General features: G+C 35.3%; 3 protein-coding genes and 1 long non-coding RNA gene across 5 annotated transcripts; 2 read left to right on the forward strand and 2 right to left on the reverse strand.

The window, feature by feature from the left end:
- Positions 1-18,341: 18,341 nt before the first annotated feature.
- LOC111420999 (uncharacterized) lies at positions 18,342-20,999 on the reverse strand. Its single transcript, XM_023054102.2, has 3 exons — positions 20,376-20,999; positions 19,786-20,308; positions 18,342-19,542 (listed from the first exon to the last, which is right to left on the reverse strand). Exons 1-3 carry the CDS (start codon positions 20,526-20,528, stop codon positions 18,413-18,415), a joined length of 1,806 nt encoding a protein of 601 aa, XP_022909870.2. The 5' UTR covers positions 20,529-20,999; the 3' UTR covers positions 18,342-18,412.
- Positions 21,000-50,831: 29,832 nt separating this feature from the next.
- On the forward strand, positions 50,832-54,683 carry LOC139429289 (uncharacterized). Of its 2 annotated transcripts, none has more exons than XM_071194949.1 (2): positions 50,832-51,654; positions 51,720-54,683. In XM_071194949.1, the coding sequence occupies exon 2, from the start codon at positions 53,075-53,077 to the stop codon at positions 53,990-53,992; it is 918 nt and encodes a 305-aa protein (XP_071051050.1). In that variant the 5' UTR covers positions 50,832-51,654; positions 51,720-53,074; the 3' UTR covers positions 53,993-54,683. The 2 variants fall into 2 exon arrangements, with proteins under 2 accessions (XP_071051050.1, XP_071051051.1); XM_071194950.1 differs by having other exon boundaries at positions 50,845-51,654; positions 51,720-53,028.
- Positions 54,684-58,649: 3,966 nt separating this feature from the next.
- LOC139429290 (uncharacterized) lies at positions 58,650-60,182 on the forward strand. The gene is made up of 3 exons (XR_011639969.1): positions 58,650-58,741; positions 58,800-59,890; positions 59,945-60,182. It is a non-coding gene; the product is annotated as an uncharacterized lncRNA (long non-coding RNA).
- Positions 60,183-63,662: 3,480 nt separating this feature from the next.
- On the reverse strand, positions 63,663-67,831 carry LOC139429395 (uncharacterized). Its single transcript, XM_071195117.1, has 2 exons — positions 66,990-67,831; positions 63,663-66,925 (listed from the first exon to the last, which is right to left on the reverse strand). The coding sequence occupies exons 1-2, from the start codon at positions 67,543-67,545 to the stop codon at positions 63,753-63,755; spliced, it is 3,729 nt and encodes a 1,242-aa protein (XP_071051218.1). The 5' UTR covers positions 67,546-67,831; the 3' UTR covers positions 63,663-63,752.
- Between the last annotated feature and the right edge of the window lie 3,070 nt (positions 67,832-70,901).

A 70,901-nucleotide genomic window follows, 5' to 3' on the forward strand; every position in this document is an offset into this window, starting at 1 on the left:
AAAATATGGACTGCTAGTAATATGTTTGAATTTATAAGTCATTGCAAAATTGTTAAAACTAGTTCGAAATTGAAGACCATTGTCGGTACGTACAACTTGTGGTATCCCATAACGTGAAAAGGTTTCTTTAAATTTATCGATAATAGTATCTTCTCTCATGTCGGCTAACTCAAAGATCCCAAAAAATCGCGAATAATAATCGATGATTATTAGATACCACTTTTTTAATTTAAACAAATCTGCAGCCACGCTTTGCCAAGGCCTATCGGGTATTGGTTCTTTTAAAAACGTTTCCTTAGGATTTCGTCGTTCTTCAGCACATCTCGGACAATTTCTAACCACATTTTCAATTTGTCTGGATATACCGAGCCACCAAACAGACATCTTTGCCTGCATTTCGTAATACCAAAATGACCGGTGTGGATGTAATCTAAACATTCCTTCTGAAAAACCTTGAGTATTATGATTCTTGTTCCTTTTGTTAATAGTTTATCGTGACATGAAATGTCGTATCTGTATTGATAATATGGCACCATTTCCAATGGCAACGAACTCTTGTCTGCAACCAGACTGACAATATTGTACCAATCGACTACAATCGTCATCTTTCAACTGTTCTATTGCTATTTTTCCGAAATAATCATCCTTTATCGGTAAGTTTGTCAAAATTAGAGCTACGTACGCTTCAACTTCGTCTGTCAATTCGTTCTTTTCTAAAGGTCTCTGTATAGGGTTTCGAGACAAAGCATCCGCAACCACTAGCTCTTTTCCGGGAATATATGTTACTATATAATGATATCTCATAAGTCTAATCCTGAATCTTTGTAATTTTGGTGTGAAATCGTCCAAATTTTTAATTCCTAAAATCTGAATTAAAGGTTTGTGGTCAGTCTCTAGTGTAACCGGCACTCCTATAATATATTTACTGAATTTCTCACTTGCCCAAGTTAGTGCTAAACACTCTCGTTCTATGTGTGCATACTTTCTTTCAGCGACGGATAATACTCTGGATGCGTACGCGACCGCCTCTCGTTCAGTCTGAAAATTAACTTGCATTAACGCAGCCCCTATTCCATACACAGTAAAAAAATTGTTGTAACACGTACTACAATTGTAGTGGTTTCGACTACAGTTTGCATCTAAAATGGGGACAAGAGCAAATTGTAGTCATCGACCGCATCGTATTGTAGTAAAAATAATGTGGCACATATACACACAATATATTATATTAAATACTACCACAGAAGTTTGTCAAAACTAAATTTGTAGTGTAACCTTCACTACAAATATGTGGTGCTTTTATTACAATTAATTGTAATGCTCCCAATGATTAATATAAATTTGTTACTATTTATTAAAGTTAATTTTAATATTTCTATAGTAAAATCTACTACAATTAAGTGTAGTATGTTATAAACTTAAATAAATAAAAACACCTAATCCTTTTTTATATGGTTTTAAATACAGACCTTTACCTAAAGCTATTGATTCCATCGTTTGATTATGTCTTTGACTTTCCTTGAGTGCCGCTTGTGCTTGCTTCGTTTTATTGACAGCACTTATAACGGAAGCAGTTCCACCTGCTAGAGCTCCTAATGCACTTAAACCAGCAAAAATTGGAATAAGCGGAAGTATACCACCGCTTTTTGGAATTGTAATAACTCTAGAACGAGGTTTCTTTTTGACAATACCTTCTACGGCACGTAACTTTGCAGCAGATTTCAAATCATTAGTGCTTGACTCTTTTAATTTTATTTTAGCATTTTTAACGGGTCTATTAAAAGAAATCGCTTTTCCACTTGCTCCTTTCTTCATGGTCATCCAATCACTTCAATGGTCAACAGACAAATGAATATTATATGTTTAAATTCAGACTTATAAAGGAGTCAGTTATACCATAAACATGAAAGTGATAAAACAACCTTACACATTAAATATTGATGATATTGATAATCACTTCAATGGTCAACAGACAAATGAACATTATATATTCAAAATCAAACTTATATAATAGTTAGTTATACAATTAACATGAAAGTGATAAAACAACCTTACACATTAAATGTTGATGATGTAACAATGCAATTTAATAATAATCAATCACCTCAAAACAGAAAGCATAGTTATTTATTTCCAAATAATCTACGTTGCATTATATCCGGATCTTCTAACTCTGGTAAAACAAATCTAATAATTAGCTTATTACAGGATCCTAATGGACTATCATTTAAAAATGTGTATGTGTATTCAAAGTCATTGTATCAAAACAAATATGAATATTTGAGAAAATTGCTGCAGCCTATAAAAGGTTTAGGATATTATGAGTATAGCAGTAGTGATGACATAATGCATCCTTCTAAAGCGAATGAAGATTCGGTTTTTATATTTGATGATGTAGCATGCGATAAACAATCAATTATTCGTGATTATTTTTGTATAGGACGACAATAGATAGTTTTTATTTATGTCAGAGTTACACACATATTCCAAAGCATTTAATACGTGACAATGCAAACTTTTTAATACTTTTCAAACAAGATGATCTAAATTTAAAACATATTTATAATGATCATGTAACAACCGATATGAAATTCAATGTCTTTAAGAAAATGTGTTCAATGTGTTGGAAAGACAGATTTGGATTTTTTGTAATCAGTAAGGAGGACGATATGAACAATGGTAGATATCGTAATGGGTTTCATTACTATATAAAACTGTGATTGTGTATGTTTCTATATCAGTCATGTTAGTGATACGAACAGGTGGAGAGCTGCATTTACCCGGCTATCAGTTCTGTGGACCCGGGACAAATCTTATGAAACGCTTAACACCAGGATCTCCTGGTATTAATGACCTTGATAGAGCATGTAAACGTCACGATTTAGCCTATACACAATACACAGATTTACACAATCGACATAAAGCAGATAAAGTATTAGCTGAAGAAGCATGGAAAAGAGTATTGGCGAAAGATTCATCGATTGGTGAAAAAGCTAACGCATGGTTTGTTACTAATGCGATGAAAGTAAAACGAAAGTTAGGTTTCGGTTTGAAGAATGCGAAAAAGTATCGGTGTTACAACCGATAAATGCGGTTGGTCGGATAAAACTGATCGGTTAAAACCGGTCGGATAAAACAGATCGGTTAAAACCGATTGGATAAAACGGATCGGTTAAAACCGGCCTGAATAGTTTCAATAAAACTCTACAGTAAGCACATGCATTAGTCAGTAACCGTTCATTCATTGTACAGAAAACATGGACTCAAAACAATTAACACGAAAGCTTATTAAAACAAGAGCAAATGTGAAAAAGAAATTGGATACATTAAAAGCAAGGAAACATAAATCTGAACGTTTGCTTCAACAGCAATATAAAGCAGTAACAACCCCTTTAGAAAAAATAATTTCCACAATTAAACATCCTATTAAAGTTAAGAAGGAGGAGGAGAAGGAGGAGCTTAAATCGGAGGAAGTTAAAGAAGAAGAATTTAAAACAGTAATACCTACAAAGAAAAGAAGAGTATCAGAAGCAGTACAAGCATCACGTCTACCAGAACGTTCATCGAGAACAACAACAACAACAAGCGCCTCAATCACCAACAATATCAATATTAAGCGATGATGATGACGATGTTTTTGCAACATCTCCATCACCATCACCGCAACCAACGCAAACATCACCACCTGCAGCAGCAGCAGCGACAGCAGCAGATCCATTACCAGAAACTATGAATATTCCTGAAGAATCATTTTTCTTATACTTGGAACAATTTGCTCCTCAAACAAGATCTTACATTGAGGGCTATGTAAGAGATGATAGCAATGAATTCGATTCCAGCAACAAGGGTTCATGTTGATATTTTAACTGATAAATATACCATTGGAAATAGTGAAATATTCTTTAGTAGTAAAACGAATGATATAACCGTTGCAAATAAAACTTATAAGGGTACGAAAGGTCTGTATGAGCTAATCTTCAAGAGGGAACCAGAACAATATACTAGTGATGATCAAAAGAATTACGTTGAAATACTTAAAACAACAGCAGCATTAACCTTCGAGCGGGCGCGCTGTTATAAAATTTATCACAATCTTCGTTTTTTTAATATATTTCCTTATATAATGCATTTGAAACGATTTAACGCTAATGTATTCGTATAACCATGTATTTTGAACATTACGACGAGAAAATTAAAAAAAAAAATTTTGTCGTCGCTTTTATGGCAAAAAAAGGTGTAAAAGATAAGAAATTTACACATTAATTGCTGATTGATAAGGCCGTATTTATATTATGGGATGAATTTATGGTGTAAATGTATTATAAACACGTTTCGAGTCATATGTGAAAGTTTTCGGGTTGTTTGCAGACTTTAGAAAAATACAGGTCCGTAATGAAAGTTTTGTCGGAATCGGAATTTTTTGCTTTATCTTTTCAATTTTTTCGTTAGTTTGTATAAAAATTCAATATATTCAAAGGTTTTTTGCGTGTAAATAAGAGGTCTGTTGGGACCGGTAAATTTTAAAACGCCATGAGGGTTTGTTTGCACAGGCCGTATTTATTTTTTACGAGTTATTTCCGATTAGTTTTTATGAGTAGGTAATTTGGAGGATTTCGGGGTATATTTAGAATACGGTTGTCAATGTATAAGTTTAGAGATCCACGTTATAGTCATTGTGTAAAGTGTCGTTGGAGCGAAAAGAAGTCTTTCTATTCAAAAGTTTTTCTGTTGAAAAAAATATTGAGTGTGTTAAAATATAACAGGTGTTAAAATATAATAGATAAATGATGGCAGCACAAGAAATATTATCTAAAAGTGACATTGAAAACAACATTCAAGGACTATTTGATAAACCGCAAAAAGAAGAAGAAGATAGTGAAGCCGGAAGTGATTTGAGTGATGAAGAAATTGAAGTAAATAATTTTGACAGCGCATCTGAAGAGGATAATTCTTCTGGAGAGGATGAAGAAAGCATTGAGACATGTATTGAAGATTTTTATGTTGGAAAAGACAATGTCAGCATGTGGAAAAGAACAAAATAAGCAAAATCAAGTCGAACTAAAAATATTAACATAATAAAAGAACTTCAGGTCCTACTTGTGGTGTAAAAAATCTTAATGAATTAGAACTATTTCAAAAAATTATCGATAGTATAATGCTTTAAAATATCGTGGCACATACAAATACTTATATAGAATCTCTGAGATCAAATCGTGATTACACACGAAGCAGAGATATCAAAGATACCAACATAAACGAATTATTGGCTTATTTGGGAATACTTTTCTTAATAGGAATTAAAAAGTCACATTTTGCCAATGTAAAAGAAATTTGGAGCACCGATGGAACAGGTATTCAAATGGTTAGAGCAGTGATGAGCTACAAACGATTGTTGTTTTTAACTCGATCTCTCCGCTTTGATGATAAAGTTACAAGAATCGATAGGCGTAAAACTGACAAATTGGCAGCAATTCGGTGTTTCTTCGAGAAATTTCTAGAAAACAGCCAAGCTTGTTTCAAGTTAGGTGAATTCGTCACAATAGACGAAATGTTACATCCTTTCCGAGGTAGATGTGCATGGATACAGTATATTCCAAGCAAACCCGCTAAATATGGGATAAAAATGTATGCACTTTGCGACGCGAAAACTTTTTATACGTACAACATAGAAATTTATTGCGGCAAGCAACCAGATGGTCCGTATATGTTATCTAACAAACCGATGGATATTGTAAAGCGATTGGTAAAACCAATAGAAAATTCAAACAGAAACGTTACTACTGACAATTACTATACCAGCGTAGAGCTCTAGCAGATTATTTACTACAGAAGAAATTAACACTGACTGGAACAATAAAAAAGAATAAACGAGAAATACCATCAGCATTTTTACCAAATAAAGGTCGCGTCGTTTCATCGACGTTATTTGGATTTCAAAAAAATAAAATGTTGACATCTTATGTTCCACGCAAAAATAAAGCTGTTATTTTACTTTCCACTATGCACGATGATGATAAAATTAATACAGCCACAAATAAACCAGATATAATCATAGATTATAATTCAACAAAAGGTGGAATTGACACAGTGGATAAATTGTGTGCCACTTACACGGTAACTCGCATTACTAAAAGATGGCCATGTGTGATCTTTTTTAATTTGTTAAATATTGCTGGTATAAATGCGTACGTTTTATATTAGTTTTCACAAGCAAATGTGGCAAACTCCCGCAGAATTAAAAAAAAATCATTTAGTTTGATGAAACCTCAGTTACAGTGCAGATCAACCAATAAAACACTACCAGCCGATATAGCAATATTTTTAAGACATTACTCCCAACCCATAGTAGAAAAGGATAGTACCGAACAACCCTCAGCGAAACGTGGACATTGTCCTTCATGTATAAAACAGAAAATTCGCACAACAGCATCAATGAAATGTTCCAAATGTCTTTCATTCACTTGTAAGAAACATTCCGTGGTAGATATAATTTGTTTAGAATGTAAAAATGAATCGGATTCAAATTAAAACATAAAATATTTAACAAAATCGCAACAACCTTGATGTAAAATATAAATGCGTGTGTTTTTTAATAATTTATTTGTTTTTTTATATTTACTTATTATTTTATTTGTTTTTTTATTAGTTGTTAATGTTTTGATTTTTAAAAATGAATTCATTTCATTGATTTCATTTTATGTTACAGTTGTTTAATACATATTAAATACTTCTACTCTAGTAAAATGTGTGTTTTTTTAATAACCTAATACTTACTAATGCGAACCCGTTGTCATAAAATTTATAACACGCATCCGAGGAGGCCATCTGATGGCGGCCATTGCACACGCGCTCTTGTGTTCGCTCCGCGATTTTCGTGTGTTTTTAGCGTAAAATAAGAGTTTGTGCTTGTTCTAACCGTGCTTAAATCACGCGTAAGGGCTTTAGCTAGTCTAAAGTGTAAAGTGGTTAAGGATTTCAGGGGTAAGTCGTAGATAATTACTGACAACCAGAACCTAACCTCACATTCTGCTACGCGTGCACCGCCCGACGTGTTTGGGACGGTCGCGCTGTTTTAGCTGCTAAAAAGGGGAGATGAGCTCTACGAGCACCACCCAGGAACCGGCAGCCGCCCCGGAGGGCCCGTTGGACGATGGGCAGGGCTTCATTGAAGTCCACCGTCGTAAACGGAAATATTCCGGCCCCCGCAGGGAATCAGGCGCCGCTTATAGAAGGAGGCGTAAGGAGAGGGAACTCTCTGAGAGGGAAAAAGATCCCTCCACCTCCGTCCAGGGGACCAGCCGTGCGCCACATAGATCTGGCTCGTCGGGAGCTAGAGCTCGACACCTGCAGCAATGTAGGGGGAGCGATGCTCGCACCCAAGGGCCGGAAAAGGGGCAACCTAAGAGGCAACGGTCCGCCACCTCTTCTGAACCCTCTTTGAGGAAGACGAAGAGGGCGAAGCAGGGTACCGCCCTAGGTCAACGGGCTGGTAAATCGAGTACCGACCCCAAAAGTAACGCGGCTTACAAAGATGCACTTTTAGTGCACCTAAAAGTAGCCGTGATTAACGGCCTAAACCCGCTAGGGAAACTTAGCGAGGCGGAAGCTGAAAAAATCAGGATGGAGCTAACGAATAAGCTCGTAGGGCAAATTTGTGGCGACATTCCTGGCACTAACACGCCGACACCAACCTTCTCTTCGATGGTTTATGTGGGGCAGATCCTAAAGATCACCTGCAATGATAACTCATCGTTGGATTGGCTGAAGGCGAACGTGGCGCTGCTTCCGCCCCTAGAAGGCGTGAAATTAAGCGTCGTAAAGGAAGTTGATCTTCCATCCATGTCGAGAGTCCAAATTTGGCTCCCGACGTATGACGTAGACCTCAAATCACAGGAGGATATTCTACGTGTATTGGCGGGCCAAAATAAACACCTGGATATCGCCAACTGGTGCCTCTTCCGCCACGAGAAGATCGACAAGTCTCAGGGACGTCTGTTGGTCTTCGGAGTTGCGAAGAAGGACGCCGAGTGGCTAAAGGCGAACGGAGGTAAAATCTGCTACCTCTTCAACACTTTAAAGGCCCGTGTCAGCAGATTGAAAGACCCCATGAAAGGAGACGAAGAAGCTGAGCTAGGGGAACAGGCTCAGCAGATGGAATCTGGAGAGGATCCGATTGCTGAAGAGGGCGACGCGACCCTCGTGCACCTCGAAGCCGACCCTATGTCTCCAGTTGCAATGGAGACCTTGGACGAATCCATCCTGGACTCACCATCTCCAGGGGAGAACGAGAAGGTCCCGCAGGACACCTCTACACCGCAATGACGGACACAGGTGATGTACAAGGGGTTGGTGACCAGCTAAGGGTAGTTCAGTGCAACCTGCATCACAGCAGGGCTGCAACTGCTACCCTTTGCCGCCACCTCGATATGATGAACAATGTAATCGCACTGATCCAAGAACCTTGGGTTAATAAATCCAGGGTCTGCGGACTCAGTGGTTTAAGCGGTTCTATTTTCAGCTGTTCCAGCGACGAAAAAGTCCGAACTGCTATCTATGTACCTAAACATGTTCGGAGCTATGTGATGCCCCAGTTTACGGGCACCGATGTTACGACAATTAGGATACGTTTAACTGTAAACCGCAAGGAAACAGATATCATGATGGCATCCGTTTACCTCCCCATTGAGGACCAGCCTCCTTCCGTTGGATTGGTACGTCTGGTCGAAGCCGCCAGGGCAGGTAAATGGAATCTCGTCATCGGATGCGATTCAAACGCTCACTCAACGGCTTGGGGTAGTGCGAAGGATAATACTAGAGGTAAGACCCTTTTAGATTTTATATATAGCAGTAATCTAGACATACTTAATCGAGGCACAGAACCGACCTTTGTAACTGCTAAAGGTCAATCGGTTATCGATATTACTCTAGCCTCTATGGGTATCTCACAATCAATCCAAAACTGGCGAGTTTCCGACATCGTTTCAATGTCGGACCACAGATGGATAATCTTTGATCTTGGGAACATCAAGATCGGAACCAAACTGAGTCGCAATCCCAGAAGGACGGACGTGGATAAATTCAGGTCAACGTTATCTGGGTTATTGGTTAAACTCGGGTTACGGCAACCAGCTGATAGCTGCGAAGTAGAGGAATACACGAACTCTTTACGTGATTCCTTAATTAAATCATATAAAAAGGCTTGCCCCCTCCGTAAGGAGGCTGAGTCCGGTCGTGCAACCATTTGGTGGTGCCCCGAACTCGCCAAACTTAAACGGGAGGCGCGGGCTACCTTTAATAGAGCTAAAAACTCGAAAATGGATTCTGACTGGAACTTGTACAAGAGCAAGCTGGCAGAATTTAAAAAAACCATTCGTCAGAAGAAGCGGGAAGCGTGGAGAGGTTTTTGTGAAGAAATTACCTCCTATAGCGAAGTCTCCCGCTTGAAGAAGGTGCTCGTTTCGAGCCCTGAGCGGCGCATTGGTTTATTAAAGAAGGGTGACGGTTCTTACACCGACAACCTTCAAGAAAGTCTTCAGCTTCTAATGACAGTTCATTTCTCAGGTTCGGACAACTTTGCTACTCTTCAACAAGAGTCCAACCACGTACCGACCGCGGATGAATGGCTACTGGCCAACACCATCTGCGAGGAGGAAAAAATACGATGGGCCGTGAATACGTTCTCACCGTTTAAAACTCCAGGACCGGATGGGATCGCACCGGCCCTATTACAATGGGGACTGGAGGACCTCATACCGCACCTGAAGAGAATCTTCCAGGGATGCCTGGCGCTTCGCTATGTACCGGGTAGTTGGCGTGACGTCACAGTCAACTTTATACCAAAACCGGGTAAGCAAGATTACTTCCATCCGAAGTCATTTAGACCAATTAGCCTCTCTTCCTTTCTATTAAAATCGTTGGAGAGGCTATGCGATCGCTATATCAGGGACTCTTGTCTTCACAACAGACCATTAGACCCTAACCAACATGCTTACACCCAGGGAAAGTCCACGCTGACGGCTCTTCACTCAGTGATCAGTTTTGTTAGCGGTGCACTGGACCTTAAAGAGTCCGCCCTGGGGGTTTTCATTGACGTTGAAGGCGCTTTTGATAAAACCACCTTCTCCAGAATCAACGAAGCTTTGTTAGAGCATGACGTCCCTCCGGCCCTTTGTGGCTGGATTGAGAGCACTCTAAGACAAAGAATCGTCAATTTGAGGGCTGGTCAGGCCACCCTTCAGGGGGCAGTTACTAGAGGCTGCCCGCAGGGGGGAGTATTATCTCCACTTTTGTGGAATCTCACCCTGGATAGCCTCATGAAACGCCTATATCTAGCCGGTTTTAAAACCACTGGCTATGCAGATGACCTGACAATCCTTATAAGAGGCAAGTACGTAAATGCACTCTTTGGAAGGATGCAGGAAGCACTCAATCTAATTGAGAAATGGTGTAACGAGCAATCTCTTTCTGTAAACCCCAAGAAGACGGAAATGATTCTTTTTACACGCATGCGCAACATAGGCAATCATAGACTGCCAATGCTTGCTAAAACTCCACTCACGCTATCTACAGAAGTTAAGTACTTGGGATTAACGATAGATAGTAAGTTAACGTGGAAATCCCACCTAGAAAATAGAGTAAATAAGGCTTGTGTCGCATTCGGCCAGTGCCGGAGGGCCGTTGGAAGGACTTGGGGTTTGTCCCCCACGATAGCCCTCTGGATTTACACGGCCGTAATTAGACCAATGCTGACGTATGGTGCGGTGGTTTGGTGGACTAGAACTTCAAAATCCATTGCCACCACCGCACTTAATAGAATACAGAGACTCGCGTGTTTGTATGTTACAGGTGCGCTGCGATCAACCCCCACCGCGGCCATGGAAGTCATGTTAAACTTACCACCACTAAACTTATACATTCAGGAAGTGGCGCTGGTAACCATGCTAAGACTACAATCAGTAGGAATTATGAAAGTTGGGGACGCTGGATGCAGTTCGACACTCTGGAGGGGAGCCGTTGTCGACATACCTTTACTCGAGTGTAAAACGGACTACATACCAGCCGAATATGTATTTTCAAAGAAGTACCTAACCTATAGCAGTGCCACAGCAGTAGATACACATAAAGATCTTAAGATCTACACTGATGGTTCGAGGAGACGGAATGGTGCAGGCGCTGGGGTCTTTTCTCATGACCTTCAGATACGACTCTCTGAACCTTTAGGAACAGGTACCACCGTCAAACAAGCGGAACTAACCGCTATTAAACTTGCCGCTGACTCTATTATTAATTCCAAGAAGAGGGGTAAGTGTTTTACTATTTTTACAGACAGTAGACAATCTGTTTTAGCACTAAGCAGAGTAGTTATAACCTCTGGGCTAGTTATGGATTGTCATATGGCATTGGAAGAGGCCGCGATACACAATCGCGTAGCTATCCAATGGATTAAAGGGCATTCTGGTTGCTCGGGTAACAACCACGCTGACAGGCTGGCCAAAAGAGCCGCCGGTAGAGCGCTTTGTGCACCCGAGCCGATAATCACCCCTTCCTTAGCTACTCATATTGAATTGATTAAGCGCTTCACTCACAAAAAGTTCTTGAACTGGTGGGATAGAGTTACGGGCTGTCACCTTGCTAAGGAATTGCTGAAATATCCGTCAGCAACAACAGCTCAGTTCTTTGTAGGGCTCGATAAATGTGCCCTTCGCATAGTTACAGGTCTCCTCACGGGGCACTGTAAGGTGAACAAGCACCTCTACAACATGAAGCTTGTTGATTCCCCTCTCTGTCGAGCCTGCGAGCAGGACGATGAGACGGTTAAACACATCTTGTGTGATTGCCCCTCTCTGACCGACCTCAGAATGAGGACCTTTGGAGAGGAATGGCCGACCACGGATGGCATCAGGAACACACCTCCGAGAGACATCCTAGCCTTTGGAAAATCCCTTGGCTGGTTGATGTGACCGGAGGGGGTGCGGGGAGGATGCACAAGGGGCCCAATGGGGCCTAGGTGCTGTGCGCGTTCACGCACACACTCCCACTTCCATACATACATACCAACACGCATCCGCTTTTGTTATAAAATCGAGCGCGCCCGCTCGAAAATTGATACGGACCTGTGTTATAAATTTTATACACAGCGCGCCCGCTCGAAGGTTAAACAAAAATCAAGATAAAAGCAAACAAATTTTGGGTGACAAGTCGGACAAGTATCGTCAAATAATTGTACATGTTTTAAATACAACGGAAGGAGTTGTACGACGGACTAGAGTAAAAGGCGTTCCTGTTCGTATGAGAACTGGTGAAGGTCTTATGCAGCAGCAGTACAATAATCAACGGTCAAATTTTATTTATTGGGATGATCCTAATGAATTAGTAGATAGATTAAAACTTTTAATAGCCTCTCAGCTTGCCGGTAATACGTCACATGGTAATGAAATTAATAGTATTATAGAAGAGTTACGAGAAGCTCATATAATTGTATAAACCTACAATACATTATATCATTTTAGTTATGACTATCCACAAGTTCGGACATCATATTTCTTCTTCTTCTTCCTCCTCCTCAATAGAACATAACTATTATTCTTATTTGAATATTACTTTGACTGGTGCGAAAGCTGGACATAGTTATGCGCTGAGTAATTTCAACAGATATTATATTTTTCCTATTGAATCAGGAGAAATTTACTCTATCACTATTGTGCCATCGGACACCACTCTTATAGTAAACAATAGGATTTATGCTAGCTCAAATGGGAAGGGTATCAAATTGAAGAAAGGTGACAGATTAAAATTCATTCCATCTCCTACTGCGACGATTAATTCACTGTTTGTAGAAATCGTACTAACATGTCCTCTGATATTAAAAGAAAATTAGCCGAAGAACTTCATAAACCTGCTCGAATACATTTTAAAAGAAGACATGTACTTACTACAGGGATAAATGATTTATACCAGGCTGATTTAGTAAAGATGAAACCTTATGCACGACAAAATAGTGGTTATCGTTATATACTTGTTGTAATTGATGTCTTTAGCAAATATGCATGGGCTGTTCCGGTAAAAACTAAATCAGGTAAAGATGTTACTAAAGCAATGAAAAGTATTTTAAAGGACGCAAACGTACCAAAAAACCTTCAAACCGATCAAGGAAAAGAGTTTTATAATAAAGATTTTATGTCACTTATGAGTAAATTAAAAATTAATCATTACTCTACGTTTAGCTCATTAAAAGCATCTATCGTTGAACGTTTAAATAGAACTTTAAAAGGTTTAATGTGGAAAGAATTTAGTGTTCAGGGATCTTTTAAATGGTTAAATTTATTACCGCAAATTTTATTAATATATAATACCCGCAAGCATTCCACTACAGGTATGAAACCAATAGAGGCGGACGAGGAAAAGCTATTGCGTACTGTTTATAATAGAAAAACACATTATCAAAGTCAACATTTTGTGTCATTACACACAAAATTTCATTTGAATGACTTTGTAAGAATATCTAAACATCGTGGTGTGTTCACCAAAGGGTATACTCCTAACTGGAGCAATGAAGTTTTTAAAATTGTTAAGATTCAATATAGTAATCCAATGACGTATTTATTACAAGATTTGAAAGGTGATGACATAAAAGGAGCTTTCTATACTGAAGAATTACAACGGACTCATTATCCTGACATACAGTTGATTGAAAAGATTCTAAAACGGAAAGGAAACAGAATGTACGTCAAGTGGTTTGGAATAGATGAAAGAAGTTGGATTAAGAAATCAGATATTGTGTAGTAGTAATTAGATTTTTTTAAATAAAACAACTTTTTTAATATGTTATCTGGCCCTTATTTTAGTAGTATACTTATCTCCTCCGCCTTCAAATCATATGTTTTGTTTAAACGTTTCTTTTGTGCATCAATAGGTTTTATACAACTGTATACTAAAACTAAAGTAATTAAAACAATATATTTTATTATGTTTTATTTATTCATTCATTTTTAACAATTTTTCACGCAATATTTTATTAAGAATTCGTTCAATTTCTTTAATACGTCTTTGAAATCGTTGTCTATCAATTACCGCCTCTAACCATTCCCGTCCACTTCTTGCTCTTTTATGTACATCATCACACTCTACTTCATAAATCTCAATCTCTTCCTTAAATCGAACCGATTTCATATTTATTCCAGTTAAAACACGTCATACATTGTATTATAGTCAACTTTATTTTATTGCATTTTAAATTTCTATTTTCATTTGCATTTCTATTTGCATACACTGTCAATAAATCAAGGTGCGGCGAAGATTCGAGAAAATAAATTGCATAATATATTATTTGCATTGTATAACAACTTTATATTCGTCTAATTACGTATAACCGTTTAAGTTATTGTTGTTGTGCAACACACATTCTAACATTTTTCAAGGTTGTTCCCGATGGTATAAACGGTTAAAATTTTCATGTAGAAGTCAGTTGTTACCTTCTACTACTGCTCACACCGCTCGCTCACGTTATAAAGCTAGTATGTCACGTTTAAATCAGTTATAGAACAGTATCAATTTGCCCCGAAGAAGAACATATCTGAATTAGAAATGAATAAATTATATGTGATTTACGTCTGTGAAGCGGATTACATCATCTACATGGCTATCAGTTGTTGATTTGTAGGATGGTTTATTCGTATTTTTACCAAAACGTATCGCGGAGGTTTATTAATCTTATTGTATTATTAAATTTATGTTTTAATTAATAAATTAATATTTATTTTTGTTTTTTTATTTTTTGTTCTGTTCAACTGCATTAAACTGGAAAGGTTTCGGTGGTTCGGTGGTTTATTGACTTTAAAGTTTCTAGATTTCTTCTTGCAGCTATCAGTTCAATTCCTATAACAAGTAAGTATTATGTATATTCCGTTAAGTTACACCAACGAAACCTTTTTTATATTAATTGTATCCGAATTCTATAACGTCACATGAATTTTTAAAAATTTACGCGCGCCATCTATCGCCCATCAGATCCCCCCCGCTTAACTGTCCTCCGCTAGGTGGGCGCGCGTCGTCTATCCACCGCCGTTTGGCGTTACTTCTACCATCCACCGCTAGGTGGCGTCCCGTGAAGTAGGTAACCAACATCCACCACCCACCGCTAGGTGGCGCCTCACGACGTAGGCAACCAACATGACATGTTTTTTAGTTTCACTACACACCACCAGATGGTCAATATAGCGTTAGTTCCACCACTCACCGCTATCCTTATCGACTGGTACCGTAAAGAACAACACACTGGGAGGTATATTAATTATTTCTCCGGTCATCCTATACACCAGAAGATTAATACCGTGACTGCCATGAGAGACAGAATCACTAAGATCTCCCACCCATCCTTTCGAGAGAAGAATCTGAGGACTCTTAGCCAAATGTTTTGTAATAATGGTTTTCCCAGGTGTTTCTCTTACTAGACCTGTGCCATCTCGCGGTGCATTGAGATTCTCGCTCCTGCCTTTTATTCCCCAATTGACTAAGAAAATAGTTTCCATTTTACATTCTGACAATGTAAAGATTGCCAAATATAATTATAGACCTTTGCGACAGCTTTTCACCAACCTTAAGGACCCTACCCCTACCATTTTGAAGTCAAATGTCGTTTATAAAATTCCCTGTGGTGTGTGTAACGTATATGTGGGTCATTTCCATACCTCACAGTATCTAAAGAAACGCCTCAGTCAACATGAAGTGGATTGCCGCAACCACATGGATAATAAGTCTGCCCTTGTCAACCACTACCTTTCCACGGGTCACAAGTTTGACTTCGCTGCAGGTTCGATACTCTGTCAAGAGCCCAACTATAAAAAAAGGCTTTTCCTTGAAATGGTGTATATCAATCAAGAACAGTCATCTGTCAACTCAAGGATTGACACCCAAAACTTGAGTGGTATTTATAAATATCTCTTATCCAAGAATTGTCACCCCCCCCGTCACTGAAGTTTCGGGGATTTTCTTTTAACCTTTTGAGTTCTTTTGAAATTCCCGCTATTTTTCGATTTATCGACCCCGTTGTGCGCATGTGCGCCTTTCGGTAATATGACGTACGTCTTTTTAGCGTGTTGTGCATCTCGTTGGCTCTTGGAGTTTTTGGTTTTCTCCTGCTCTTTGGTTTGGTTTTCGCCTGCCTTGCGCCTTTTGGTGGTTCTTTGACGCCCCCGTCACCTGTTTTTCCAGGCCGTTTGCTGGTTGTTCAGCGGTCTTCAACCGTTGACATGCTCTTAACCTCACTTTTTTTGGCGCTCTGTCCGTAAGTTTTATTGCGTCTATTTTGTTATTATTGTTCATTTTTTGATTTATTGTAGATGTAATGTTCTGATGAAGGCCTAAATAAAGACCGAAAGCTTAACGTTATAAAAGGATAGTTTTCTTTTAATTCAGCGCTTTGGCTGCTATACCCGATATTAATTTTACTACAATTAGTTAACAAGTACAGCCGGTACTTCTACTCTACTTTATTTAAAAATTTTCTTCTAAGTCCTACATTAGGAATTAGCTCATGCACGTCTGGATCCGTCAAAGTGTTAAATACGTCCACGTCGACGCACTGTTCTGAAATTTTAATTTCAACAATTTTTTTTTAATATTAAGAAACGTTGATATTAATGGCTATATTTTTATTTGAGATTAAACCCAGATATTCACATAAATGTTAAATGTGTGGTAATTTCAAATTTTCTATTGAAAAATATTAGGTAACAATTACTTGGGTACGTAACAACCCCTGCAAGTGTTTCTTTACGAATCCAAGAAGGGTTTTTTTTTATTTTTCTTGGCGCCACGGCGCTCCAAATCTATTGACGCCGTGCACACGTGGATGTCGTGATCATGAGGCCGCGTTTCCACTTGTCGGATGTCGTGATCCGTTTGTGAACGTCTGTGAAGTTAGCACCTCATTTTTTTAAAACTTCAAATTTCTCTTGAGTTCCCATTGCACCCCATTGTGTTCTATAGTTCTCTACTATTTTTATTAAAAGTTCCGCAAAAATAGGCAAAAACATCGATATCGACTTTTTGGGGTGCTAAGTTCACAAAATTTGCAATAACTATTAAATGCACGTATCTAAAAACTTTATTAAAATATCTTTTAGAACTCGTGAGGTGCTATTCAGAACTACTGCCAGAACTCCCGGAACTTTTCAAAAATTTCACCCCTCCGGGACATTTACGAAATCTCAATGTGAACACTTAAAATCGCGCACAGTTTCTTAAATATTAGTTTTACGGCTTCAAGCCTTAATCATTTTCGTTAGAACTCGTAAGGTGCTACTCAGAACTCCTATCAGAACTCCCGGAACTTTTCCAAATTTTCACCCTTCCGGGACATTTACGAAATCTCAATGTGAACACTTAAAATCGCGCACAGTTTCTTAAATATTAGTTTTACGACTTCGAGCCTTAATCATTTTCGTTAGAACTCGTGAGGTGCTACTCAGAACTCTTATCAGAACTCCCGGAACTTTTCAAAATTTTCACCCCTCCGGGACATTTACAAAATCTCAATGTGAACACTTAAAATCGCGCACAGGTTCTTAAATATTAGTTTTACGGCTTCGAGCCTTAATCATTTTCGTTAGAACTCGTGAAGTGCTACTCAGAACTCCTATCAGAACTCCTGGAACTTTTCAAAATTTTCACCCCTCCGGGACATTTATGAAATCTCAATGTGAACACTTAAAATCGCGCACAGTTTCTTAAATATTAGTTTCACGGCTTCGAGCCTTAATCATTTTCGTTAGAACTCGTGGGGTGCTACTCAGAACTCCTATCAGAACTCCCGGAACTTTTCAAAATTTTCACCCCTCCGGGACATTTACGAAATCTCAATGTGAACAATTGAAATCGCGCACAGTTTCTTAAATATTAGTTTTACGGCTTCGGGCTTTAATCATTTTCGTTAAAACTCGTGAGGTGCTACCCAGAACTCCTATTTCTTAAATGTTAATGTTTAGATTGTCAATGTTAGATGAAAATAAACCGAAGAACTAAATTTATAACAAGCAACTGTATTAAAATAGTTGCATATTTTTAAATGAAAACTGTAACAATTAACTTCATTTATTAATTGAAGCTAGTTTTCGGTGTATAAAATGACATGCGGCTGTATTACCTCGTTTATATGAACTGGTTTTTGTTTTTTTAATCATATCGTCATCAGGGATGGGCGTGTATTTTACTCGTGTATTTTACAGGTTTTTTTACATGTAAAAATTAGAATAATTTACAGGTTCTTCTTAACTGTAAAATATGTAAAAAATGTAAAGTTGTAAAAAATTAAAAAAGGCATAAATAAAAAAATAAATCGCAAGTCGCAAGTCAAATATTATTTATTGTCAACGTTAACCAAATGCATTTATTAAAAAATATAATATTGACTTATTCAATCTTCACCCTCAAGCGTAGTCTCAACTTCACTTTCATCCCAGTCATAATTTTGACAATTATCTTTAATTTTTAAGGTGTAGTAAATATATACTAGTTTTTTGGATTTTTCAAATCCAAGACGATTTCTAATTGAAGAATGGATATATCCCCAATTTGAAAAAACCCTTTCGATTTCGCCCGAAGACGCCGGCATTTTTAATAATTTTAATGCAACTTGTGGTAACTCCTTGTTTTCCATTTCTGCCATTCTCCAAAATAATAAAGGTTTTGTTATATTCTTCTCTTTGATTTGTGGAAAAATCCCAACATTGCGATCGTAGTTATCCCATTCTTCGCAACCTTGGGCGCTAAGTATTTTAAACAAAAAGGCATGTATTTCTCTAAGATGCTCTGAATTGAGTTTTTTGTTTTCATATACAGGATGCAAATAATATGCAGTTAATGCATATACATTTAATGCTATTTTCTTTCTGGCAGCCAAAGCCGCAGAATATTTATCTTTGAAATTATCGGGCAAAGTTAATTCAAGCCAAAAGTGCACGGCATCTGCTATTGATGCGTCTTGGGACTGACAATTATTTATTAGCTGGCAAATAGGCTCATATAAAGATAATTGATTTCTTACTTTATCGATGAAATCTTCATCGAAAAGTAATGATACTACTTTTGATTTAATTCTTTTACAAGTTGAATCAGTTTCAGCTGCAATAACCCTCATTATTCTTAAATTATCTAACAGACATTTGTATGATTTTTGATAGCTACACCATCGTGTTTCACATGGAAGTTTAATTTTGGTACCACCTTTTTCTGTTATAGCCCTTTCATTGTCCGCTTGTTTAAATTCCTTTAAAACAGTTGTAACAGAATTGGTGCATTCTTTATCCTGTACATCTTTGGCTAGAAGGTTGGCGGTGTGGCTATTGCACGTTGAATGCCAGAGACAATGATTCATATCTTTCCCCATTCGTACCATTGCACTTGCATTGTCAGATATAATTGCATATATTTGGGAATGGTATGTACGTTTAGCCAAATCTATTGCTTCATTTATTATGTGAACCAGTTTTTGGGCAGTTTCTGCTTCACCAGTTAAATCCCAAGCATTGAGGAATGCTCTTTGACCTAAACAGTAAAAAGTTTAATTTTAAAGGATTTCACAAAAATCTGGTGTATAGCAAATAATTCCATGACTTTTAATTTAAACAAAAAATGCTCTAATTATAATAATCGATAATCAAAAATAATTATTGCAATTAACCATAATATAACATCAAAAATGTTGGATTTATTTGGTATTGTATTCCAGATTTTTGTTGCGCATTGCACCCAGTATAAATCAGAAAAATAATAAAGACATAAATATACCTCCAACTGTCTGAAGTGTACATGTAATAATTTTTGAGTTACTTGAGGTGTTTTTCCATCCATCAATAAGAACTACAGTTTCTTGATCTATTCCAAATTTAGTTTCTGTGATTAAGTTATTGTATACAGAATCCAATAGAGTACTTGATAAAGTTTTTCTACCAGGTTTTCTTTTTGCATAGGCAGGACGCAATTTTTTTATTAAGTTGTCAAAATATTTAGATTCAATTACATTAAATGGAATGTTGCAGGCAAAAAAAAATTCTGCTATTGCTTGTGTAATGCTGTCTTCTTCTTTAACAGAAATGGTGTCTATATAGTTATCCAGTTTTGACGCTTTTTTCTTTGATTTGGCGGTTTTAGACGTAGTTGTTGAACTTGAAGGTCTACTTGCACTTGGTAGAGAACCCATGGTAACGGCTGTTGAAGTTGAACCTGATGGCAACATTTGCAACATTTCACTTGTACTACTTGTATTACATACGTAAACATCAATCGTATTATTAGCTTCTTCAGAGGCAGCCTGAATATTTAAGAAACAATATAAAACTACAAGTTGTAAAACAACTAATTAGATGATTACTGCTTACCAATTCTTGTACGTTGATATTGTCGTCATAGTCGACATCATCCTGTTTTGCTTGACCACTATCGATTTGGCTAATATTCATATTATCATTATCAATGGAGTTATTATTATTAAATTTCTGAATCTCAGAATCTGATTCCAAACAAATTGACATTGAACTGGATTCAACAGATGGTGATAAGTTTGTTTTTATAATTTTGCATGACTTTCTAGATAGATAAAAAGATACTAGTTATTAGTTATCGATTTTACTAAAGTGGTTGGTTTGTAAGTATATGCAAATATGCTTACCTGTGCAATTACAATCTACTAATAGCTGTGTTTTTTAATAATTTGTTACACACGTTACATTTTGCATTGTATTTACTTCCGGATTGAATGTATTCAAATGCCAAGCTAACATACTCATTTTTTCGTGGCCTGCCACAAGCGCGATGACGAGCGCGACTATCATTGTCATTGCCAATATTGCAAGTAGAATTAAGTTTTTCACTTTTAGAAGTCATTATTAAATGAATTCGATACTAATCGATACATAGAACATAACCTTACTTAAGTTGCTGGGGTGGGTTAATACAAAATACAACACAAACCCACATAACCTTATTTAGTGGTTATATTGACATCTGACGTATTTGACTGACATAACCTCAAATAAAATACGTGATTTTTTCGTATTTTACGTATTTTACATATTTTACAAAATTTACACGTAGAAATTGTTTTTTACATGTTCTACATGTAAAATAATAAATTAGATTTTTCACATGTAAAATACCAACCCTGATCGTCATATAGCATCCACTTTGTCAGATCAGTGGTGTATGCAGTAGACGGTAGGATACTATTCCGCATAACATATATTGTTTGCTATTCAACGTCAAATGTTTAGGAATTTCGTCAAGTGTAGCTTGTTGTTTGACAATTCCCAGACTGTTTACATAACTTTCATCAGTAAAAACAGAGCAGTCAATTAATAAAGTTTTCTGAAATATGTGTGTTTCTCTAATTGGAAAATTGCATTTTTTACAAACTGTCTCTTTTTCGGAATAACTGTCGGTAATAGAATTTTTTATTTCGGAGAATCCGCGCTGTAGTAATATATTTATGTTCACATTGAGCACAGCAATATTATGTTTGTGTTCATGTGCGCAATGTGAACAGTACTTAATTAATATTGCACTTGGATGATTTACAAATAAATGTTCTGCTAAATGTGCAACATTACAGTTGGTGTTTAATTGCAATATACTTCTTGTGTAGTTTGTGCGCGTAAATATTGGAAGTGAGACTAATAATTTTGTTCTGTATTGATAAATATTTTCGGAAATTTTTTTACCATTTAAAAGAAGAATGTTTTTTGCAAAATTTAAAATATCACTGTTTTGATCTATATTAGAAATTGAATCTAAATACGATTTGTTTGTAGCAAGTGCATTCGCAACTATTTGCGCCAACCAATCAAAAGCACATGTTTCTCGAACAACTAAAATTTTATCCTCATATCGGGAACCTTTCAAAATACTATTATGTGCCGAATAATAAATTTATCGACACGCAACGGTAACTCACCCTTAAATGTTCTGTTTTTCAAATCAGCGAATGCAGCTTCTACGGATGATGAGGTCGCTGTTAATTCCTGACAATTATAATAGGTTCGTATTATACCTGTCCATAATGGCAGATAATTAATTAGTTTTTTTTACTTTTTCTAGTACTTGTGGAATATAAAATGCGTTGACAACGGACCCAGTTGTAGATTTTGAAGCAGCTAATTCCACCAACTACTTACACCCACATCATCTATATCATCTAGTTCTATACTGTCATCAGAATTATCTTCAATTATCGTGCCTTTTATATTATCATTAATAAATTTTAAATGTTTTTCGGATGGCAGGTATACATTGTTTTCATCTATGCCGACATCTTCGCTTAACGCAACTGCTACTATAGATGTGAGCATGGTTTTTATCTCATGAAGGTCCTCCATCTTGTATATGTGACTAATGCTTCGCAAATAAAATTGTCTAACTTTTGTAGACTTTCCGCGAAGGCTATGATGTTGCTATGATGTTAACAAAATGGCTAACATCTAATCTAACATAACAAGATGGTAATGTTTCATTTTGTCCTAAGATTAAAAAATTGTAAGATCTTTGTAAATAATCTCTACTATCTGTACAATTTCCAAATGCTTTTGTAACTGCCATTAACAAGGCCTTACTAAAGTCAATTACAACCATTTTTGGCAGTGGTACTCCATCTGCTAAAATTGATAAAAAGAAATATGCTATAATCGTCGCATCTTGTTTTGTTGACACCATCTGGAAAACTGGTGAACTTTTTGTATTCGTGGCTATCACGCATTGATACAGGTAAATATGTGAACTTTTTTCATTATTAATTAATTTAATTTTTTTTGCAAAGCTACCAGTTGCATCAATAGCTAAAAAGCTATGCACATTTCTTTTTGTTATTGTTTTATATAATAGTTTTTGTTATTCTGTCCAGTACATACAGAAAAAAGGATCAAGTCCTATGTTTCGTATGACGCCCGCAAGGGATTCGTATTTAGCCAAGTTTAGATTGAGAATCGGATTAGATTGTTTTAACTCCCTTTCCTCTTGCTTTGCTTTTCTCAAAACATTTGCACTATAAAGCATTGGAGGTGGGATGTAATCATTTTCAGTTATCAATTCTTTGGCTTGACTTGTTCGCCAGGTGCTTGCATCAGTTCTACATTCAACAAGTTCTGATGCAATTTGTAAACGGAGATGCCCTTTCAACTGCCTTTTTCTCGTATGTAAAAAATGCATTTGAAAATGTCTTAAAGTGCAATTAAAAATAACATCTGAATGTTTTTGTGGTTTATGCAACAAATGGCCCGAAAGTTTTGCGCCACATTCGGAGCAATAAGCCTTAAAGACACCATAATATTTACTGTCATTACTCTTAAATACTTTTGCATATTTAAATGCTAATGCACAGGGAGGCTTTGCTTGCTCCCAAATTTTTGTGGAAAATATATGCGTCCATTTCCCTGGGGTAAGTACCGTATATTTTCTGTGTCCGTATGTTTTCTGCTTTGGTTTAATTTGTTTCCAAACTTCGTTTGCGATAACCAAAGAAAAGCTTTTATTTTCTGTGGTAACAGCAGATTCAGAAGAAATATTGAACGATTTATCATCTGATGCATTCATTTTGAGTTCTTTATTACTTGATACATCGAAAACATTCAACACATAATCTGTAATGCCATTTCTATTTGTATCTAAGATTGTGTATACATGTTTGGCAGAGATTATAGAACCTTCTTTTGTCATGTAATTCGATATATCCTTATACACCTCATGGGAAGGTGGATATAGTTTTCCACTGCCGTCAACAGCCCGATATTGCTGTTTACACAAAATTGAAAGTAAGGTTTCGCGATTATACATTGTGTATTAAACGAAAACTACAAAATGAAATAAGTACGTAAAATCAAAGACCAATTCACAACAAAATAAAAATGCCAAATGAAAGAAGTAGGTATGTAAACTCAGAATAATGCAAAAGAAAAAATATAATTCAAAACCAAAGAAAGATTCGCAACAAAAGAAAAATGCGAGACGAAAGAAAGGTGTAATCTCAAAGAATAATGCAAAATAAAAGTATAATTTACTCAAAACCAAAGAAATATTCAAACAAAAGAAAATGCGAAACGAAAAAGTTATAAACTCAAAGAATAACGCAAAACGAAAGTATAATTGAAAACCAACGAAAGATTCGCAACAAAAGAAAAATGCAGAACGAAAGAAATTATAAACTCAAAGAATAACGCAAAACAAAGATATAATTTAAAACCAAAGAAAGATTCACAGCGAAAGAAAAATACAAACCAAAGAATAAACGAATATTCTAGAAACGTAAATCGACCAAACCGTTACGTTTCTTAATATGAAATCAAATGAGGTGATATACAGAGGAGCATGGGCCGTTGCTGGCCGTTGGTAACAAGACGGTGCGATTTTCTACTAATTTCTCTACTAAACAAATATGTAGGTGGCGACAAGTCAAATTAGGGCTGGTCGATTTCGTTATTAAAAATCGATTTTGGAACCGAAAATAATTTAAATAATCTCTTGATGAGTTCTGGCAGGAGTTCTGAATAGCACCTCACGAGTTCTAAAAGATATTTTAATAAAGTTTTTAGATACGTGCATTTGTTTAATAGTTATTGCAAATGTTGATCTCGTTTTGTGAACTTAGCACCCCAAAAAGTCGATATCGATGTTTTTGCCTATTTTTGCGAAACTTTTAATAAAAATGGTAGAGAACTATAGAACTCAATGGGGTGCAATGGGAACTCAAGAGAAATTTGAAGTTTTAAAAAAATGAGGTGCTAACTTCACAGACGTCGTTTGTGATCTGTCCTTGTTCTCACTTGTCGAGATGCCACTAGAACATCCGACATTTTGTCGGGTCCGACATCCGACAAGTGGAAACGCGGCCTGACTGAGTTTAGAAGCTTCGAAATTTTGACCAATACACTCCGCGTTGCAAATTTTGACCGAAATTATAACAACCATTTAATTTACAACAGAATAATATAACAAAACGCTTTATTGCGTAATCTTCCGTGTCGTGATGCCCACACGAGAATAACGAAACAGAAAAGAACAAAAAAAACGGAAAAGAACTTTATATAACAATTGCCGACAACAGTTCCGTGATAAATAGCTGTTTCATTTCACTTTTCTGATATTTTTATAAACCGCCAAAAATTTTATTCAGATTATCTAGAAATGTTTAGTTTAACGCGATTTTCATAAATCTATTACACCGAGAAACGTTCAATTCTGGGCCGAAACAAATGTAAGGAAAAAAAAAAGAAAATAAATCTCATTACTTACCTTTGAATCGTTCTCCAAGTACATCAAACAATTCCCATTCTCTGAGAATATTGTTAACGTTGCCACACATCTTAACACTGACCACTAACGCCGTTAACTAAGTTAACAGAACAGAAAATATAGGGAATAAACGGTCGAAGACGCGTCAAACTGGCGGGCGTCTTCTTACAAAAAACGGGTTAATCTAACTTATTTTACACATGACGGTGTGTGATTTTACTACACACAATAGTAATGTGGACCATACACGAATTGTATAATAATTGTAGTAAAAAGAACAACGCGCTTAAAGTTTCTTTACATAAAATACAAAAAAATATACAACAAATTTTATTTAAATATTACTATAAAAAATATCAAAAACTAACACCGGCTGTTTTCATTCACCTTGAAAACCGACGTTGAATCAGTACAATCGTGTTCTGTGTATATCGACAAACGGTGTATTAGAAATTAATACAATTGTATCAGTTTTTACGACAAAAACAGTACTACATTGTTGTAGTAAATTAGTAGAAGCCGGTTTTTATTGTGTAGGACGATGCATCAGCGCTTATTATAATTTGTTTAGAACAGTTGAAATAAGCTAAACATGGAGCTTTTTGTAACAATGATTTTATAGTTCCAAATGCAGTATCCTGAACATGATCCCAAACGAACAATATATTTTAGTAAATTGGTAAGAGGTTCCATTATTGTACCTTTGTTTTGAACGAAATGTGCCGCGAAATTTACCATTCCTAGCCACTGCATTAATTCACGTTTGTTGGTTGGCTTAGGAAATTCAGCAATTGCCTGAACCGTCTCTTTATCAATCTGGATACCATGGTCAGACACCACATGTCCCAGAAATCTAACTGAGGTAACACCAAACAGACATTTATCTCTATTCAAAGTTACAACCTCTTCTTCTATTTTTGAAAGTACTTGTTTTAAAATTTTGTTGGTTCCTCCATGGAACTTGCGTGTACCAGTATGTCATCGATATGAATTATTACTCCCTTCAAAATCTCCGGAAACCTCATACTAAAGTACTCCGGTGTGCATGATATACAAAAGGTAACCTTGTAAACGTAAATCTTCCGAATGGAGTAATAAAAGTTGTTAACTTCTGACAACTTATTTTCAATTTGATTTGGTAAAATCCCAAATTGGCATCTAATTTTGAAAAATATTTCGAACCACTTAATCGTGCCAAACTGTTCTCTATCTTAGGTATAGGAAAGTGTGCTATACGGACGCTTTTGTTTAACTGAGTAAACTCGCAGCACAGTCTAATCCCCTTACCTTTCGGTACCACCACTATAGGAGCCACCCTTTGAGTGGGATGTTTCACTGGAACAATGGTACCCATTTCTTGCAATCTTTTTAGTTCGGCTTCTAATCTGTCCAATAATGGCAAAGGTACCACTCTAGGCGCAGCTTGCAAGAAAGGAATCGCATCTTGTTTTAAAATAATTTTTAATGCTTCTTTAAAAGTACCCAAACTGTTAAATACCTTGGGAAATTCTTTAAAAGGACTTATAGTAGGTGCAAGAGATACATTACTTACGTTAAACTTCATAACATTTAACATAACAATACAAGATTTGCCTAAAATCGGAATCTTTAAGGGGATTCTCTACGGTCCTCGAAGTTACTCAGGAGAGTCGCCGTGTGAGGGGAGGCAGCTCGAGGGACGGGCCATGCACGGTCATGTGACCATGATGACGCGAGAAATAGGCGGGTGCAACGAAATAGAAATAAATATCGAAAACTCATTTTTAAGCGTCTCATCTCTGAACGGAGGCGCCGCGCGCCACTGACTGTTTTTTATAAGACAAATTTTATTACATAAACAGATCTAAATTAAAGAAATTTTTTTTAAATAAAAATCGTTGTATGAAGGGAAATTTCTTCTTATTTGGGTCTGATTGGATTCCGTATTGGTTAGCTTCGGCTACGTCTCGGATCTATGATTTCTGGCAACAGACAATTGTTATAAAAAAAATGCCAATTTTTCTATCATTTTATAATATAATAACAAAATAAGAAAAATGTGTGCCTGTTACGTGCATCTGACCTTGTATTTGGTAATAATACGGGTGATTTTCTTTTAAATATATTTTGTTGTCTTTGATGTAAGCAAACGTAATTTTTTTTTGTGTAATAGCTTCCCTAGGCGTTAAGTTTCTGGCAACAAATGGACATTTGATTTCAATCATGGAATTGTCTTCCGTCCTTCCATCTGGACTTGCAGCCAAAAATGGATGACATTTATCCACGAATAACCCACAGCTTTTTACTTTTATATTGAGTTTCCTTTTAACGGTTTCAATAGCCAACGCTTCATGGGTTATTCCATAAGTTGTGGCGGCGTTACCTTTAAAAGTACGATACAGAAGCATTTTTACAGTTCCTTCACAAGATGTTGAAGATCTTAAACGACATATCTTTCCAAAATTTTCCAAAAAAAAAAGAGGATTTTGGCGTTGCCCTAAAGTCTCCTCTTCTATCTCTAAAATTGTTGCTGTATCTACTACTAATTCTTGTAAAAATTTATCTTTTTTCTTGTTGTAATCAACATCGCATAAATCATCATTTCCTTTAGAGGCTTCAGGTCCGTAATTATTATCTTCTACATATAAAATATTAGTATTAGTACGCTTCTTACGTTGCCGTTTTTTATATCTCAACGCAGCTTTCTTACAAGGGAAGTATCAGAACTGTCCCTCACCGATTTTGTTGAAATTTGGCACAGCGATAGTATGGCCAAAAATAAGGTTTACGTATTTTTTTATACGTGCTAATAAAGCCCCTGGGGCGAGTTATAAGGGTTGGAAATCGGGGCGAAATATATATATTCGCTTATAGGCTGAAAACGAAAATAGCTATCGAAATGGTAAATGTAAACTGATATTCATTTTCAAAGAGCTTTCCATTGATGTATCACACATATATCTGAGGGCTTCAGGGAGTAAACGACCCCTAGTTTTTTGGAATATTTTAAAAACTACCCTGTCGATTTTGGCGATATTATGTGTCCTTATAGTACGTTTAAAAATAGCAATGACGTGTTTTTTCTTATTTGCCTCTGACCATCCCCTGCAAAGTTACGGGGTATGATAGATAACCCCTTTCCTTAAGAATAATGTGATAATCAGTTACATTTTTGAACAATATTTGGAAGAAAACCATTAATTAGATGTAAATTAAGATTTGCGCAGTAAAATAAACCCTATACGACATTAAGGGGTGGCGGGGATTAACTACCCTAACCACCCCAAATAAATTTTTTTTTGCGAAAATTATTTGTCGATTTTGGAGCAATTTACCACGCTGATTTTTTTATACGTTAGTACTATTGTAAGAACTTACAAGGGTTAGAAATTTGGGGTAGAAAATATATTTTCGCTAATAACTTTCATACTCCTACAGAAAAAGCTTTTTTATCGTTATTCTATTTAAATAACACAAGAGCTAGGATAATTATATACATTTTTATTAATAATGAGTTAAAAAGCAACTGAAAAAAAATGGTTAAATATCACAAATTGTATTCTACATTGTTAGAATCCTCTGGTACGTTTGGACCGAGGGTAATAAATACAATGTTCAAAGCAGATAACATATTCGTTTTGGCATCAAAGTCTGCTAAACTGACTTCTGCTCATATGAAAAATTGGCTACAAAATCTCTATTTCCCAAACACCGGACCCAAATCATTACTATTACTGGATTCTTGGAGTGGCCACTGCCAACAGGTCAAATTCAACCCCTGGATGTATTTGGTTTTAGAATATGGAATAATTTCATTAGAAGATTTTCTGATCAAATTATTCTCTATCAGTACGATGTCAATTTGCATCAGCGAGATAATATTTTAAAATTGCAATCCCTAACGCATAACCAGTAGTCTTCCCCACGATTTATTAATGTTTTTAAATACGCGTGGCTTGCGTCTGGATATATAGAGGAGAGACCAGAACAGTTGAAAATCTCGTGGAGGTTTGCTTTTCCAATGAAAAACCTACGTGCGATATCTGTGGAGAAATAGCTGTTATAACTTGTGCATGGTGTAAACAATTGTTGTGTTTAAAACATTCTTTCCATGATTTTCATTATTGCCAACAATACATTGAATAAAAAAAGTGAAAAGAAAGAAATTAAATTAATAATATAGAATACAATTTGTAATAGTCAACCATTTCTTTGCCAGTTAATTTTTAACTTATTATTAATAAATATTTATATAACTACACTAACTTTTGTGTTATTTAAATAGAGTAAGGATAAAAAACGTTTTCTGTAGGATTATGAAAATTATTAGCGAAAATATATTTTCTACCCCAAACTTCTAACCGTTCTTTCAAAAGTACTACCTAACGTATAAAAAATCATCGTAGTAAATTGCACCAAAATCGATTTTTTCACAAAAAAATTTAATTTTTGGGGTGGTTAGGGTAGTTAATTGCAGCCACCCCTAAATGTCGTATAGGGTTTATTTTACTGCGTAAATCTTAATTTACATCTAATTTATGCTTTTCTTCAAAATATTGTTCAACAGTGTAACAGTTTATCACATTATTCTTAAGGAAAGGGGTTTATCTAACATACCCCGTAACTTTGCAGGGGATGGTCAGAGGCAAATAAGAAAAAACACGTCCTTGCTATTTTTAAACGTACTATAAGGACACATAATTCATTTCTTCGACAAGTGGGTTGGTAAGATAAGGTTTCTGGCAGAAATAACCCAAACTTTGACATTGTCGATGTTCATTGAAAATATGTGATGGTGTATTTTCTATATTCTTAGACAAACTTATAATTTGTTCAGCTTCACTGCGACCTTCATTTTTTCTATGCTGAATGGCTTTAGTCACACTTATGCGGATTCTGGGAATGTATTTCAATAATTTCTCGCGAAGAAAGAGCGGAACTTTTATATTTCCTTGTGAGGTCCTTTAATTTTCCACACATATTTCGCAAAATGTGGTTTTTGCATTCAATTTTTTTAATTAATGTTTTGTGACCATATGGTTGTAGGTCTTGTAGTTTTTGATATAAACTACTACCACCATTTCAATACTTTTACGAAACCCTTCGAGAACGATATCCGATTCCAAAGCGGTACTGCTTTTGTTAAAATTTTTATAACATTTATGAGCTGGTAAATTTTCTCCCTTTTTTAAATATATTTCACAATATGAGCAGTATTTATTGCGAATTCCTACGAATAATGGTTTTTTTGTTACTGCTCCTATAATACAGGCAACTCCCGATTGCACGTTATAGTTGGTTTTATAGGACCGTTTGCACCAAGCTCCATCAGCTATAACGGCTATGGTCGGTATACCGTCCGAATCGATGTTACCTAAAATCGATAAATTTATAAAAACTAATTGTTCATAAGAAATATAAAAAAAGTTTTTTAAACTGTCATTTCCCATTTTAGAAGTTAAGGAATATCTGATGTTGTGTGTCTATGTCAATTGCTAATATGTGTACCAAAATTTTAATGTAACGACAATTAAATCATGGCACCCTTGAGGTTTTTCAATTGAACATATAATCGATTTTCAACGTGCTTGACTTACCAGCTTGTACAGCTAAGGTATGTTCATCACGGCCTGCCGCTTGTATAGTTTCCAATAAGTTATTATGAATATTAACGCCAAAAGAATTAAAATGGTCATAAAATGTATGGATTGACATAGGAGGAATATTCATATGTGCCAGTATTTCATCAAGTTGCGAGAAACCGCAACCAACAGAGGCAATCCCAGTAACTGCCGCCGCATTTGTGTCCAAAATGTCATTGTTATTGTCCAAAGAAATTTCTTGACGTTTCTCTTGTATAAAATCACAATTTTGCCATCCACAACTAAATGGGGTATGAACCGATTCCATTATAATTTGTTGAAATAGTGAACCGATTTCAACAATTCTGCGTCCAGTCAATAAGGGTGTCAAACTTTTAGTGGACACTGTATCCTCAACATTGTTGTCATTATCAGTATTGATATCTCTTGTGTTGGATTCTAAATTAGCCATCGCAGTGTCTGGTGAAGTAGACGTATGCGGTGAAACAGTCTCAGGACTCTCTTTATTTTTTTGCTGTATTAATCTGCCAAAGTATAATTACTGTAGCAATATCGATATTTAATAACCAAATACGAAATATGCAAACTACACAGTGTCTCACGAAAATCGAAAATAGGATTTTATAGCGAAACTACAGCAGCAATGGATTCGCTGTTTGACATATCGATGGGCAAAATATGTTAATGTTTTAAGCGGGTTATTACGTCTTCATCATTTTACGTTACACCAGAACTGGCTACTAATTCACTATTTTAATGGAAAATCTAAAATTTTGCAGTTGGGTGCATTATTTAATTATGAATCACTTTCATACGATAAATTTGTATCGTTTAAGAATTTTATTTTATATTGTCTTTCAAAAATGTTTTTATTTTCTGGAAAACTGTAAACGATGCGAAGTTTGGAAGAAAATTTTTTTTACAATTTAATTGTCTATCATAAATGCTAAATAATCCTTGTGACACTTGTATATTTACGTAGTAAGTATACTAATATGTATTACCTTCTTATACGAGATTTCATGCTAATTTTAGATTTTCTATATCGCGGCATTGTTTATAAAGTGTCACCGAAAATTCAAAGTAAAATAAAGTATCAGTAATAGAAGTCAAAAACAACAACAAAACACTATCAACTGTAACTATAAATATATAAAACTGTAACACATGTAACAAAGCAAAGCAAGAACGTCTAACCTCTGAACGCTAACGTACGACAGTAACACATTTGGCAATACGTAGTAATGCACCATCCAAAGTGGTCTATGTAAAATTTTATAGAAATAGTATTTTATTTGTGGGGTATGTCGAACCCCACCTAGTATGGCATCTGAGATTAAATCACTTAGTATGCGCAGGGTTAAGTCTAAATTTTATTTAAATAATATATTGCAAATTCATTAAATTGCGCCTATGGCGCCTCGCCGCCATGCACCAGATTTCCTTACATCATCCACAACGGTACGACTCTATTTCCTTTTTTTTTTTAAGTACCTACCAAAACTTATTTCCTACGGTAAAACTTTTTAGGAAAGAATAGACGATGGGCGGAGTTAAGAAATATTTTCTTACCGAATTAATAGGTGGCAGCATCTTCCGCCCAATATTTTAGTTAATAGTTTTTTATAAATTATTCATTTAATACTTACTATATAAACACCATTTTTGGTATATAAGGTCTTTGTAACATTTGCCAGGAATCTGCGAGCTCATAATTTGATTGTTACTTCTGAATCGTGTTTTTTTTTGGAATGCAATTTTGAGACCTTGTACAGCTTCAAATAGCTCGCAATTATAAGTCGGGTAATTAAATTTTCTAAAATTTGCCCTCGTAGATACCTGCACAACGGTTCAAGGTTTCTAATGACACCAGTTTCTTTGATATCAAGTTAGTAATAATCAAGTAATCTTTACAAAACTTTCCATGCAAATTGCCATATACGGGCGACCCGAACGATACCCTTAAATCTTTTAAAATGTGCGCAACTGCACTACAAGTATTCTCAAGATAAACCAACTTTAGAGTAATCTTCCCTACTACACCTAACTTTTTAGGATCTGGGCCTGAAATCGTTTTACTGCAAGATTGAATCTTATTTACAGCAGACTCCGGTAATCAATTTAAAGGGATACAAGTAATATCGGCTCCAGAATCTACTAAAAACTCAACAATACAATTATACGGCTTTATTTTAATACTAATTAACCACTGGTTAACTTCGCTTGTACTGATCGTACCCACAAAATGTTCTAAATTGTTTGAATCGTTATCATTATTGTCTGTACCTTTCTCACATTCTACAAATTTCACTGATTTTTTTGATCTACACATCTTACCCCAATGTCCTAACTTCTTACATTTATTACATGTAGAATCTTTGGCCGGACTCATCTCTCTGGGATGACGTTTATTTATAGAATGATAACAGCTTTGTTCCTCGGAGCTCCACTGCTTCCCGGAACCATTTTGTCCTCGATTCTTTACTGAACCGGTGAATTTCTTCTTTTGAATCGCTCGAACTTCGACGTTCTTGGTTTCTGCTCTCAATACATGATTCTGTTGACTCTGTATTTCTGAAGCTATAGACGTTCACTGGTTTTAACATCAAGCATGCCCACCACTATACGGTCTCCAATTAGCTCATCCTTCAACGCTCCAAATTCACAATATTCAGCAAGTGTATGTACGTTAGTGATAAAGCAATCAACACTCTCACCCGGATTTTGTATATAAGAATTGAACTTAAACCGTTCGAAAATAACATTTCTCCTTGGTATGAAATACTCGTCAAATCCCTTCAAATCCTCTTCATACGTTTTTGGTTGCTTCTTGATTTGCATCAACACATTCTCGCTTTCTTCTCCCATTATATATAGTAGTATATTTATTTTATCGCTGTCTGGCTCACTATTTAGACCTGTGACCGCTGTGTATCTCTGGAAACGTTTTTTCCATTGTGGCCATGCCACTGGGGTTGAGAAGTTGAATTTCTCTGGTGTTTCTTACATTTAAAGACAACTTGCAACTTATACAAGAAGTTGTATAAGTACGAAGGCTTACAAGAAGGCTACAAGAAGTTGACTTACATTCCTGAGTTAACAGAGAAACTTATTAAAATATTTAAAACTTATTCACTTAACACTAACTTAAAAATAGTAGAATATTATCCGTTCAAACTCAATAAAATTTTCTCTAAACATAAAGACAAAACACCTTCTGATTACCAGTCTAATGTAATTTACTGTGTTCCATGTGGTTAATGTACTCACATTTATACCAATATTTTAGCAATAACCCTGTACCACCTGCAAACCGATTGTTGCTGACACTACGGTTTTATACAACAAGCAACATGTTGTTGTCCATTGCAGATTTTGCAGGAGTGAGTGTGTAATTGGCATCTACGGTAGTGCACGACGTCAGCTGCGCCATTGCCAATTTAAGATCGCGGTATTGTAAAATGCCGGAGGGTGAAGAAATAATTACTGCTCGAAGAGGATTTTATGACATTGCACGATTTCCGTGTGTGATTGGTGCAATCGATTGTACCCATGTACGTATTCAACCCCAGGTATGTCAATATTAAGGTTTGATTTTTATTGTATGTAAACAACATCAACATTATTAACATTTTAGGTGGAGAAATTGCAGAAAATTTTAGAAACCGAAATGGCTATTTTTCCATTAAAGTGCAAACTGTGTCGGATGTCAATATGCGCATTTTAGATATTGTAGCTAGGTGGTCAGGGTCAATGCATGACCAAAGAATTTTTAACAACAGTACACTTAAATTGGCAAGAAATATCTTCGACCGATAGACACAAGTCAGAAGTATTGGATTAATCGGGTAACCGTTCAATTAAAAATTAATAAAACCGCCTTTTTTGAAATAGCTTCTACAGGGTGGTCCGTTACTAATGGGACACAGAGCAACAGTGAATTCGTTACATTAAATTATTACGATTTAACCCAATTTATCTTAGTCTAATTGTTAATAATAACGAAAATATAGATGGTTAAAGATAATACTTCATTTTCGTTTTTCAGCAACAGTTAAAACAATGGATATAGCAGAAACGTTAAATTCTACTGTCCTGGGATATAAACTTTAAAACAGATACACAGTACCTAAGCAACTCGTTTCTCATAGCGAATGATAAAAATAATATTAAAAATAAAAAGGAATCACATGGTATAGACAACGGTTTCGGTTAGAGAGGAAGAAAAAAAATTTAAATTAAACGTTTAGTTGTATTGGTACTTGTATTTTTTGATTTTCGCGACTTTTACAAAATGTATTTGTTTTGTGAAAATACTTAGTACGCATGCGTACAGTAAGTTGTTTTTAAAAAAGGATTTTTGTCAATCATATTTTTATAATTTTGTTATTAACTAAAAGAAATTTAACTGTAATTATATAAAGCTTGTCCTTGTAGCTAACAAAATGCTCTGAAGAAGGTTATAAACATTAACCAAAATGTATAAGCTATTTCAAAAAAGGTCGTTTTATTAATTTTCAACTGACCGGTTACTCGATTAATCCAATACTTCTCGTTAGTACACTTAAACACCGTTTGGAAATCTTCTTATTTGTATTGCTGTGGGAATTATTTGTTGGTACCGAGGGACCAACCACGGCAGAAAGCGGAAAGACTCTATGATGAGTCCCAAAGTAGAACTAGAAACGTTGTTGAAGGCCAATATGGCACATGCAAAACAAGGTTTCAAGTGCAGCGGCTGGAATTAAGAATTTCAATTGAAATGTATACAATTTCTTTATATTAAAATAGTCAGTCATGTACAGGGTGTCCCAGACCACCCGTACCAGCCAATTTATTCGGAAACGGTGAGTTCTAGAGAGTTGAAATAAAAAATTCGTCAACTAAAGCAGACACCCTCCTTCTAGATAGTGTGTTACGACCGACCAACAACATCCGGAAGTGGGTGCAATTGAGTAGTACTTTAATATTTTATATGTAAAGAGGGGTCAATTACGATATCATCGTAAAGAACTCTTAATAGAATAGAAATCTCTTTCGCTTGAAAAAAATTTTTATATTGCTAATCGTTTTCGAAATAATAAACCCTAATTGTTGGTACTTTTTACCGGTGTTATTTAAGTTGACAAATAGATGTCGCTATTCGTCGTTTTGAAAAATCGTGTAATTTAGAAATGGCTGGTTAATAACAAGAAATTGTTTTTACTAACAAAATGAATAAAATAACAAGGAGTTTTTTTTTACCACAGAAGAATATTACAAAACACTAAATAATAAAACTTAATAAATTAAAGTAAAAATACCAGTTCTTATTAAACAAATGAATAAAATAACTATGGAAAGGAATTATTTGGACGACAAAACGACACAAAACGCTCAATCTAATAAAAAATTAACAAAATCAAGATAATAAAGATTATAAATGTTCAAATTGTCTACCATTTTGAGCAACACATTTTTCAAGCCGGAGCCTTACACTATCTACCGCATTTAAAATTTCTCTTGCACTTAAATTCTGACACGCTTCTTGAATTCTGTTCTTCATTTCTTCCTTTGTTGTTGGTCGATGTTTATAAACTAAATTCTTAAGTCGACCCCAAAGATAGAAATCAAGAGGGGTCAAATCGGGTGATCGTGCTGGCCACGCCACACAACCTCCTCTTCCAATCCATCGCCCAGGGAATTTTTGGTCACAAATCGCACGAGATACCGCAGCATAATGTGCTGGGCAGCCATCTTGTTGTAGCCACAATCTCCTCCTTATTGCTAGTGGAATGTCACCCAACAAATCATGCTGCAATGTGCCAGCAAGAAATTCCGCATACCTGCGACCATTGAGAGTGCCATCAAAATAAAAGGGCCCAATTATGGTGTCGCCCAAAATCCCGCACCACACATTTAGAGACCACAGATTTTGATTGTTCATTTCAACCATCCAATGGGGGTTAACTTCTGACCAGTAGTGGGCATTGTGCAGGTTTAACTGCCCATTACTTTTAAATGTCGCTTCATCTGTCCAAAGGATATTCCGATGAAAAAATTGAGTTTGGCCTAATAACCAATTACAAAATTGTAATCGGTTATTAAAATCTTGATCTCTTAATTCTTGGCAAAGATTTACATGATAAGCGTAAAATTTATTTTCTTTTAATATCCGTTCGACTGAGCTCTTGGTGATATCGAATTCCCTTGCCATATCACGGACGGATAAATGAGGGTATAACTCAACACCGGCTATTACCTCCGCTGTTCGATTGTCTTGCACGGTTCTTTTTATTCTGTGTCTGATGTTGTGATTAGGACGAACTACCCCAAATCGCTTAACTCTACAAGCAAGACGACTGAAGACATGACGACTTTGATGTGGTCGGTAAGGAAAGCGCTCGGCATACAATCTTTCAGCAGCCCGAAAATTTTGTCTGCATTCCCCCAATAACATCAACATGTCATACGCTTCTTCATTGTTGAAAGGCATGTTGATGTTTAAATAAAATTCTAATTAGTTGTTCAAGATAAATACGAAGAATTGATAACTGCTAGTTTCACAAAGTTGACGTTCTGTCAATAACAATTAAATAATTTTATTTTTTTTTTATAATTTTTAATTTATTAAGTTTTATTATTTAGTGTTTTGTAATATTCTTCTGTGGTAAAAAAAACTCCTTGTTATTTTATTCATTTTGTTAGTAAAAACAATTTCTTGTTATTAACCAGCCATTTCTAAATTACACGATTTTTCAAAACGACGAATAGCGACATCTATTTGTCAACTTAAATAACACCGGTAAAAAGTACCAACAATTAGGGTGGATTATTTCGAAAACGATTAGCAATATAAACATTTTTTTCAAGCAAAAGAGATTTCTATTGAAGAGTTCTTTACGATGATATCGTAATTGACCCCTCTTTACATATAAAATATTAAAGTACTACTCAATTGCACCCACTTCCGGTTGTTGTTGGTCGGTCGTAACACACTATCTAGAAGGAGGGTGTCTGCTTTAGTTGACGAATTTTTTATTTCAACTCTCTAGGACTCACCGTTTCTGAATAAATCGGCTGGTACGGGTGGTCTGGGACATCCTGTATATTACTGTCTCATTATTTATAGCCTACTAGCCTACTAGTACACAATTGAAAATATTAAAAGTTTCCATGTTGTATATTTCAAAAACTTAAACGAGATATCAAGTCTGCTATATTTTTGAAAAGGAAATTTTATGCTCTCGTCGAATTTGCAAAAATATATAGGGTGTTCCATTTAAAAAAATCATTTTTATGACAATAACTGCTAAAATATTGCTTTAAGGTATTCTATTGAATTCTACATAAAAAGTTGCTTTGGAAATGTTTTCACAGAAAGGAAGATTTATCAATAAGAAAAAAGTTATGAAGACTTTTCGAAAATGCTACCAATTTATTTTTTTTTACTTTATTACTTTTACAAATTTTGTTTAGAAAACTTAAAATTTTATTTTTTGAGATTGGTTTTTTTGAACGAGTTCCATTATTTAGTGGATGAATATAAAAAAAAACCGGTGAATAAACTCTAAGAGTGAACTAGTTTCCTTCGGATATTCAAGATTAAAGACATGAAACATACAAAAAGTTAAAATAAATGCCTCCGTTAAGTTGACTTCTTGTAAAATTAGTTAATTTTCGAGGTGTACGCCAAAATATTGATTTTCGTCATTTCCTAAAACATTAATAAACTTAATTAATTTATTAACTTTCTAATTTTTGATTTTGGTACCTTTGTTGTAGGGGTAATAGACCTTTTATGTGGCCTATTTAAATAGTTATTTCTATCAATTAATTTTGAAACTAATCCATGGCCCCGTGTGCCTATACTCACATTACTTCTATCAGTATGTTTAAATATAAATGGATATTTTGCGATTACTTTAGTCGCTATTATTTTTAAAAACACCTATGGAAATATGCGTCGCCAAGATTCTCATTTCGTCCACAATTGCTTCAACGACGTGCTTCTCAGCGATATTATCTTTTTCGTCGTTTTCTAATTTCTGTTACATAAGTCGACATTGTATCCCACGGAATATCTAACGCATTCCATGTTTCCTAACTAACTTGATTTCGAGTGGCTTGTGAGGCAGGCCACAATGTAGTAATAGCACAATTAGCGGTATTGTTAATGTATTTTGTATTCAAACCTTTCTGTGGATCGTTATAATTGTTATTATCTAGCGAAACCGTAAGTATATTGTCCATATTTAACGTCGATTGGGATAAAGGGCTGAGTACAAGTGGAGTACTGTCCTCAAGAAAAGTACCAGAAAGTTCATCGTTATTGAATCCACTACCACGACTTATTGTGGTTGGTAGCGAATCTGTTTCATTATTTGGATTCTTCTATTTGTCACCTTTCTCAAGTAGGATAAAAATTTCGTCCTTTAAGAGCAATAGTATTTCATCATCGTCCACCCGACTTCCATCTTTTTCTAAAACCAACGTATCTCCATTAATTTCAAGCTTCATGAATGCTGAAAACAATTTAAACTTACTATTTGCAACTTTGAATTGTGGAATTGTGGAGATCTGTCAAATAGCTATTGAAGACTTACAGATATGAAGGTGAAAATACCGGCCTTTAATCACTTATAAAACCTAAATTGCTAGAACTTAATACACCAACTAATGAATCATATTTTAATACATTCAATTAAACAACATGTATAACATAGAAAACGTATATTCAATAATACACAGAAATTTGTATACATGACATAGTTCCTATTTATACAAGACCTATGTCATAGGTAAAAATAAATAATTTATATCAAAAACGAACTATAAAATATAAAAAAATAAAATACCCTAGTATTCAAATATAAAAAAATAAAGGTACCTTCTTTGTTATTGAAATAAAAACTTAACGTAAAAAATATGAATTAAAACAACACTAATCCCTGCTGTTTAACACGTTGAGTGTCATATGAGATCGCGTTGGTCTCATGTTGTATTGGAACGTAAAGGCTGCGCGAGTCCACCCTGGTCTCATATTAAACAATTTTACATTTGGCCGCGTAAGAACACGGTGGTATAACGTAATGCATTGAAATACATATGGTTTCAGAGTAGACGGCCAGAAGAAACGATTTATGTCATTGGCCTGTTATTGTGAGACCAATATGTCACCACGTGGCATAGGGAACTGTTATATGTAAATAATGCAATAAAGTTAGAAGAAAACAAATAGAAATAGAAAAATAAATAGATCAACTAGGCTATCTATCTAGTGTATCTATTTATTTTACCTTTTATAATAATACAAAAAAATATATAATTCTTAATAAAACATAAATATCATTCTAAAACATAGATACAATTCATAAGAAAACATAAATATCATTCTAAAACATGGATATAATTCTTAAAAAAAACAGAAAATATAGTGTGTATACTAAATTTTAGAAGCTGTATGTGCTTCAAAAAACAGTTCAAACAAAAATATTGATCGCAAGCACTACATTTCAACGTGGTTTGAGCTTTCCTTGATGGTTGTTCTCTTCCAGATTCGTTTGAACTTTTCTTGTAGCATATTACACACCGACGTCTTTTAGAACGACCAACATCTTCTAATTTATGCTCTATTTCGGTCATGTTTTCAGATGTTTCTTCCTGTCTCGCTGTTTTCAACAGACCGTTTATGACTTCTTCTTTGAACGCAGTTATTGATATTTTATTATTGGTTATTTCTTTATACGCAATGTAGGCATTTACTATTGCACTTCCAGTTAATAACTCGAACGACAATTTTCTATACCATTTCATACTACGGCGAAGGCAGGTATTATAAGATTTTAACTGATCAGATATATCAATATATGATTTATATTTATTGTATTCAACCACATTTTTGGGCTTTTGTATTTCTTTACCTCTTTTGATTAAAGTAACCATTTCATTTCCATATCTAGTGCTCAATGCTAATACGTCCCTTTTATCTCTCCATTTTTCAATTACTATTCCTTGCTTACATTCTTCAGCTATTACTTCTCCAACTTTCAACTTTTTATCTACAACCCTTTTGGGGTTATATTTTCTATTAGATCGTAATGTTCCAATAAGATGTGTTTTTCTATATAATAGTGCATTAGCCAAACTCACTGATGTGTAATAGTTGTCAGTGCATAAAATACGTCCGCTGTCTAAAATATTTGTCATCAAATCCATTACAACTTTTGTAAGCACTGACACATGACCATCCTTCGATTTGCCGCAGTATACTTGGAAATCGTATGTGTACCCATCTTTTAGGCACAGATTAAATAATTTGATTCCGAACTTGTGTCGCTTATTGGATATATATTGACGAAATTTCAGTCTTCCTCTAAAAGGTACAAGACTCTCATCTATACAAACGTACTCGGAGGGTGTCATTTGGCACTGAAATGATGTCCGAAGCTTGTTCACAAGTGGTGTTATCTTGTGTAATTTATCATCACTAATTTCCTCATTATTACTAAAATGTATCATTTTTAGAAGTAATTGAAAACGATTTCTGGACATTACACTTGGGATTGCATTTTTGTACAATCGTTTCGTTGACCAGTATGAAGAAAGTGCTGGGAAAGAACACAATCCCATCCACAAAATAATACCAATGAAATGTTCTATTTCTGTAGGGTCTGTGGGAGTCCATTTCAGAATACGTGCGTTTGGTAGAATATTACTTCGTTTACACTGTTCAGCGTATCTGTTTGTTTCTTCTACCTAAAATATATATTATTATTATGTTATTTTATTAAAAGATTTTTTGACTCACGATCAAGCTTATGATGTCGTCATTTACAAAAACTTTGAAAAAATCATATGGCAGTTTGTCGTATTGTTCATACAGAGCAATATTAAAACCAGAGTTTGGGACACAAAACTGTAGGTTTTTTAAATTTTTCCCAGTTGCATGAGCCCACTCAAACTCATTACTCTGGTTATTTGCTTCTTTTCCAATATCATTATTATTTTCTTCATCACCCAAGTCGTCATAACGCATGTTTCTTATAACTTCTTCTATTATTTCATCCATGTAATTGGGGCTTTCTATAATTTCTTGTAAGGTAAACGGTTCTGGTTTTTGCAAAGATGGCGTACAATTATTTTTTTGAGCCGTTTAGATTTAGACTGATAATCGTCCTCGGATTCAGAACTTTCTGTAACCGGTTCGTATATTTCGTCGCCATCAAAAATATTTGCCTCACTTTCTTCATCAGAAAGCAACTCTTTACATAACTTCTTCAAACGTGCTTGTTCTTTTTCGTATGACATATTCACATTCACAATTACACTCACAACGTCCAAACAAAGACTGCGAAAAGTAATACTCGATCGTCGTAAACACGTGTATGAGTGATTTTAGAAGTTCAGACAGGAATTGCGTGATGACACATTGGACTCACATGGCTACTCGAGATGTGCGCGTCTATTGTAGGCCGCGCGAGACCAACGTGTCACCATAAAATAAAAGTTAAAATATTAACAAAAAAATAATAATAATAATTTATGTTAATTCCTGAATCTGTAGAGCAATAATTATAAGGTTCTAAAATAAAAAACTATTGGCCAGTGGGCCTCCATTTGTCGAATATATGGTGGCATTCAACGTGTTAAGTTGTAGCTTAAAAATACCACTTCAGCTATTTTGTTCGTCGTTAAACGCTCACGTTTTTCGCTTACAATTTGCCTTGGAGAAAATTCTTTCACAAGGAACGGATGTTGCCATAACGCACATTCGTTTCTTCATTATTTGAAATAAATTTGGATAAATGTGCTTTCGCTGATGCCACCACACTAATGGATCTTGTATCACACCGTAAATATCTTTTCTAGGTAATAAGGGTTCCTCTAGATATTTATCCATTTCTTTTTTAACAATGTCTCCACAGGACACAAGCTGTGGAGTTAGATGATTTTGGACTTCTAAATCCAAATCTTTCCATAGTATATCTAAACAACTTTTATTAGATTCAGGTAAGGTTGATGTGTGATTATAAGGAGCCGTGTTTTCAATATAATTCATCGTTGAATTTGTGGTTGTATTTTCAGAATATATTTTTTCAATAGCGTCACTGTAGCTTGTTTGCGTAATAAAGCCAAACTTTTTAAATCTTGGGTCGATCTGTTATGTAATTCTAATTTTAATTTTTCTGCCATTTGGTTTACTTCAGGAATTAAATCAGCCGTATTAAAGGAATTTATATGTTTCAATAGCTCTTTATAATATAATATTATGCATGAAGCATTAACCTTTTTTTCTGTGTTAACAGCGGCAGTCACAACATTAAACATTTCTAAAATGTTTACCGTCTGTTCAGCAATAAGCCATTCTTCATTACTTAATAAGTCTATATTATTAATATCAACATCTCGTCCAGATTTTATGACAGCTAAAGCGGATACTAGTGCAGTTCTCACAGTAATTATACGTTGCATCATTTCATATCGAGGCTTCAAGTCAGAAGGGCGTATCAACCAATACTTGAATTTACAGGAAACAAAAAAAAACACTTCAAAATTATAATTTTTTGCAGTTCTTCACAAAAACTAGGGAATATACAATTAGAAAGCTTATTATTAAGACAAGTTAATTAAAATTTTGACATCATGGATATTTTTCTACTAATTGAGCATACTCCTTTCTGTCTTGATATAATGTTTCACAAACGCTGTAAAAGAAAAAGACGTAAGTTGAATAAGAATATTTATTAACTTTGTTTATAGTAGTTTCACTAACAAAGAAATTAAAGAGATCATTTACAGTAACATAAGAGAGAAAAAACAAAATAGAATAATTCTAAGTTGGTAGGTGCAAAATTTATTATTTAGAAATTTCTTTTTGTTTTACGACGCAGTAGTTTTTCTTTGAGTGCCTGCAGGGAAATTTCATCATCAGAGTCACTTTGCTCAACAGTGCTCCTTTCTACTGGGAGAGACTCGTAAAAGTGGTGATACTGCTGGGGTATTACAGCATCCTTCTGTTTGCACATTTCTTGAAGGTTCACAAACTTTTTCATATTTAAAGGTATACGAGAACTATACAGAGGATTAACATTGCTGTTACAAATTTTTCTTGCTATTTTTCCTTTTCGTGTAATATTTGCACTTTGAAATTCATCCCAATATTCATTTTTGTATTGAAAGTAGTTGCTTCTTCCTTTTTCAAATCTCAGCCATTTAACTACCTTCCAGTTGACATTTCCACCTGCCTCACTCCTGTTAAAGTTTTCCATTAGTTTATTCTTCAATTCTTTATAATTTAAAAACTCTTCGTTTGTTTCTATTCGCCAGACGTACGACATTAACCCAGTCATTGGGGCAGTAGATTTTAGTATACTCTGAAGCACGTTCTATAGTTGCATGCATGGAATCACACTCCATGTGAGTGTGCCCTGGTTCTAAAAATTTCAAATCGATGATTTGGAGGCTGGTGTGTTTTACAGCTTCTAGGAGCATGTATGCCACTACGGAATTCCGATTCTGTCCAGGGCAACAGTCAGAATGAAGAACTAAATGACGTGTTTCTTTTGGAAGAGACTGTATAAATTTCGAGTGGCTACTTTATTGGCTCCTCTATTTCCCTCGTATTCGGGCCAAACAAAGCAATGACCTTGCTGTTTTGCTGTTTCGTATATCGTGAAGTTAAATGTTACTAACTTCCGTTCATAAAAAAATGGTTTAGCAAATAATAGTGGTGAGTACAAGACAGCTTCAAGATCAAACTTGGCAGAAATATAGCTAGGGTCTTCTTTTGCCTTTAAAGCATCGCTTTTCTTTTCTTCCAATGCAGCTATTTTTCTACGAACATGAAGCTGATACTCGATTAATTTCTCAGCAGGTCGTTCATTTGCAGGTATTTGTTCGAAGTGATGACACCAACATTGATCTTTTTAGGAATGTGAAATCCTATATTTTTTTTATCAGTAGTAGTTCTCTATACGATGTTGCAGAAATAGGTTTTTGGTTCATTTCTGTACATTTCTTTTTGTAGAGAGAATACATTTTTTCTTTATTTAAAATTGATTCTAGATAATCTTTTTTAGTATCTCTCCTACACCAATGTGCTGGCACACGGGGGAAAGAATCGATGTGATTCTCTGCGAATTTAATTGTTTCTTCTGTATGCTTAACCCCTGGACGGTGCTTACCACGATTATCAGGAGAAGGAATATCAGCAACATTGCGACTTGCTTTTTCTAAAGCTGTTCTCATCATCTTTTCGGAAATATCCAACGTTTGTAAAAAAAAAGTTCTTGCAGACCTGAGTTTTTTTCCTTCAAATTTAAGGAAGACATAACAGAAAAATGCCTTCTTGAATTCTCTGTACGACTTCTGACAGATTTTTGACGGATCACATTACTTGCAATGAAATCGCGCTGCCTATTTAAATCGCCAAGTTGCCAGAAAGCAGAGCAAATTTGTGATTTACCTTCATCGGGAATCGCAACATAGTACATAGTTGATTATTTATTTACTGCTTATTATCAAAATCTACTGGCACTTGACTCTTAACTATAAGCACACTAAACTGTTACGAATTCACATGTGTTTATGACAGAAAGTGAGATTAGGATGATGATAAACACGAATACGCCTCTCTGACCCGGTAAGATCTAGAAACTAATGAGAGGCGTATGTACTTACGCCTCTCTGACTAGAATAATTAATAGATATTTGGTTTATACGCCTAGCTGATTTTTGCACATGCGTACAAAGTGGTCACTCAAATCATACGCCTCACTGTCCTGACGTGAGAATGATAATAACCCGTTTATATGTCCAGTTACTCAAATTTGCACAAAATGGTTGATACACCCCTCTGACTTGAAGCCCTCGATATGTTGAATTCCAACGAGTCGGTACATCATTTTTTAATTTTAAAGCTGGAAGCTCCATTCTTTCTTGCGTTTCCCTTAGTTGGCTATACGCATGAGTGCTTTTCTTGAAATATCTTACAATTTTTGTTAATTTATCCACTATTACGCGTACTTCTTTTAAGCCAGATTGCACGACAAGATTTAAAGAATGCGCGTAACAACCCCAATGCTTCCAACCCCCAATTCGTATTGCCAATTTCATATTTGATGCATTATCTGAAATGATTGCAGTAATCTTCTCACTTATCTCCCATTCATTCAATATAATTTTTAATTTATTAGCGATATTCTCTCCGGTGTGCTTATCCGCAAATGACACGCATCCCAACAAATCTGATGCTAAATATGTGCGTTTCTCCTCTTTAACGACGTAATGTGCGGTAACGCTATAAAAACTATCTTGATTCCTGGATGACCAACCGTCTACTGTTAGACAAATTGCAGTCGCCCTCTTTAACCTTCCTTGCACTATATCAACTATTTCTTGATACAAGTTGGGAATTAGCGACTGCGAAACCGTTTTTCTAGTTGGTAATTTATAATTTGAATTTAACATATAAATTAATTTTTTAAATTCATCGACCTCTACAATCGAAAATGGATGCTATAAGCTGACGATTAATTTCCTTTTGTTTTTTCATTGTTAGGGATCTGAATAAATAATTGGTAATTTGTCCTGATGTACCTGATGATCCTGGCTGTACATTTGTAAGTTCTTTTTGTGTAATGGATGTTAATCTTGGTTGATTTTCGGTTGATGCTATGAGATCTTCCTGCAGTCGTATTGGCGAGTCCTGTAGAGTGATTTGCACCAATGGATGTTTTTTTGACGTGTGTCGAATTAACGAACATGTTGATTTATTTTTCACCAACATCTGTTGGCCGCACTTTAAGCATTTCACTTTATTGTCTTTCATTTCGCTAAAATGCTGCCATATTTGGCTTTTTTGCTTTGAAGACATGATTTTTGTAAAAAATATTTAATATGTAAGTATTTAATATAAAACATTTAATTTTTCAATATATAACAAAACATGGTAACTTTAATTACTTGCTTTAGATATATTGCGATAATACTAAAGAAATGGACGCTAATTTCACTACTATATTCCGCATAAACTCAGAGCTGCGCTCCATGTTGGCTTGCAACGCTTGCAATAACACTGTATAGCGCAATATATGCGCTGTACGGTCGTACCGGTGCCGTGCACAACGAGACACCAGACGACGCCGGCGTAGTTGAGCGGCGAGCGATAAATGTGTTGCATCAGCAACTGTGTTATGGCGCAATTTAGTTGATACATTGCGCTAACTCATTTAGGTGCGCCAGTATCAGTGTATCAGCGCAGCAAATTTTGCTGCGCTGACGCACACTATAGCAAATTTTGCAAGTGGTGATTGTGGAGAATATGATATACAGTTATACAAAATAACTGACAATGAGTACACAGTAACAAAATCCGGTCACCTTAAAATGAAAAATATTATAATACCTTTTAAGGTAAGTTGTGTATAGACGTCATGTTCATCTTTAATAAGTACTATCACGCGGTTTTCTCTTCGAAAGTCCCATACTTTGAATAAATGAGACGCCATAGTTTGATCCGTCAGACAATCAGCTATAAAAATTAACTCCCATTACACAGGAAAAAATCGTGTCGTGTAAAAATTTTAGAGTAGTTGGTAAAAAGAATTAGAGTAAAAATTGTAATACCACATGATAAAAACAACTCTAATGTACACTATATTTAATATTAATATAGAGTTCATGTATTATTCACTTAATAGAGCAGTTTTTACAGTTCTCTAAAGGAGAGTTCTTATTTACTCATGTTAGTGAAGTTATGTAATATATAAAACATTCAATTTTACACAAGACGTGTAAACTGTAGTTTTCCTTCAGGTACTTCGTAGGTATCGCACTATTTTGCTCGGTATTACTCGTCGGTACCACGTGATCAACATGTGATGTGATACAGCTAAAATTTAACGGTCATCTACTGAACGAGTCGGAACTCGACAGCGTCTCGAGACCTGATTTACGCGATATAAAGAGAAAGAACGATTATTTTTATTTTAATTATGTTTGCCAAACAATCGTGTTGTGAAATTAGTGGAACTTCCGGAAGATTTTACGCACGAGTTCCTTGCGAAGATTGGTAAGTATGTACAACTATACATACAGAAAACTTATAGAAGACTCATTAGATGCAGTTTTCATGGTGACTCGGTGGAAACTTTAAAATGGATTAAGTATGGTTATATAAAAAGAATTTAATTTTTTTAAATTTAAGATGTAACAATAAATTACAAGTAAAAATAAAAACAAATATTTTATAATCTTGATTTTTATTACAAACCTAAAACCTTCCTAAAAATATTCTATACTTCCTATTAAAAATTAACACTAATAAGTGAAAGATACATACTATTTAGTGATATTTTGTCACTTAATAGAGTAAAATTAGAACGAATCTTTAATAATTTACAGTGCTAATTTTACACTGATTAGATTAGAAATGTATCTAATTAGAGTCACGACAACATCTAATTAGATTACATATAATACACTGTTATAGAGTAACGATTATAGACTATTTAATAAACACCATCTTCTCACCATTTAGTGTGAAATTTTAATCTATTCACCTACACTATATAGTGCAAAAAAATAACTCGAAATATATTGGACCGATCTGAACCATGTTTTAGAGTTGATTTTTACTCTATACTTTTTCCTGTGTATTTATTGTAATTATAAAGTAATTGAATCGATTATTTCAGACACTTCATAAGTCCTCCAATCCTATTTATTTCTGAGAAGAAATAAAAAATGGAAAACAAAAATACAAGACATCAATATTCGCGATTGCAATGCATCGACTGCGTTTATCTCTCGACACGTTAAAGACAAACATCACACCCTTAGTACACAAATAACTGTTTTAGTACTACTACCATAAATTAATAAATTATATTATTCAAGCATCATAATTTTTTCAAAATACGGACTTGTGGGGGTTTTAAAAATGTAAATTTAAAAACATTCAAATGAGGCTGATTTGAAATAATATAGGTTAGAATTTTCTGAAATACAATGATATAGTGGTTGATCAAATTGCTGTAACTAATACAAATACAGTGATTTGAATCTGTACTTAGTTCTTCTAGTAACCCTGCGGTGTAATTATAGAAAACCTTAAACGTCGTTCTGACAAAGTTAATATCTGAAATTTTTTTATTAATAAGCACAAAGTGTATAGAACAAATTTGATACGATAGATACAATACTTGATACCTTTAGAATATTTACTACCTCTAAATTCTACACTGTAGCTTACATAATACGGCTTTTCAATGAAAGAAACATGTTTGGGGTAACTTGCTGAATTAAATATAATGGCTTCATCACATACTGCTGAACTTGAATAAGATTGGGTTTGAATACTCTGTAGAGATTGTAGGAATTGATGCCAAGAGATTTTTAAAGTTAGGGCAATGTCAAATAATTTTTTTAAAAAACCCATGCTTTCAAATTTTAGTGACCAAAAATATCGCATATAAATCTATATATCTATCTATATATAGATTTTTAATCAAACTGTATCAGGTACTTTAGATGGGAAGCATGTTGTGACAGAAAAACCAGCTAACAGTGGGTCAACTTATTTTAATTATAAAAAAGAATTCAGTGTTGTCCTGATGGCGCTAGTCGATGCTGATTTAAGATTTATTACTGTGGCAACCGCCACATTCATTAAGTGTAATATATTATAATATCGTAGTGATACGTTTAATAAAAAATAAAAAAACCATAACTACAAAAAAACAAATAAAATAAAATAAATAAACAATTCAAATTAAAACCATAAAAAACTGGCGTTCTCATTTTTTGTGTAGAACAAATTAATTCATTTACAATTAACTTGTAACTACAATTACCATCAATGTTGGGGCTTATGGTAAGAACAGCGATGGAAGAATTTTCAAAAATTCAGCACTAGGAAGAGCAATGGTGGTACATTGAATATACCTGGACCAAAAAAGTTGCCTGGAAGTGATACTTTAATGCCTCGTGTAATTGTAGGGGATAAAGCTTTTCCTATAACTACAAATCTCATGCGTCCATATCCTGGAATACAACTTCGAGATAATAGCAACAAAAAAATTTACAATTACCGACATAGCAGAGCTAGACGATGTAGCGAAAATGCCTTTGGTCTATTTTGTAAAAAAATGTAGGATATTTTTCAAAAAATTAAACGTTATTCCTGAACATCTCGACAAAATAATTATGGCAGCTACTTGCTTGCACAACTTTTTAAGAAATGATAAATGTTCTTGGCAACCTGATGAATTACAGCAAACAGAAGTGCCACAAGGTTTAGACCGTATTAGAAATATGGGAGGCAATTGTACTCGTGATGCAATAAATGTTCGAGATAAATTCTCAGAATATTTCAGTACGCCTGAAGGACTTGTTCCTTTGCAAAATGAACGGATTCAGAGAGGCCGAAGACAACTCCAATAATATATATTATATAAAAAATTATAACAATAAATAACGTTACAATGCAATATTAGGTACTTACCCGGTATTTTCATTTCACTAGCAATTTTTTCCCACACGTTTTCTTTCATTTCTTGGTTGTGATAATTTTTATCACGTAACAAATAAAGATGTGGATAACCACGGATTAAGTTTATTAAAAGTTCTTCATTCATTTTATCTAAGTAATATCAAGCAATATACACAAAACTTTTACAAATATAACTATAAAATGAATAGACAGGTTTTAGTCATCGTAAACATTTTGGTAGATACTAGAGGGGGCTGCGAAACCACGGAAAAAATTTGCTCAGTAAACAATCCAGGTGATTCCGTTCCGTTCCACACCATTCCGCGCTGTTCCGGTCCGCGTTAGTGTGCGGACGCTAACTTAGTTTTACGTTTTTTTAAAATTTCCGTTCCGTTCCATTCCATTCCGTTCCGCGATAGTGTGCCGCTTGCTTTACACTGAAGAAAGCAAAGAGTCAGTAGTATAGATTCGCCGATTCAAGAACCTCCTCCTCGAACCTGCGTTCTAGGAGGAGGTTCTTGAATCGGCAAATTTTTTGGGGGTCAGAGGAGGTTCGATGAGGAGAGGAGGTTCTTGAATCGGCGATTCTTTTGAGGGTCGGAGGAGATTCGATGAAGAGAGGAGGAGGTCAATTAACTTGAGAAGGTCATGTTATTTTGACGAAATTATTAAAAATTTATCTTTATTAAAAATGTATCTTTATTTAGGTTATGTTATTAAAAATTTATCTTTATATGTAACCTGTTTACCTAGATGAAAACAATTACTATGTTTATCCTTCGACGCTTCTCAATGAACTGTTAATGTTTTCGATATATCTCTTAATTTATTATTATACACAAAGGTATACGGTTTTGAGATATGTAGGTATACAAATAAGTGAGTCATAACTTACCTGCGAGATATTTTTTATTTTATTATGTAAAGGTGTACGGGTATTTAAGAATATGCGAGGAGGTTCTTGAATCGGCAAATTTTTTGGGAGGACAGGTTTGAGGAGGAGGTCAACTAACTTGTTAGTAGATGAGTCATGATCCACCTGCGAGATATTTTTTAAGAGCTTCTTAATAAATTTGTCATGCGTTTTGTCTGACGTCTCACGATATAATGACGTGTTAGAACATGTATAATAGATATATTCGGTAATGATGTGAAATATTACTCCCCCCACCAGCAACCTTATGTATTGCTATAAATACAAACGTTGGTCGAAGTTGTACCGCAGAGTGTTGTGCTTCAGAGTAAGGTTTTTGTGTATTTAGTACATATTAAAAATATCGTGTAGATTTTTGGTGCATTTAGTACAGAGGATTTTTAACGTAACGAGTAAGTAATTCAAATGTAATACAAGTAGATAATGTACTAATGTAAACAATAATATTGATGTTTAGTGGCAACCAGACCGAACCCCAAATGTCCAACTAAGAGAGCTGCTGTAAATTCATTTGAAAAGGGTGAAAATAAAAAACCTGCCCGAAACATCAAAATGGAGGGTAATTGTAATGAGACAACTGCAACAAATGTGTCGCTAGGAAGTGATAATCAAAGAAAAAAGGATGTGGTATTCGATGGAATTAATTTGTTGGCTTCCGACTTAGCGGAGTACGTATTTCCTAGCAATCAACAACATTATGTAGAAAATTGTGGAAAGTTGCCTTTCACAAGTAACGTAGTATTAAATGAGGCAGTGAAAAATAATCTCCAAAAAGGTAATCAAGCACCATTATTCTCCGAGAGTACATATTATTTAAATAAAAGTCGAACGAAATGGATATCGGTTGGCATGTCTGCCAATCTACATTTTGATCCGGTTATAAGATTAATGGGAAAAGGACAATGCATAACTTTTACCGAAGACGAATGGAAAAATGTGATTAATAGCAGACAATTGATTATGAATAGTTTTGTTGGTGATTTATCGGCACCACCACATTTCGTTGTAAGCGGCGTGACCTGCAGCAGCCAATGGATAGAAAATGTACGAAAAGTGTTGAAAATGGAAAGGGGGTCAGAAATATTTTACCTGGCTTACGACTCGTTACACGAATTGTGGAAACTTAGCGATTTAGTTTCGAGTAGGGTAGAAGTATTAAAGTGTATGGAATATAAAAATTATTACGATAGCGTGATCGATGTGGTATCAACAATGCAAGGTGATATAAAATCGAATATATTGGTTGCTTCAAACGGTGCACCAAGTGAACATTTGTGCGTAACTAAAGAACTGCTCGTATACGGTATGGATAAGGTATTACTGGATTTAGATTTGCACGCATTAATGAAGATGTGAAGTGAATAAAATGGAAAAAAAAGTGACGTTTTGCGAATCGAAAAATAGAGTGTACCGAATGCACACTTGGACGTTTGCTTACAGACAATCAAGGATAAGTGACTGGGAAGAAAAGATGTTGGACGGAATTAGATTTAAGACTAGGATAAGAAACGTAAATAAGTTATTAGAAAAATATTTAGATGTAGATTATAGATTAAATATATATCAAGAACGTTTTAGCATTGTAGAGTAATCGAAATGTTTTTAACTGAGTAACAATTAATTTTTAGGATATTAGTAGATTTAAGTGTAGCTGAATAATAATAATAATAATATTAATAGATTTAAGTATAAATTAAGAGCAAAACTGTTTTTGTAAAATATTTAAAAGGAATAAAAGCTTAAAGCACAACAGCAGAGCTTCATTTCTAGTTTTTAACTGTGAAGAAAAGGAAGAAGGAGTGAAATTATAAAATGAATTTGTTAGAACCTAATCGTAACAGTTATCGTTTGACAGGCAAACGAATTGGTCGAGGATTTTTTAACAAGTTGATAGATAAACTTCCGATAGAACTTCATTTGCCAGGATATAATTTTTGTGGACCGGGTACCAAGTTGGAAAAGAGATTATCGAGAGGAGATCGAGGCGTGAATCCATTAGACGAAGCGTGTAAGAAACACGATATAGCATATACGGTCAGTTCAAATTTAAAATTTAGACACGACGCAGACAGAGCATTATATAAAGCAGCGAAAGAACGAATACGAAATAAAGAGTCTACTCTTGGAGAAAAAGTGGCATCGTCCGCAGTTGCCGCCTTAATGAAAGCAAAAGTAGCGGTCGGTATGGGCGTAGGTAGAAAAAGAAATCGTACGGGTCGACGACCTTTAAAAAAAGTCCGAACGCGTGTAAAGCGTGGTGGAGCTATATCTTTTGTAGATGCACTTCGATTCGCTCGCAACGCAATATCGAGATCAGGTGCTAAGAATTTGTTGACAAACGTTAAAGCGGCGTACGGAGCTTTGAAAAAGATAAGAAAAAGAATTTCCGAACCTAGAGGTCGAGTTATTCGAATTCCGAAAACGGGAGGATTTTTACCTTTAATTCCCCTGTTCGCAGCTTTAGGTGCCCTAGGTAGTATCGGCGGTGGTGCTGCCGCTATTGCAAGAACTATAAACAACGCGAAAACAGCTAGAGAGCAATTAGATGAAGAACGAAGACATAACAAGGCTATGGAAGCAAAGGCCGTAGGTAGCGGATTTTATATAAAACCATATAAGAAAGGTTGCGGTTTGTTTATTGAAGGAAAGGGGAATAATGTTGGCGGCACAGGTTACTTCAATAAGCCCTATAAGAAAGGTTGCGGTATAACCACTAGTTCAAAAAACTAGTTCGAATACCTCGTCGTGCGTTAACTAACGTCGAGTTGGAAAAGTTTGCGAAAGTACTAAAAATTCCACATTTTCGGGGTATATTTATGAGAGACAATCTCCCGAGTAAGATTAAAAAGAAGGAAAGAGGTATTGTTAACTTGGATAACTTGAAAGGACGAGGGACTCATTGGGTCGCCTATAAGAAAGACGACAAGGACATATACTATTTCGACAGTTACGGTGATTTAAGACCGCCATTAGAAATTGAACAATATTTGCTGTCAGACGGTAGGGGTGGTCAAGTAAAGTATAATTACTGTCGATATCAAAGAGAAATAGATCAAAATTGCGGACAGTTGTGTCTGAAGTTTCTAAGTAATAAAAGAACCTATTAGAGTCTAGAGACGTTTAGACGTTCAGAAGTAATGGAGAAAGAAGCAATACACACGACATATACATTTACGTTGACTGGAAAGTCATCTGAATTGACTTGTAATTTTAATCCTCCGATCTATTTGAACGAATTTGGTAGTTACGAGTTGGCTCTTTTGAATTTCGAAACGTTTAATAGTTTAGCAAACGTTAATAAAAACAACAACGTAATCCAATACGAAGATAAGACAGGACATTTTAAAAACAATATAATAGTACCTGTTGGAACGTACGATATTGATGATATTGCCGAGTTCGTGAATGAACAGCTAGACAAAAGACATGCTAAAAGTGTCGTAATAAGGATTAAGGGGAATAATAACACACAACATTCTTTAATAAAAAGTACCCGTCGAATTAATTTTGCATGCGATAATTCTATAGGGCCGTTACTTGGCTTCAAGCCTCAAATATTACCTAGAGATACGGAAGTGGAATCCGATTTCGTAGTAAACATAAATAAAACGAACGCCTTACAAATTTATTGTAATTTAGTGACGGGATCGTATAATAACGGAGTTCCCGTGCACGTTTTATATCATTTTTTCCCAAACGTTCCGGCAGGTTTTAAAATAATCGAATCACCACAACTACCTATTTATTTACCGGTTTTAACGAACGTGATTAGTAGCTTAACAGTACGTATACTTGATCAGGACGGAAACTTGGTAGACTTCAGAGAAGAAGAAATAACAGTGAGAGTTCACCTGAGATCGATAAATTGAATTATTTAAATTTGACTAACGTTATGACAGTGTTATATCAAAACAAAAGAACGCGGTGGTCAAGAAGAGACAGAGCGAGAAAATTGTTTAATGGAGAAAACTATAAAGCGCGCGTCATCAGTCAACGTAGCGGCAGTAGAAGACGATCCATTCATCGATTATCACCAGTCAATCGAAGGTATTTAGTTCAGTTAGGATACGAAGTGTTAAAGTAATGGACATTTTAAAAGTAACGGATAAGATAAAAACAGATCACTCTATCGTAAGTTATGAATTCCATTCGCATCAACCGTTTGGATCGACCACGTTCGATAACAATGACGAAATTAGAATTTCAATTCCGGAAATAGATAATTATACTTTACCGAGCGAGAGTTATCTATACGTCGAGGGTAGCGTTCGTAAGTTAGCCGCGGACGGAAGTATAACAAAAGATGCCAGCGCAACGGGGCAATTGGTTAACAATCCCGTTGCATTTATGTTTAGCGATATTCGATATCTTATTAACGGAGTACATGTTGATGGTGTGCGGAACGTCGGTATAAGCTCATGCATGAAGGGTTATTTCTCATCTACGCAGAACGAGGTGGTGAAATTAGAGAACGCCGGTTGGCACATAAAACCTTGGAAAGATGATATAGCGGGTGTTTCAAAGGCTTTAGATAAAAATGGAAATTTCGGTCTTAGCGTTCCGCTAAAAACGTTGCTAGGATTCGCAGAAGATTTCAGAAAGATCATGATGAACGTTCGACAGGAACTTGTGCTAATTCGCGGACACGATGATACGGACGTCATCTTTCAACCAGCAGCCGCTCCGAACGACGAAAAATTGAAATTGATCATTAATAAAATTATATGGAGAGTTCCTCACGTGGCGGTGGGATTACGCGAACAGTTGGCATTAACAAAACTATCAGAAAGAAACGTAGACATTCACGTTCCTTTTCGATCGTGGGAAATACACGAGTACCCTCAATTACCTCAAACTACGAAGCAATCTTGGGCCGTCAAAACTGCTCCACAATTGGAAACGCCTAGATTTATAATCATCGGATTTCAAACAAATCGAAAGGGTATATTTAAAGGAAACATGGCATTATTTGATAATATAAACTTAACGAACGTAACGGTTTTCTTGAATGGAGAACGTTTTCCGTACGATAATTTGAATGTGGATTTTGATAACAATCACTATGCGATTTTGTATGATATGTATTCAAGATTTCAGCAAGCATACTACTATCAAGAAAGCGAACCTTTGTTTTCACCGGAAGAATTTAAAACTTACGCGCCGTTAATTGGAATCGATTGCACGTATCAACAGGAAGCAATACATAAAAGCGGAGTAGAAATAAAAATCGAGTATTCAACGAAAAATCCAATTCCGGAAGGTACGACAGCTTACGCATTAATTCTGCATGACAGAGCATTTGTGTATTCGCCTCTTACGAAAATGGTTAAGCAATTAATATAGTGGTACTGTTGAAGCAACGTCATTTAGTGTATCTCTAAACATCGAAGGAAACGTTTGCATATAGTGGTATATTATGGATATTATGGTTTTTCAAAGGGATTTTATTATTTTGGACATTCAAGGTTTCACGATAAACGATGAAGAATTTATCCCAAAGGAACTGGCTTCTTACGACAGTAATCATTGTATAAGTCATTACGTGTTTCAACCTAGTCGAAGCTTTTCTTCACTATCTACCAAATTTCGCAATACGGCGAATTGGTTAATGAGTCATCATCATTGTATTGATTGGAACGACGGGTTTGTTCCTGCGTCTCGTTTCGATGAGATCGTTTATTATTTGTGTCGTTCGACAAAAGTAGCGTACGTAAAAGGACGTGAGAAAGCTACATTTTTAAGAAGAATTTTAACAATACCGGTAAAAGAATTGCCGGAAAATGAATGCAAATTGGAGGTTGGTGCGCCGATGTGTCCCTATCATAAAAAGAGACCAAGTATGTGCTCCTTATCGAATGTTTTTTATTTATTTTCATACGTATTCAGACATCTATAACTATATGTAAACGAATTGAGAAAGGCAGACGGGTAGTAGCGGTAGAGCAGTTCAAGATGGAACGTCTTTGGCGGTTAGTTACCAGATTGGGACTTTCAACTTTTATAATTAATAAAGTGTGGGATATTATGGAAAGATACGAATCTGATTTATCTTTTGCGAATATTAAAAACTACGAATTATGTTATTTACCAATCGATTATTATATCAATAAAGTAAAGCCATTAGATTTGGCGGCGGTTTGGTTTAAATTACCGTTGAAGTATAGAAACGATGAGCGATTACAAAGCAAGCTGCCCTGTTTTGAACATTATAATTTGCCTCATTGGGAAACGCATATTGATGGTCCACCATCGGCAAGAAAGGATTGTTCTTTATGTATGGTTTAGTATATAAACATTGTCAGTTATAGATTGTAAATTAATAATAATAATAATAAAAGATTGTAAAAAGTGTAAAAAGTTGTTTTAATTTAAAAGAAAAAATAGTTAATCTAAATGAATACATGGATGTATACATTGGGTTGGGTTGGTATGACTTGGGTTGTACATTGAAAAAGTATTAAATTGGAAGAAAAAAAGGAAGAAAGAAAGGGGAAAAAAGGAAGAAAAAAGGAAAAAAAAAAAAAAAAAAAAAAAAAAGAAAAAGGGAAAAGGATTGTTTATTGAAGCTCCTCCTATGCTCCTCCCATGCTCCTCCTCAGGCTCCTCCCAAAGTGGAGATGGAAGAGTGGGGATGGGAGTGGGGGAAATCTAAAATTCCCCCCCCCCCCCCCCCCCCCCCGGTTGCCAGGAAAGTAGAGCCAGAAAAAAAGTACCCCCACTCTAACTCCGCCCATTCCCCACTCCTCCCCCTTGTCACGCCCCACCCCACGCCCCCCTTCATTACTCTACTATAAGAAGGCACCTCCCAGCCTTTGAAAGTCACTTAAGTGTTTGTGTTCTTCAGTTTTTTGGTAAGTACAACCTTCTTTATTATCATGTTTATATAACGTTCATTTTCTCTCCATCACTACAGCTCTTTCTACAACTTTCTCTTTTTTGGTGAGTAAAACTATATTTGTTTTGCATGTTTATATAATATTTAAAATTGTTTTTTCCACTCCTAGACATCCTTGCTCATTCAGCTTTCTCTTTTTTTGCTGTGTTTTATTTGGTAAGTAACCTTTTCTACTTCCATGTTTATATAATATATTCTTGCTTTATTTCATCATGACAGCTCGTTCTACTTTGTTTTTGTGAGTACAACTTGTTTATTTGTTTGTTATGTTAAATTGATATTTTTTTCCCAATTCCTACAGGAGCTTACTGCTGATCAGTTCGATTAGACCGATCAGTTTTTAACATCGTAATTTCAGCAACTTTTTTCTGGTAAGTATAGTCTCCTTTCTTGGCATATATTGTTTTTAATCTTGTGTTTTTCATTCCTATAGCTCCTTCTATTTTTTCAAGTTAATTTTTATTGGTAAGCATAACTTTATTTTTTGAACGTTTTATCATTCATATCCTATCATTCAGCACTTTGTTGACAAGCACCCTCTGCAGTTAGATTTTAACGTGCAACTGTATTTTTCATCAAGCGATGTAAGTATACATGTTTTTTTATTAAAATAAAATTAATTAATTTTCTTTTCTTATCAAGATGTCTCAAGACGGTTTTAGTCAAATTGATTTAACTGCTCCGGGTTTCGCCAGCCAGGAATCCTTTCTGTTAAACAGTTTTGACATAAACCTGTTGAACATGTCGACTGTTGAGAAGGCTCTGGATCCAAACGTGCAGCCTAATGAGCAGCCGATGGATCCAAACGTTGAATCTAATGTGCAGCAAGCTACGGCGCTTCCAAACATCGCAGGTTCCTCGAAAGTCGACGATAAGAATGTGAAACACCTTTCACTTTCACTTCGTCGAAAGTCGGGGAACCGTGAACACCGGAAGAAGGGTGCAGGTGTGTGATTACCGCCAGATAAGTATAGAGAGCTTCGACGGGAGACCCGTGCTCGTTCGCGAAGTACCAAACACAAGCGTGTGTCAGTTGAACCTGCGACTCTGTCAAAGGTTGAAGTGACACACTCGGAAATGGCTAGCGGCGATGAGTCCAACGACTCTCTTTCTTTAATGGCGGTATCCCAACACTGCACCGAAAACCGGACATACCTTAAAGCTATTAATGCAGCTTTTGTTTCTAAGGCTTCTTCTTCTAAGGCTTCTTCTTCTAAAGCTTCGTCGATTCCCACTCCCCCTACTAACATAAACATTCCTACCATAGAAATTCCCTCATTAAGCCCGAAAGTACAAATCTTAAGGGTGGACACAATTCCCGCTACTTCAGTCATTTCCGATGTACCTGCCAGCCTTTTTTCAAATGCAATGTGTGCAGCAGTAGAAACAACCAAAGAGGAGATTTTGACCGAAATTAATATTTTGTATCAAAATTTTTATAAAGACCTTCATGCAAAGGTACTTCAATTGCAGACCTCTTTGAGAGAACTTGCACAGTTTAGGGAAGGGCTGGCGTCGAGTTCTAACCACTCTTTAACAACGTCACTCGACATCACCGTTGCAACATTAACCGTTGAAATGAAAAAAGCAGAATTCATTTTGTCTTCTTTACATACTAATAACTTCCCTTCCTAGCTAAAAAGATGTCCGGTAGCAACAACTTCGGGAGGGTGCTCACGTTGGAGCGAAGAGTTGCGTCATTGGAGGTCAAAGTAGATACCCTGTTTCAGCTGGTAGGCTATATCTATAATCTTTTTTGCACGTTTTTAATTTCATAATCTTCTTAGGTAAACAGTATTGTCTCAGAGTCGGCAGTGGTGAGAGGGCAGGTGCATGTTCAAAACATGCACATACACCATTGTTCGACTGGGATAGAACCTCCGACACCGACACCTGCAGCGCCTCCGCCCCCGTATGAAGTGCGGGATGAGCAGGAAGAGGAGGAGGAGTGGTAACCATTTTTCCTCCTCTTCCTTAGGTTAGGTTAGGTTAGGTTATGTTAGGTTAAATGGTTAAGGTATTATACTTATTATTATTATTATTATTATTATTATTATTATTATTCTTCTTAAATATATGTATATATAGTTTCTTTTGCTATATTTTCATTCAGTCTTATCCAATTCATTTAGTACGAGAATCATGATCGACGAGAAATTAAAATGTTTACCGCAACTTCTAACACTGCCTATAGTAAATTTTAGTAATGGTTCGGTCGAAGAACACTTTACAAGACACAGCAATTTATTTGGTGGAAAATGTAAGCGAGGTTTAATTGTAGGACCCTCAGGTGTCGGAAAAACAAATGCTATGTTATCGCTTTTAGTTGCACGTAATGGGTTGCGCTTCCTAAACTTGTACTTATGCTCTAATTCGTTATACCAAAATAAGTACGATTTTTTAAGACGTTTAATTGAACCTATAAAAGATTGCGGTTACTATGAATTTTCTAATATAGACGAGTTCATTCGACCGGAAGATGCGAAAGAATATTCGGTAGTCGTATTTGACGATGTTTCCTGTACAGGTCAAAATGTCATTAAGGAATTTTTTTCGTATGGTCGACATAAAAACATTGATTGTTTTCTAATTTGTCAAAGTTATAGTGCAATTCCAAAACAATTAGTTCGCGATAATTGTAACTTTTTGGTGTTATTTAAACAAGACTTAACAAATTTAAAACACGTATTTGAAGATCACATAATGAGCGATATGGAGTTTCATCGGCTAAAGGAAATTAGCGATGCTTGTTGGGAGAATAGACACGGCATCCTAGTTATTGATTTAGATTGTAGTGTATCTAAGGGACGTTACCGTAAGGGTTTTGATAAATTCATTGAAGTTTAAAACTAACGACTTCAGCTGTACAGTTCGTAGTAACTTCACATACATCATACAATGAACAAGACGATAGCTGCAGAACTTATCGCGGCACGAGAAGTCGTGAGAGACAAAATTCGATCTTTAAAAGAAGACTTAGAGGAGTCAAGGATTCGGTCGGAAACCGCATATGCACCCATCGCAAGACCCTTACAGGATATTGTCGCAAAACTTGACACTGCGCCTTTACTATCCATTCCAAAACGAAGTTTATCTCCAAAAGAAGAAAAATTGATATCTAAGATACAACGCTACTCGCCGGATATTTCTGACGTACCAGCTAAAACCGAGACCGAATATTTTATTCGAAAACCGAAAGTTCCATTAAAAGAACAACGACGAAAATTTGCTACATCGACTCCTGAAAAAAGGTTGGTATCTTCTCCCACGTCTTCTCCTCTTGGTCCATTAGCTCATGCAGAAGAAGAAGTATATGAAGTTCCGCCGGGCGAAGAAGAAGAACTCCTCGATTCTAGCGAGGATACCGGAGCTCTTATTTCGGACGCACATAATCGAATAGAACGACTTAAAGATGAAATAGAAGAAAGATTGGAGTCTCCAGAGGTACAAGCCGCTTTGAGTCAGTTTCATCCTTTGCCCAGAACGTATATTGTTGGTTTAACAACTGATTTAAAAGATGATTATGATCGTTTATACGGTGTTCGCGAAACTCCCGAAGGTTTCTACATTGGAGTCAGTCCTGTTCACTTTGAGGATCAGGATATTCACGTTGGAAACTTCAAATATACGGGAACCGTTGGTTTATATGATTTACTATTTAAAAACGAACCGGGCAAATTTACAATTCAGGACATGCGCAACTACAAAGATATCTTACTACGTTCAAATGCTCCGTACATTAATTACATTCCAGAGGCAGGTATGACTACTGAGGACGACAGTGGGAAATTTCAGAATATTATCAAGCCTATCGTTGAAGGTAACAAACCCAAGGTGCATTGGGCTAAATACTGGCCGAATCCGAAGAAAAAAGTCGGTGGTGCATTACAAAAACAAGTCGTTCCTGGGGCTCTTATCGAATACGAGTATTGGGACGATCCCAACGAACTTGTCGACAGACTGCGTTTGTTGATGGCCTCGCAAACTGCAGGTCATTCTGCACATGTCAATGAAATATCATCAATAATATCGGAGCTAACAGAGGCCGAGATTATACGTTAAAATATTATCATAAATATACGACTCTCACATTTTTTGTTTTAAAACACCGACGTTTGTGAACTAGAGCAGATGAGTTTAAGCAAGTTCGGAAAACATTCGTCTAGTATGACGATCGATAAGTTTGGTAAACACGTACACGGACACAACATTGCTGCTCATTTTAATAAACGTGAAAACTTACAACGATATTTCAAACAACCAACAATACTTACGTTTAGCGGAGATGGAACTACGGATACAACGGATAATTATTACATTATTCAAAATTTAGGTTACGTAAGTAAATATATAAACTTTTTATATATTGGTGAAATAGTGAAATACCGATTTGAAGGAGACGTTGAAATGATTATTAACGGGAGTATCTTCGATCCAAATAAAAAGTTAAATGTTCTCTTCTTTGGAGATAAAATAGTTTGCAAACCCACAACGAAGACCACTTTACTCAAGAAACCATTTATGGTAGAACTGCTCATTGAAATATCCAGAAAATGAGCGATATTAAAAGGTCCGTCGTAAACGAGTTGCACGCGTCCGCGAGGAAAAAGTATAAACGCAGACGTGTTATTATAAAAGGTTTAACGGACTTATTTCAAGCTGATTTAGTGGAGATGATACCTTATTCAAAAGCAAATGGTAATTTTAAATATATTCTAACAGTTATTAATGCTTTCTCAAAGTATGGATGGGCTGTACCACTAAAAAACAAAACTGGCAAAGAAGTTACGCGAGCTATGGAAACAATTCTATCGGAAAAGCGGAAAAACATACCGAAGAATCTGCAAACGGATAACGGAAAAGAATTTTACAATGAGGATTTTAAAAAGCTCATGTCACGATATCACATCAATCACTACAGTTCATTTTCCAATTTAAAGAGTTCTATTGTTGAACGGTTTAATAGAACAATAAAAGAAAAAATGTGGAAAGAATTTAGTATGCAAGGTAACTATCGTTGGTTGGAATTGCTTCCCAAATTAATTCTGGATTATAACAACCAAGTTCACAGGACGATAGGAATGAAACCTAGCGAGGTAAATAACAGAAACGCATCGACACTGTTAAAAACTGTATATAATTACATAAAAATTGTCGATCCTTATACCAAAAAATTTAATGTCGGTGATCACGTCAGAGTGAGCAAGCATCGACACGCCTTCACCAAAAACTATACTCCCAATTGGTCTAACGAAGTGTTTACAATACATTCTGTTCGTAATACTTTCCCAACAACATATCTGCTCAAAGATGCATCCAATGAAAAAATTATGGGTGGTTTTTATCGAGAGGAATTACAAAAAGTTAAATATCCTGACGTCTACTTGGTGGAAAAAGTGCTACGGCGAAAAGGAAATCAAGTGTTTGTGAAATGGTTAGGATTAGGTCCGTCTCATAATTCTTGGATCTCAAAAACTAACGTTCTTTAAAACGTATAAAGACCTATTTAAAAGTTTACAAGACTTTATTAACAATCGAACATTACAAATACATTATTATTATTATTCTTTACAATTTTTTTAAATTAAATTAAATTCATTTATTCGCATTCAATCTTTTTATCAACCAATGACCCCACGCCAAAGTATTACATCCGTTCGGTAATATGTATCGTTTATCATCGCACGATGAAAGAGCAATTTTATTCTTTAATTCGGTATACATAGTATGAAATTCTGACTTAAAAATGTACATTTTTTTATGAACCGATCCGCCACATTCAACCACACGTTTATAATCGGTCACGCTTAAATGTTTATCTATAACATATTTCTTTACTCCTTTAGCCTTTTTTACATTATCATTCAACAAGGTGATGCAGTACGCCTTAGCTCCTGTTCCAACAAATGATGTTATGCACCTGTTTGGATATTCATCTTTCATTCTTCCCAACACAGATCGACCGCGAGGTATATTGTGTATATTCTCTAACGGATAATTGGACGTGTCAAAAAATTCAATATTTTCTTTTATATCCTCATATACATTGGGAGTAGTAATTTCTAGGATTAGGGAATCAGTATCGGTGTATAAAAGTGTTATGTTATTTCCATATTTAACTTTTAAGTAATCATAGAAGAAGCTGTACATTACGGTTTTCGAAAGCTCTAATATACTGAAACCCACATACAGCGGTTTGCAATAACGAACTTCCGCGACGTTCAATTGAACGGCTATCAAATTATCGCAAAATATTTTCGAAGATTTAAAATTTGGTTTAGCTATTAGGGCTTCCACGCCCGGTTTCTTATGACGACATTCCCAGTGGGTAACTAGTCTTATATCCACTCGCTTTTCCACATTTTCCATTGTCTTACCGTATACGATGTTATTCATTGCTTTGTAATGATTTTTTTCAAATTCATTCTTAGCTTTCGCACGTTTATCGGAATTGAAATCGATGTAGCTCCGCATCCAGTTGGATTGTTTAAATTCTAATACTCTGTAAATCTTCGTTAGTTTCAATCCGAACTTGATACACTGCTTTAGATTCACGTAATGAATGATGTATTTTGTTTTATTTTCCAAATTTGCTATTAACTTTGCATTTTTTGAACCTGGGGGTACAATCCGTTCTGGACAAAATGGCAAATCGTTGTGTTCATCATGTATTGCTTCCGGATACTCTAAATCTACCTCGAACACGTAACCCTTTTCGGAATCGTCTTCCGTATTGTAAATATCTAACTTTTGAATCTCTTCATCTGATAGCCATCGAAATCCCCCCGTCGGTAATTTTCGTCTCATTGCGTGTCCATACAAATTCGTAGCGTCGAGATACAAAATATAAGATGGGTCTTTGGTTTCATCAAATTCCATCATTAATTTATTGTTAGCCTTCGCACTGCGTTTAGTGCACATACTTAATCCACCGCGAATACCATTTTTAAAGAAGTGTAACATGTCTATGTCCGTTAATAATTCTAATTTTACCCCTGTCATTCGTAATAATGCATCCCAACCGAAGCCCGGCGCTGTGAAGTAATGACATGGATCTAAAGAGTAATACTTCATCGAGATGGTTCGGAAATTCTCAAATACGTCCGCCAAAAGTAAAACGTCAGACGTTAAATAAATGTCGCTATATTCGCCTAAAGTGCGACAGTTAAATAAGTTCCACACCGTTTGTGCACGACAATAATTTTCTTCGGTTATACTATCGTCGCATAAAGTATTGTAAAAACTACTTCGATCTGGCAGAGCGGTAAGATTCAGCTTTTCGAATGAATCCACAAAGGAATACGGAAAAACTCCTTTCTGACGTATAAGTCGAAACTGTTCTTCGTTCCTAAAATATTTTCTGATTTGAACGCATTGGTTGTCTTCCAAAAATGAACCCAACTTCTCTAGCGATAAAGCCATAAACCTAAATGAATCCACAAATCTCAATTTCATATGAACCCGCCTTAGCTTTCCCTTGCTGTCAATGTTTTCTCCTACGATAATTTTTTTCGAAAATGATATATACTTTTCTTTATTCTGTGCTATAACGTCCACGTCTTCTTCTTTTAATGCCATATCTTTCACAAACATATGACAATCGTAGTTCGAAAGATTGTGAAAGAATATCGGTATGAACTTTGGTAATTGATAATTGATGTTACATACAGCATGTGCGGGTCCTCTATACAACCCAGTTAGGTGATCATGATCGCACACTTTATTACCTTCTTTTATTTTGTGCGAACAAATGTGACAGATATCCTGCATCTCGTGTATTAATCTATCAATAGGTGGTAATGGGAGCATTTCTTTTGGTTGGCTTAAATAATTTTTGTATATATTCAGAACGTCATGTTCCAACTTGCTCATGAAAATTTGAGCAGCATTACATCCGCGATATATTTCAAACTTCGACAATGATTCGTCATATGAACATTTTATATAATATGCAAATGCATAAGGTTCGTGTTTGAAACATTTGACGGAGTATGAATTATCATCGTTAAGTTCTGTTGCTTCCGCATCGGCGATCGGTTTCTGTAATGCTTCAAAATCTGCATACACCACGAACGGTATTTTTAATTGTCGTTCAAAATTTTCGAACTGTAGTATATTTTCCTTTTCTTCATTTCCATATTTATTTATTTTCAAATTTGTTGTTGGTAAAATTGCCCTTACCTTGCTGCAATCGTCACTTTGATGACGGATAAGTTTATTTTCTGACGTAAAGAATACCAAGCATCCGTCGCAAATATACTTTTCATGACCATTCTGCGATGCTTGCGATGATAGTAATCGAGACAGATTTTTTATCCAACAATAGTGACTATTCCCGGAATCATTTGTAACCAATAATAAATTTATATGTCTTTCTTCTTTTTGTCGACATATATACATTGTAATTATGTCATAATTCATAACACCGTCTTTAAAATACTCATTTATTCCATATACATTAATAGATAGTTTGTTCTGCTTTTCAAATACAGGTATATCTCGTAATTTAACTGGAAAAACAATATTTGAATAGTCTAAGCCGCAGTCTAGGTAATTCGGATACGAAGATGTCCTCTGTGGTAAACCGTTCGGTTCATGTAGTGCGGATGTTACAGCCCATGCAAAACATGCATCATCCGCGTTTTGTATATTTATCACAGCACGCTTTGCTTTTATTTGCGATGGTAGATCGATGTAATTAGATGCTCTGATAGGATTATATTTGTTTAAATTTAACTCCATATAGAGAATTTGCATTAAAGTCCATCCTAAATAAAATATTGAAACATTTATTTTTTAATATATAGGTATATTATGTCACATTACGCTTACCTGAATCTCGTTCCTGGAATTCTGACATTTTTGATGAAATTTCATCAATAAATTCCTTATATATTTTATACAGATCCGACGCTAATGATACTACCTTATTTTTCGTATTGAATGATTTTATTTCACAGTCTTCCTTTGATTGTAAAAAATACAAACCAAAACATTCCATATTTAATTTTACATTTCGGTGAATATCGATTGCGCTTTGTATTAGATTTAGTATTTTTTCTCGAATTCTATGAGAAAATTCATCCAAATCCACAAAAAAACCTTCTTCACTTATTCGATAACTGACAATTTTGTCACCGAATGCTCCAGCTATTCTCTCCACTCCGTCATCGATTATAACAAAAGCGTTACGCTTGTGTGCGTTGCTTCGTAAATGTGCAGAGTAACATTGTCTATTTACATAATCATCGCAAGCCTCACATTTTACTGCTTTTGGAATTTGCGGTGCGTCAAGCTTGATTCTCTTGCCAATACAAGATAATCGTTGATGTCTTTTTAAATTGTCAACTCGAGTAAAACTTTTTCCACAATCCTCACACACGACCATTTTACAATTTAATGTTGTACACTTCTACTTGTTATGAAAGAACTACGTCAATACCACATTTCGCAGGCGTTTATAAACCCTCACCGCTCCTGAAACTTATTGGGGAGGAGGAGGATGCATCGAGTGCGTTTGTATACATGTATATTTATAACTCCGTATACCTCTGCATAATAAATTAAAAAAATATCTCGCAGGTAGATCATGACTCACTTACTAGTATTAAGTTAATTGACCTCCTCCTCGAACGTATCCCCCCAAAAAATTTGCCGATTCAAGAACCTCCTCGCATATTTTAAAGCTCCGTATACCTTTACTCAATAAATTTTAAAAAATATCCCGCAGGTAGATCATGACTCACTTATTTGTATACCTACATGTCCCAAAACCGTATACCTTTGTGTACAATAAGTTAAGAGATATATCGAAAACATTACCAGTTCATTGAGAAGCGTCGAAGGATAAACATAGTAATTGTTTTCATCTAGGTAAACAGGTTACATATAAAGATAAATTTTTAATAACATAACCTAAATAAAGATACATTTTTAATAAAGATAAATTTTTAATAATTTCGTCAAAATAACATAACCTTCTCAAGTTAATTGACCTCCTCCTCTCTTCATCGAATCTCCTCCGACCCTCAAAAGAATCGCCGATTCAAGAACCTCCTCTCCTCATCGAACCTCCTCTGACCCCCAAAAAATTTGCCGATTCAAGAACCTCCTCCTAGAACGCAGGTTCGAGGAGGAGGTTCTTGAATCGGCGAATCTATACTACTAGAGTCTATTGACATAAAAATCTCAACAACACTCTGCTGCTGTTCTTGGAAGTATATCTGGCGGTACCGGATATACACAGACAGAACAATTATTGTTATGTATGGATATACCATTTATGTCAACAAAAACATTCCAAAAATATCAAGAAACGGTAAGTGACAAAATCAGGGATGAAGCATGGCAGTCTATGCAGAACGCAGGTGAAGAAGAATGTAATTTAGCCAAAGCTTCAGGAGAAGTAAACAAAGACGGAGTTCCAATGATAACGGTAATTGCGGATGGTGCCTGGAGTAAACGCTCATACAATGTCAATTACGATGCATCGGTGATTCAAGCCACCCGTATATTCAATTTTTTTTAACGGATCTAACTAAACAGTTAAAACAAAAAATTCTCGAGAAATAAAAATACGTTTATTATAATTCTTTAAGAACCATTTCATTATTAAATTGGTGATAGCTGTGTAGCCAAGTTTTCAAATAAAGTAGTCTGTACAAGTGGTCTAAATCACCCTGTACATATTATATTCCACAAGAATACTATCATAATTAATATGTTTGTAGTGGAATAAATAAAATTAGAATTAGAAATTAATTAGAAATAAGTGTAAATTATAAAAAATAGCATAAGTAGCATTAAATAAAAGACGATGAACTGTGCGGCTCGTGGAGTAAGCATTTTTGGTCGTTGACCGATTGCCTAATTGATGAGCACGCACAATGAACCGTTTGAATAGTGTAATAATTAATATTGCAAGGAGTATTATTTTAGCTATCAATAAAGTAAGTTGTTAAGCAAATTATTTTATGGTTTTTAATGAAACAAAGTTAAATATCCTATATGAAACCCCAAAAGGGACCAAGTTATTACATGGCGATCCTGCCAGCCGTTTGAAAGAAAATCGAAAATTTATGAAAACGTAATTATGGGAACCAATCAATCTAAGGAAGAGAAAGAAATCATAATATCGCAAGCTGGAAACAGTGGTGGAACTACAGCAACTACTGGAACAATTTTTACATTATGGGAAGTTGGTATGGCATTTCTGGTTTTCGTTATAATCTGCGCATTGGGATACATCATATGGAAAAAGTGTAATAGAAATATGAAAAGAAAAATCCGACGAGAAGTTGCGAGAAGTCATGAACTCCTTTCGCTCAATATCGGAAGTGCCCGGTGTGACGATAAATAAAATGTGATTTATAGTGTGAGTAAAAAACTTCATAATATTATGACAATCATAGAAGAATTACAATTATTGCTGGTAGAAATTAAATCATTTAAAACTAATATTTTAAAGGATAATAAAGAAAGAAGGAGAAATTTAGAATCTACTCAAAAACGTTTGAATGAATTAAATAAATTTAGAGTTAGGTTAGAATCATTAAATATAGAATTAAAGAGGGATACATCAAATGTTGATAAAATTGAAGACATTAAATATTATAGTTCAGGGATAGATAATATAGTTCTAGAAATTCAGGGTATTTTAGATGATAGGTTAAATATAAATAGTGAAGCTTTAGAAATAAGTATGGGGGAAACTTTTGATCTAAAAACAGCAGGTAGTTTACTTTCATTAATGGATGGAAAAGAGGAAACTACAAAACAATTAATAGATTCAATTGAATTATATTCTGAATTGTTAAATGCAGATGGTAAAAAACTCTTAATTAATTATGTTTTAAAAACCAGACTATCTGGCAATGCTAAAGTAAGGTTAAATAAAAAGTATGATACCGTTGAAACGCTTGTAAGAGATATAAGAGAAAATTTTACAACTCGAAAATCTGCCACTACTCTGTCCAATCAACTCCATAATTCCCGGCAACAGAGTAAAACAGTTGATGATTTTGGTAGGGACATTGAACAGTTACTTACTGATTTAACTTTGGCACAAGCGGGTGATGATGAAAATTTACTAAGTTCGTTACGCATTGTTAATGAAAAACTCGCGATAAATTCGTTTTGTAACGGGTTGAAAAATCATGAATTAAGAACAATCCTTAAAGCACGAAATTGTAAAACCCTAAAAGACGCAATTAACGTTGCATTAGATGAGGAAATAAATAAACCCTCGTCATCTACTGTTTTTCAAATGAATGGTAGAGGTAATCAAATCAGAAGAACAAATTTTCGGAATTCTAGACCATTTAACGGGTATAACCGAAACAATCGAGGAAATAATAATTTTGTTCCTCATAACAATAATCGCGGATTTAATAATTTCAATAGCCACAATAACAACCGAGGTAATTATGCTGATTTTAGAAGTAACGATCGTGGTAGTCAGAGAGGATCATATCGCAGTCGCGGGAACTTTCGAGGTCATAGAGGAATCTCAGGTTCTTTTCGTAGAAATCATGCGTATTTTGCAGAATCTGACGCGATGGGAATTCCTGAGGTTACCAATAAAAATACAGCCAATGACATAAACGAACAGCGGTTTTTTCGTGAATAACTCTACAGATGAAGTAATATGTAGTATGAATGGTATGAATTATGTGCGAATGAGATACGGTACGGATGATCTATTATTTCTTTTGGATACGGGTGCAACATTAAGTGTAATTTTTT

This window comes from Onthophagus taurus, chromosome 3 (assembly GCF_036711975.1).
Source record: "Onthophagus taurus isolate NC chromosome 3, IU_Otau_3.0, whole genome shotgun sequence".
In the NCBI taxonomy this organism is placed as follows: Eukaryota; Metazoa; Arthropoda; class Insecta; order Coleoptera; family Scarabaeidae; genus Onthophagus; species Onthophagus taurus.

What these genes read in the sequence shown, in the direction of transcription:
- LOC111420999 (XM_023054102.2), bottom strand. Translation starts at nt 20,528, where the DNA reads ATGTCAATTTGTTTGGAATCAGATTCTGAGATTCAGAAATTTAATAAT. An exon ending in ATATCAACGTACAAGAATTG is followed by an intron (nt 20,309 to 20,375) that starts GTAAGCAGTAAT and finishes TTAAATATTCAG; the next exon opens with GCTGCCTCTGAAGAAGCTAA. An exon ending in TACACTTCAGACAGTTGGAG is followed by an intron (nt 19,543 to 19,785) that starts GTATATTTATGT and finishes TTTACTGTTTAG; the next exon opens with GTCAAAGAGCATTCCTCAAT.
- LOC139429289 (XM_071194949.1), top strand. Translation starts at nt 53,075, where the DNA reads ATGAATTTGTTAGAACCTAATCGTAACAGTTATCGTTTGACAGGCAAA.
- LOC139429395 (XM_071195117.1), bottom strand. Translation starts at nt 67,545, where the DNA reads ATGGTCGTGTGTGAGGATTGTGGAAAAAGTTTTACTCGAGTTGACAAT. An exon ending in ATTCCAGGAACGAGATTCAG is followed by an intron (nt 66,926 to 66,989) that starts GTAAGCGTAATG and finishes TATTTTATTTAG; the next exon opens with GATGGACTTTAATGCAAATT.